This window comes from Mauremys mutica, chromosome 13 (assembly GCF_020497125.1).
Source record: "Mauremys mutica isolate MM-2020 ecotype Southern chromosome 13, ASM2049712v1, whole genome shotgun sequence".
NCBI classification, from domain to species: Eukaryota; Metazoa; Chordata; order Testudines; family Geoemydidae; genus Mauremys; species Mauremys mutica.
In genome coordinates this window covers 47,595,698-47,656,645 of record NC_059084.1, presented here as the reverse complement: position 1 = coordinate 47,656,645, position 60,948 = coordinate 47,595,698, and the positions used below count along the sequence as shown (strand labels likewise).

The window sequence follows — 60,948 nt, the reverse complement described above, 5'->3', positions numbered from 1 at the left end:
GCTGAAAAAAGAATATAATGAAGACAATAAATTTATTGCTTTTTAATGTCTTTTGAAGAGTCTGCAGCTTGTACTACTGCTGTTTAGAATAGATGGCTTCTGCATTGTGTATAGGAGAGATTAGGGTTACACTTTTCTCTGAGCAAAGCTTGTACTCAGGGGTGGCTCCAGGCACCAGCGCTCCAAGCACGTGCCTGGGGCAGCAAGCCACTGGGGGCGCTCTGCCAGTCGCTGCGAGGGCGGCAGGCAGGCTGCCTTCCACGGCTTGCTTGCGGAGGGTCCCTGGTCCCGTGGCTTCGGTGGACCTCCTGCAGGAGGGTCTGCTGAAGTCATGGGACAGAGGGTCCACCGAAGCCACGGGACCAGTGGACCCTCAGTGCTTGGGGCGGCAAAATTTCTAGAGCCGCCCCTGCATTTATTCACTCTAATTTAAGGTTTGACATGCCGGTAATACATTTTAATGTTTTTAGAAGGTCTCTCTATATAAGTCTATATATTATATAAGTAAACTAGTGTTGTATTGTAAAATAAACAGGGTTTTCAAAATGTTTAAGAAGCTTCATTTAAAATGAAATTAAAATGTTGATCTTACGCCGCCGGCCTGCTCAGCCCCCTGCTGGTCTGGGGTTCTGTTCACCTAGGCCGGCAGCAGGCTGAGCGAGGCCTGCGGCCGGGACCCCAGCTGGCAAGGATCCATCAGCCAGAACCCCAGACCAGCAGTGGATTGTGCAGGGCCAGCAGCCAGGACCCAGAGGGCTGGGGGTGGTCTGGAGTCAGCGCTGGGGGCTGGAGGCATCAGGGCAGAGGGGGGGCTAGGTATGGGTGGGGGCAGGGGTGGCTCTAGGAATTGCGCCGCCCCAAGTAGGGCGGCACGCTGCGGGGGGCGCTCTGGCGGTCGCCGGTCCCGTGGCTCCGGTGAACCTCCCGCAGACGTGCCTGGATGCTCCACCGAAGCCGCGGGACCAGCTGACCCTCCGCAGGCACGCCTGCGGGAGGTCCACCGGAGCCGCCTGCCGCCCTCCCATGGGACACCGCCCCAAGCACGCCCTTGGCGCGCTGGGATCTGGAGCCGGCCCTGGTTACATGCCTAACTCCCACTGACTGTCAATAGCAGTTTGGCGTCTAACCTCTAGGCACCTGCTTGCACCTTTAGGTTCCCAAACATGCTTGAAAATCTAGTCTATTGTCCTTTACCCAAATGTTTTCAGTTAAATATGTGTTTCGATGCGTGTTCAACTTAAACCCAGGCTTCTCAACTCATTGGGAATGTTGAAAACCACTTATCCATTAGTATTAGCAATCCGGCTGGAGCAGTGGGGAACAGAGCAGGTGAAGCCCACGGAGCCTGCCAAACGTACTTATGCTGTTTATGGTACCTCTGTTGATTATAACAACTGGAGCTGGATCCGGCAGCCTCCTGGAAAGGGAGCTGGAGTCATTGGGATTGATCTGGACAAGTGGAGAAATTGGATACAGATCGAAACAGCATCACCAGAGACAGCGCTAAAGGCCAGCTCTATTTGCAATTGAACAACATGGAAGCTGCAGACACCGCCACGTGTTACTGTTAGACAGCACAGAGCACTCACGCAAAATCCGTCCTGCCCGCAGTCAGCTCAGACCCTGTCACCCGTGCCCGATGCACTGAGCAAGCCTGCACAGGAGTGTGATGGGAGATAACGTCTGCTGCAGGCAGCGAGGAACAGAGAGAGAGAGAGAAGTGGGTAGATGAAAGCCTGACTTTTCGCTTTCTCCTACCGGATTCTGAGTTAGTCAGTGTAACCACACAAATGTATCCCTGCATGACAGATAGAACTAATCTCTGTGGAACATTCCATAACAAAAACACATGGCTATTATTCATGGTTTTATATAGACAAATCCCATTTGTTTCACTGTACCATTGTTCTGGGTGCTGCACATCATGTTTACCTTCTGTTTTCACCATGAGTGATAAATTCAGACATAATCAGTAAATCGGAAAAGTATAGAATATTGTGAACATAGCGCTATGGATTTGCATCTTCTCTAGGGTCTGGGGTTCTCCATAGAGCTTAGGCACCAAAATCAAATGAATTTCAATATATGTACTTATATGTTCCCCCTATCACAATAGCACCCGAGTAGCTCACAATACTTTAATTCCTTTACCCTTATAACACCTGTCACGGACGGAAATAGAATAACTCCCTTGTACTGATGGAGGCCCCGAATGAGATTAAGTGCCTTTCCCAAAGACACACCAGTCTGGGAATTGGACCCAGATCTCATGATTTCCAGACCAGTCACTTAGTTGGGGCATAGCTGGAATAACTCAGTGCAGCCATTTTAGTTCCCCTCTTTGTAGTATGGGGGAGATTCATAAAGATTAATAACCGTAACATCATAAAGCCCTTCAGAGTAGAGAACTATCTTGATCTCCATTTTAAAGATGGAGAACTGAGGTATAATAAAAAGGTGAAAGGCCAGATTTGTAAAGGGAGTAAGGCATCTAGTGAGATTGCAAAAACTACCGAGGTCCCCAAATCTCCTTCATTTCAACAAGTGTTAAGTACCTAGATACCTTTAAGAAAATCTTAGGTGCTTAAAGACACAGACACCCAGGGATATTTCCAAAAGAGACTGAGGGAGTGAAAGTGCCCCTTAGCAGGGGAGGGAGAGCTCAGTGGTTTGAGCATTGGCCTACTTAAACCCAGAGTTGTGAATTCAATCCTTGAGGGGGCCATTTAGGAATCTGGGGAAAAAATCTGTCTGGGAAGGGGCCCTGCTTTAAGCAGAAGTTCGACTAGATGACTTCCTGATGTCCTTTCCAACCCTGATATTCTATAACTGAGAATGCCAAATTCATGATGAACTGCTGAGAAATAGGCTAAACACAACCCAGAACTGCTGGTTACTCTTTGATAAGATATACCAAACCAGCCACAAAATTAAACTCCTGTTTCACCACACTGGCTAACAAGAAAACATAAAGGCAGTTTCCTCAGGCATTCTAGTTCTGATAACACCACCAAAACCATTGGATTCAGAGATGAGTGGTTCTTTACAACTAATTTAATCAAATAACAGGTTTTTCTGATCCCAAAGGACCAGCCACACACCCAGGTCAATATATAACTTAGATCCTACCCAAAAATCACACTAGTGCTAATCTTTTAGTATCTAAAATCTAAAGGTTTATGCATAAAAAGAAAGAAAGGTGAGAGTTAAATTTGGTTTAAGGAATCAATTCCATACAGTGATGGTAAAGTTCTTGGTTCAGGCTTGTAGCAGTGATGGAATAAACTGCTGGCTTAAGTCAAGTCTCTGGAGTACATCCACAGCTGGGACGGGTCATTCAGTCCTTTGTTCAGAGCTTCAGTTTGTACCAAGGTTCCTCCAGAGGTAAGAAGCAGGATTGAAGACAAAATGGAGGGGTTTCCAGGGCCTTTCATAGCTTTTGCCATGTGGAGGGCATCCCATTGTTCTTACTGTGGAAAATCACAGCAACAAGATGGAGTTTGGAGTCACATGGTGGGCAAATCCCACGTCCATGCATTTCGCCTAGTCAGAGCAGGACATTTCATTAAGTGTAGACGGGCGTCTCCCATGGTCCATTGTTAGTTAAATGTTCTTTGCATGGATCAGTCAATTTGAATAGTCCCTCCAAGGCAGAGGTGGGTAAACTATGTCCCTCGGGCCACACCCAGCCAGCGAGACCCCCTTGCCCAGCCGCTGAGCTCCTGGCCCAGGAGGCTACCCCCGGCCCCTCCCCTGCTGTTCCCCTTCCCCTGCAGCCTCAGCTCACTGTGCCACCGGCGCAATGCTCTGGGCGGCTGGGCAGCACACCTGCCAAGCTGCCACCTGACCCGGTGCTCTGGGTGGTGCAGTAAGAGGGCAGGGGAGTTCAGGGTGGTGTTCAGGGGGTGGAGGTGTAGATAGGGGTCAGGGAAGTCAAAGGGTGGGGAATAGGGGTGGTTGAATGGGGGAAGGGGTCCCAGGAGGGCAGTCAGGTAGGAGGGGGGGTTGGATGGGGTGGGGAGGGGCAGTCAGGGGCAGAGGGTCCGGGAGTGGTCAGGGGATAGGGAGCAGGGGGGGGGTGGATGGGGTAGGAGTCCTGGGAGGGCTGTCAGGGGGCAAGACGTAGCGGGGGGTCAGATAGGGGCCGGGGTCCAGGCCAGGCCTGGCTGTTGGGGGAGGCACAGCCTCCCCTAACCAGCTCTCCATTCAATTTTGGAAACCTGATGTGGCCCTCAGGCCAAAAAGTTTGCCCTCCCCTGCTCCAAGGTGTTCTGGGTAATAACTTTGTGGGCATTGCCCCAGGAGCAAACATTTGAAATCCAAGTATAGAGCCAATACTTATAATGTCACATACAAAAATGATACTTGCATACAGATAGCATAATCATAATCAACAAATCAAACCTTTTCATATACACACCACTCGACAACCTTTGTACAAGATTTGCTGGAAATATGTAACAGTGGTTCCAACAATGATCTATATAGTCATATTTTAATCAGATAATGTCACAGGGTCATTAGGAAAGTCAGGGCAAGTTGGGTTTCTGGCCTGATTAGACACATTAGTAAATCTTTATCCTGATCTTTGGGTGCCTAAATTCTTTTGAAAAACTGCCCCCAAGGGGCTTGCCGAAAGTGACACAGGAAATCTATGGAGACTGCTACCCCTTCCCTTCTCTGTTATGCCCCTTATTAATATACACTAGGCTGTTGATTAATTGCAGATAACTCAGTGTTATGAGAATGCCTGGTCTCACTTTCAGGTGACATTGTAAACAAGAAGTGGGCAGCAGTATCTCCCATAAAGGTAAACAAATGTGTTTGTCTTAGCGATTGGCTGAACAAGAAGTAGGACTGAGTAGACTTGTAGGTTCTAAAACGTTATATTGTTTTATTTTTGAATGCAGCTTTTAGTACATAATTCTACATTTGTAAGTTCAACTTCCACGATAAAGAGATTGCACTCCCATACTTCTATTAGGTGAATTGAAAAAATACTATTTCATTTCAAAAGAATGAGGAGTACTTGTGGCACCTTAGGGGGGAAATTAGCATGGGGAAATAGTTTTTAGTTTGTGTAATGACCCACCCACTCCCAGTCTTTATTCAGGCCTAATTTGATGGTGTCAGGCTTGCAAATTAATTCCAGTTCTGCAGTCTCTTGTTGGAGTCTGGTTTTGAAGTTTTTTTGTTGAAGAATTGCATCTTTTAGGTCTGTAATTGAGTGATCAGGGAGGTTGAAGTGTTCTCCGACTGGTTTTTGAATGTTATAATTCTTGACATCTGATTTGTGTCCGTTTATTCTTTTGCACAGAGACTGTCCATGCTGGCCAATGTACATGGCAGAGGGGCATTGCTGGCACGTGGCATATATCACATTGGTAGATGTGCAGGTGAATGAGCCCCTGATGGTGTGGGTGATGTGATTAGGTCTTATGATGGTGTCCCTTGAATAGATATGTGGACAGAGTTGGCAACGGGGTTTGTTGCAAGGATAGGTTCCTGGGTTACTGGTTTTGTTGTGTGGTGTGTGGTTGCTGGTGATTATTTGCTTCAGGTTGGGGGGTTGTCTGTAAGTGAGGACGGGCTTGTCTCCCAAGGTCTGTGAGAGTGAGGGATCGTCCTTCAGGATAGGTTGTAGAACCTTGATGATGCACTGGAGAGGTTTTAGTTGGGGGCTGAAGGTGACAGCTAGTTGCGTTCTGTTATTTTCTTTGTTGGGCCTGTCCTGTAGTAGGTGACTTCTGGGTACACTTCTGGCTCTGTCAAGCTGTTTCTTCACTTGAGCAGGTGGGTATTGTCATTTTAAGAACACTTGATAGAGATATTATAGGTGCTTGTCTCTGTCTGAGGGATTGGAGGAAATGCGGTTGTATCTTAGAGCTTGGCTGTAGACAATGAATCATGTGATGTGGTCTGGATGGAAGCTGGAGGCATGTAGGTAGGTTTAGCGGTCAGTAGGTTTCTGGTATAGGGTGGTGTTTATGTGACTATTGCGTATTTGCACTGTAGTGTCAAGGAAGTGAATCTCTTGTGTGGACTAGTCCAGGTTAAGGTTGATGGTCAGATGGAAATTGTGGGAATCCTGGTAGAATTCCTCCAGACCTTCTTTTCCATGGGTCCAGAAGATGAAGATGTCATCAATGTAGCACAAGTAGAGTAGGAGTGTTAGGGGACGAGAGCTGAGGAAGCGTTGTTTTAAGTCAGCCATTAAAATGTTGGCATACTGTGGGGTCATGTGGGTACCCATAGCCGTGCCGCTGACTTGAAGGTATACATTGAAGTTATCCTGTTGATAATAGCCCACTGTAATTGATTTGTCTCATTAGAATTGGTAAGGCAATCCCCATCTTTTCATGTTCTCATATATATATCTTCCTACGTATTTCCACTCCATGCATCTGATGAACTAGGTTTTAACTCAGGAAATCTTATGCTCAGATAAATTTGTTAGTCTCTAAGGTGCCACAAGTACTCCTCGTTCTTTTTGCTGATACAGACTAACATGGCGACCACTCTGAAAACTATTTATTTTGTTTTTTACAGTGCAAATATTTATAATAAAAATAATAATATAAAGTGAGCATTGTACACATTGTATTCCATCTTGTAATTGAAATCAATTTATATGAAAAAGTGGAAAACATACACAAATATTTAAATAAATTATATTCTATTATTGTTTAACAATCCGATTAACGGCAAACTGAGGCAAAGGTTACTTTAAGTGGCATCCCAAGGTCACACCAGGGGTTTGTAGATCGGTGACGAATGTAATAACCAGGACTCCAGTCTCCCAGGCTGAGAAGCTACACACTGGACCCTCCTTCCTACTCTCAGGCAGCCCTGCCCTGTTGTCAATGTATGTGTGCTGAGCTGAGCCCCCTGTCTCTGTGTGGTATAAATGGGATACTTGTCTCCGAGACACCGCCCACTGTCATCTCTTATACCCACCCTGGGAAACCCGCATGCAAATCCCTGCCCCGGGGGGGTCCTGTTTAAATACCCATCCCTGGTTCTAGGAGCCTCAGTCTCTCCCCAGACACAGATCTGCCCGGTCCAGCCCGCTGGGGAGTTTCCCTCATTTCATGAAAACGAGAATGAAATCTCTGTGGCTTTTCCTTTCCCTGCTCTCAACCCTCACCTGTGAGTGTCTCTGGGGCAGTGGGGGAAAAAGGACAGAGCCATGGATTTGTTCGATGGTTAATATTGTCTTTGCTTTTTTTCTCCTTTTCCCAGGTGTTCTGTGTGAGGTGCAGCTGGTTCAGTCCGGCCTGGGGGCGGTGAAGCCCGGAGAGACCCTCACCCTTAGCTGCGCTGTCTCCGGTGAAACTATCGATAGTGGCTATGGTTGGAGCTGGATCAGGCAGCCTGCAAGGAAAGGGCTGGAGTGGATGGGACATATTTTCCAAAATGTTGAAGGAGAGTGGGAAACAGCTTATACCCCGTCTCTCCAAAGCCGAGTAACCATCTCCGCAGACACCGCCAAGAACCAGGTCTCCTTGCAGCTCCGCTCGCTGACAGCTGCAGACACCGGCACCTATTACTGCGCAGGAGACACAGTGAGGCAGAGCAGAGCGGGACTGGTACAAAAAGGGGAAACGGATTGTGAGCAGCGCAGGGAGACAATATGAGCTCCGAGTCCCCCAGTAAAACCGAAAGAAAACGCAAAGGGGAGGCGGGTAAGGAATGCAAGGGAATTTATTTTATATATTTAGACCATGGTCGGCCTGACCATAATTTCTCCATTAGGTAAATGTATATTCAGGAGCCCAGTGCAGGTTGTTAGTTGCAGAAACACAGAGAAAGTCTGACTCATCTCAGAGTTCTACTCAGAGTAATTCACATAGTTAATGGAAGGAGTCTGTCATTTATAAGGAATAGGAATAAGGATGACAGTTTCCTGTTTAAATCTGTCCCTTTCTCTACCCAGGCTGCACCCGGAGACACAATCCGCAGCCCCTGGGTCTGTGCAGTTGCCAGCCAGTCCCTGAGAACTTTCCCCTCCAGCACCAGGGAACTAGGGGCCAAGAGCTGAGGAAGTGTTATTCTAAATCAGCCATAAAAACGTTGGCACACTCTGGGGCCATGCGGGTACCCATAGCAGTGCCGCTGACTTGAAGGTCTACAACTATTTCACATTGCGGGACAGTGTGTACCTTCAAGTCAGGTCAGTGGAGAAGCCGAGCCCTTAGTGCAGGTCAGGGGGCCTGCGGGGCCCTGAGTGAGAGTTGTTTGACAGGCAGGGTGGGGTCAGTGATCGCTGAGTGATCTCCCCCCTCAGCCCATTGATCATCCTCTGGATAAAAATCCACCCTTTTGTAGAGGGGGCAGCACAAGCGTCTATGCACCTCCTGAGTGGCACCGAAGCATTTGAGGGTCTGATGCCCAGATCCACATTCCCACCACAATCCAAAGGAAACACGTCTGTGAGTTTCATGCTCCGTGGTGGGAAGAGGAAGGCGAAAGTGGGTATGGATCCAACATAAATATGAATGGGAAGGGGAATCGAAACGGAAGTATCCAGGGGGTATTAATCTGAACCTGAATGTGAATGGGGATATGAAGTGGAGTATAAATGGGACTACAGGGGGAAATGGGAACAGTTATATGACTATGAACTCCTACGGATGGGACTGGCAATATGAATGGGAGGGTGAACTGGAATGTGAATAACAACGTAAATGGAAATACGAATCCTAATAGAAATACCTCAAAGAAAAGCACTACGAATGCTTACCTCCAATACTGACCTGCGGTCCTGCCTCCTCCTGTTCCCCAGTTCATCCTCTCTCTGCTCGGATTCATATTTTTCATTTCCAGTCAGTTAAAAGTGTCATGAGGAGAGTATGATACTGACACGGCCCCTCACACTAGAACTCTCCCCTCCCCTTTACACCTCCCCCCACTACCCCCCACGGCCACGCTCACCTCATACAGATCCTACGTTACTGCCCATTTTCCCCCTCTCTGCACCTACCCACCACGGCTACCCACAGCCTCCCTCACGCCACAGAGACCGAAAAGGCTGGGTGCACCCTCTGCCTTCTATACCCGACACCACAGTTACTGTCATCGCCCCATAGAGACCCGCTCATCCTGGCCTGGTCCCCTCCCTTCTACCGCTAATCCAGGCTCCCTCTTCATTCGAAGAGCGGTGACCTCTGGACATCTCTCCCTCCCCGGGGGTTGGATCCCAGATATGAATGTGCTACAGCCCCTCCTGAGAGCAATATGCAAAGCCCAGGAATCTTGGTTTCTCCCCCGCAAAATACCCCACAGCCCCCCCCCAAACTCCAGGATCCGGTTTAGGAATTACACTTCAGCTCAACCCACCCGAGACCCACTCCTGAACCGGCCCATCGCTGTTATCCCCATCATACCCAGGCACTGCACCGGCGGCCTCTAAGCTGCAAATTCCCACCATCAACCAGGGCCACCCAGAGGATTCAGGGGGCCTGGGGCAAAGCAATTTTAGGGGCCCCTTCCATAAAAATAAGTTGCAATACTATAGAACACTGTATTCTAGTGGAGGCTCAGGGCAAATTGCCCCACTTGACCCCCCGGGCGGCCCTGCAGTCAACTGAACCCCGAGAAGCCGGGCAATGAGGAGTCACGGGTGAAGAATCCCCCCAGGCTTTTCTAACCCCCCCCCCCTGACATTCTCCGCTGTCAGTGACACTCGGTGCTCACCCCGGAGACATTCTGCCCTCAGCACATTCACCGCCCTGGCGCTGCGCATCCAGCTCTGAACTCTGGCCTGAGATTTTCCTCGGAGCACTTCTCCCATCTCCAGTGACCATCTGCAGCACCGGCCCTGCTCCGTGCACTAGGCGCTCCTGCTGCGGACCCGGCCCCCGGTCACTGCGCATGTCCGTGGAGCGGGCCCCTGCTGGGAAAAGGAACGCAACACTTTGCCCCAGCGCCGCGGGGAATCTTCGCCCTCCAGCGGGTGTCCCCCAAACCAGTGAAAACCTCGGACCTGACTCAGGCACTGACCCCACAGAGCCACCGCCCCAGGGTGCACGGGGAGTGGGGGCTTCCGAGCGGAATCTCCCACCAGCTCTTAGTTCACTAGAGTAGATTTCACAGGGGGCCCCAAATCCCCGGGTAAAGAATTCCGGCTATTCAAGGGAGCTGTTTGTTTCTGCCATGTACAACAGCGTAAGGAGCGTCTGACCCCGCTCTGAGCCAGCGTGCTAGCAGTTTGCATCTCCGAGGAGAGGAGTTTGTGTCCCTTATAATGAGCGGGACAGGGCAGTGGTTCTCAGATGGGGTAAGCGGAGGTCTTCCTGGGGATGCATCAGCTCATCCAGACATTTGTCTAGTTTTACAACAGGCTACATAAAGAGCACTAGCCAATTCAGTACAAACTAAAACGTCATTCGGACAATGACTTGTTTATACTGCTCTATAGGCTGAAATTTAGTACAATATTTATATTCCAATCAATTTATTTTCTAATTATTTGACAAAAACGAGACTCAGCAATTTCTCGATAAGGTGCTGTTACACTTTTGTATTTTGATGTCTGATACAGTTTTTATGTGAGGTGAAACTTGGAGTATGCGAGACAAATCAGACTCCTGATTCAGTACAGTCTGGAAAGTCTGACAGGACAGCCACTGAACTAGGCCATTTTCCTGTCTCTATTAGTGGCCAGAACCAATTGCAAGAAACCCTGGTCCCTGGTCACACCGGTCTTGGTCCACTAATCCCAGGGAGGCTCCAATGCAAATTTAACTCTGTCCTCAGACTTCCCCCCCACCCTTCAGCTTCTCCCACCTGCACCCACAGACACACAGCACGGGACAGTCTGACTCCTGCACCCGGAGCCCTAGGGCGGGTCACTCAGATCACTGGCAGCAGGAGTGTGTGTCTCTTATAAAGCGGGGGCATGCAAATGAGGGAGACAGTTTCCTGTTTAAATCTCTGCCTCTCTCTGCCCAGGCTGCACCCGGAGACACAATCCGCAGCCCCTGGGTCTGTGCAGTGACCAGCCAGTCCCTGAGAACTTTCCCCTCCAGCACCAGGGAAAATGGGATTTTTCCTCCTTGTAATTTTCGCTGTAGCGGCTTTGGAAGGTATTTTCCTCCTCTGAATAACGGGCAGAGTTAGAAGAACATTGTGTTACCGCTGTTTTTATACCGATATTAATGGCCTGTCTTTGTTCTCAGGTGTCCGGTCCCAGGTGCAGCTGGTGGAGTCTGGAGGGGATGTGAAAAAGCCCGGAGACTCTCTCCGCCTCTCCTGCAAAGCCTCCGGGTTCGACTTCAGTAGCTACAATATGAACTGGGTCCGACAGGCTCCCGGGAAGGGGCTGGAATGGGTCGCATTTATTTACAATTATGGGACGGATCCAAGCTACGCTGATGCAGTCAAAGGCCGATTCACCATCTCCAGGGATAATCCCAAGAGTGAGCTGTATCTGCAAATGACCGGCCTGAAGCCCGAGGACACCGCCCGCTATTACTGTGCGAGAGAGACGCACAGAGAGACTAACACTGTGGATGCGCGAACAAAAACCAGAGCTGCGGAACTTCCCGCGGCTGCCGCATGGGGGCAGCAACGACACAAGCAAAACTCTCCTGCCTTGGGCGCAAGAGGGGGAGGGGCCTCAGGACTGAAAACTCCGACATCGCGGATTAACTCTTTCATGTCCTGACTACGTCCCCCACCCCAGTGCAGAGCAGAGCGCTGCTCGCCTCACGCAAACGGCTCTTCCCACTGGAGTTAATGGGGGATCTCCAGGGAGCGGAGCAATCGGCCCCTTCTCCGTATGGCTAAACGTGCCGGGGAACATTCCCTGTGGGCACCGCACGGTTCAGTGCAGCCGGTCACTGCTGGGCAGGGGATCCAGTCCCAACTCTCTGCCAGCGCCAGCGGGTGTCCCAGCCCCACGGGACCCCGGGAACCGACCCCCCCCCACCAGCCCCGCTGCTCGTGGGCCGGAGCTGCAGAGCTGAGATTCACCCTATCTCATGAATATTTATATTTCCATATAGTGAACGCATTTGTTCATTTCTCTTACCAACAACAAACAAGCAAAACTCGGCCAGGACCTGAGCATCTTCCATCCGCAAGTCACCCGAATACAAACAGGCCCTGAAGTCGAGTCTCTGGAATTGTGTGATTTCAGGGAAACTCCTTGTAGTATTAATTATTATTATTATTTCCCTTATCCAAAATACACTCAGGATCCCACCACACTCAGAACGGCCCAGCACACACCCTCGGTAAGGGACAGTCTGACTCTGTCCCAGATTCCTAAGAGAAATAATAAATCACAACAGAATTTGTGTCTCCTCTAACGAGGTGGCTCGGCAGACAGGACCACCGCCACTCATTATTTAGATCTGTCCCTCTCTCTGCACGGGTTGCACCCGGAGAGACAACCCGCAGCCCCCTGGGTCTGTGCAGTTACCAGCCAATCCCCTGAGAACTTTCCCCTCCAACTCCAGGGGTGAATAAGAGCCTGCCCTCAGTTTGTAACCCTATAATTCACGGGCTTTGTCATCCATTTCTGTGGCAAGTCCCGATGGACCTGTGCTGCGGAGACCGCTCAGTTCCTGAAGAAACCCCGCTCAGCTGGTACTGGAAATACGGCGCAGGGTTGGGATTTTCAAAGGGGACTCATGGATTAAGGAACCCACCTCACATTTGAGAATCACAGTCCAGAATTTCTGCAGCTGTCCGAGGGCGAAGGTAAAGATCCAGCCCACAATACAGTTCCAGCAATTTAACAGAGTGACCGCGGAGATAAAGGACTGAACCTGCAGCCCTTAATTACAGGGAACTCCCAAAGGTTGGCGCTGAGGGCAGTGAGGTAGTAAGGGTACGGGGAAGAAGCCTGGTAGGACTTATTGGGATCCTGCAGAGAGAAGCAGCAGCCCCACAGGGAAAGTGTCAGGGATCTTTAGGGTCAGAGAGCGCAGGGCTGGTGGCCTTGTCCGGTGGCTGCTCGTTTGGGGTCCTCATTCCCCTTTCGATACATCTCCTCTCGCGCTGATGCGCCCCAGCCCTGGCGCGCAAGAACAGAACCTGGAGCACGCAGCAAAACTCTGAAACCCGGGCTTTTCAGAAACAGTATCAGAAACACAGACAGGGATGTCGGGGGCAGGGAGCTGAGGGGTCTCACCTTTCTCTTCTGAGAACCGGACACCAACACACACCTGTCAGATACCGGTTCTTGCCTGTCCCTGTAAATGTGGGGAGGTGAGAGCGCCAAAAGCCTGGCAGAGCGGGGCTCCTTCCACTCCCCGCGGCAAACCCTGGCAGCAATTAAAGACACTTCCCTGACTGCGAAGAGGAGAGTCGTGTCCGCTCCAGGGGTGTCAGGGCTGGGCCTGTAGACAGAGCATAGGCCACTTAGCTGCTGGGGCAACACCAAAGGGTGAGAGTCTGTTAAACCCTTGAGGAGTTCAAAGTTTTTCCCACTCCTTTTTTCCCCAGACCAGGATGTGAGCTCATAAGAGCCACCAGACTGGGTCAGACCAAAGGTCCATCCAGCCCAGTGTCCTGTCTTCCCACACTGGCCAGTGCCAGGTGCCCCAGAGGGAGTGACCAGACCAGGGCACTCATCCAGTGAGTCTCTGGGAAGGAGTTTTAGCTGTTATAAGGAGGGGGATATGCAAATAAGGGTGAGAGTTTCCTGTTTAAATCTCTCTCTGCCGAGTCTGCCCCCCGAGACAAACTGCAGCCCACTGGGTCTGTGCAGTTACCAACCGACCCACCCGAGACCTTTCCGCTCCCCTCCCACGCCAGGGAAAATGCCTCTTTGGCTCCATTTCGTGTTCGTTGCAGCAGCTTTGGGAGGTATTTTCTCCCCTTGTACGGGCAGGGGAGTCAGCGGGATGGATTGTTGGCAATTCACTCTGACATGATTTTAACATGCGTTTATTCCAGGTGTCCGGTCACAAGTCCAGCTGCTGGAGTCCGGCGGGGATGTGAAAAAGCCCGGAGACTCCCTCAGACTGACCTGTACCACCTCGGGGTTCAACATAGACAGCTACTGGATGAGCTGGGTCCGCCAGGCTCCCGGGCAGGGGCTGCAGTGGGTATCTGCAATTAATGGAGCAACCACCTATTACGGAGATTCCGTGAAAGGGCGATTCACCACCTCTACAGACAGCTCCAAGAAGCTGATCTACCTGCAACTGACCGGCCTGAAGCCCGAGGACACCGCCCGGTATCACTGTGCGAGAGACACAGTGAGGCGAAGCCGGGCTGAGCTCAGACACAAACCTCCCGTTGCGTTGCGGTCAGCAGGGGAAGTCCCAGCTGGTTTGTGACACTGACAGTCCGGGCGCTGGGCTCTCGCGGTTCCCTTCCTTGAAATGATTAAAATGTTCTCGGCTCTGCAGCCACATCCAGTGCCACAGACAGCAGCGATCCCGAGGCCGGCACCCCGGGACTGGGATTGGGGGACTGACACGCTGGGTCCCATTAACTGTTCTACGCCTCACAACACATTCTATAGAGCCCAGAAAATGCCAAACACTCCCCACGTGACCCCCATGTTCTGTGTGCTGGGAAAAACCGGGATAAGGAAAAACACGGACCAGGACAACGATCAACGAGCAGAGGCTACTCCCCCCAAACAGCCTGACCAGTGCCCTAGAGCTGTGTGATGTTTGCTTAGAAGCCTATTAAACAGCTTCCGTTCTTATCTGACTCCCTGCCTGATCCGCTGTCTCATCTCCCCTGGCCTCAGGCTGCAGCGGTGCCAAAGCGCAGGGGCTGGAGGGAATGACCCCTCCCTTCCAGCCCTGCAGTTCTGTGATTCTGTGATCGATCCATGGATACTCCACCCCTCTCAGCCTTTGCTCACAGAGCTGGGATCACACACTGCGGGGAGAGGCTCTTATGTTTACAGGTGCCCAGGGAAATTAATAACCCAACGGCCTCTTTAAATCCCGCCACGCCTCTGTCCCTGCATCTCCCCCGGTACAGAGACTCCGGCTTCTCCACGTTTCTCATTGACTCCCCATCCTTGGACACGCTCATTTCTCCACCTCCAGGAAGATGAGATTCTGTTTCCACTAACTTGCTGTTTTATCAATTTTCCAAGGTAAACTTTTGCCTCCCTAAAGGTCCCAGGATGTCACCTGTGTTACCACAGCCTCCAAATTAATACCGGTACTTCTGTGCTTTATTTCCCTCGGGTCTTTTAACAGAAACACCAGATAATAGTGAGCAGTTTATACAAAGATAAAACTTCTATGAAGCGCCCCCGCCCTCCCCTCTCCCACCCATCACACTCTCGCTGCCCCTCGAGGGTGGTAGAAGAATTCCTGAGATATTTAGTTGGTTTTTTATCATTTCATTGCAGCTCCAGGCCAAACCCTTTACTTAAACCAGCATGAAACAGGGGATGTAGGTAGAAGAGGTGAGAATCTCCTGGCTAATACCCCCGCCCCCCTACACACACACACACACACACTAACAATCCCACGTTATTACAGCTCAACTACTCGCTGCATTTGCCATTGAGCAGCCCCAGATCCGAGCGCACCGCTCTGCATTCCTGTGCCAGATATAGACACCACGGGGATCCAACCTGTGATAAATAGACAGAAAGAGATTTCTGCTTGTAACCGTGCTTAGTGGGTCACAACACAACCCAGAATTGGGGGTTATTCTTTGATAAGATCTACCAAACCAGCCACAAAACTAAACTCCTGTTTCACCGCAGGGTCTAACAAGAAAACATAAAGGCAGTTTCCTCAGGCATTTCAGTTCTGATGTCACCACCGAAAACAGGAGGTTCAGAGATGAGTGGTTCTTTACAACCTGTCTCATCAAATCATAGGTTCTCCTGGTCCCAAAGGACCTCCTGGGGTGGGGGGGCAGGTTTGTAGAAATTTTGGTGGTGCCCAAAATGCCCAGAGCTCGCCATCCCCAACTCTGCTCCCCACCTGCCTAAGGCCCTGTGAGGGAGTGTGGGTGGGGGGAGGGGTGCTAGGGGCAGGCCCTGGGCTGGGGCACGGGATTGGGGTGCAGGGTGCAGGCTTTGGGATGAGTTTGGGTGCTGTGTGCAGGCTATGGGCTGGAGCAGAGGGTGGGGGTACAGGAGGGGGTGAGGGGTGCAGGCTCTGGAAGGGAGTTTGGGGGCAGGAGAGGTGTCTGGGAAGGGGCAGGGGTGCAGGCTCTGGAAAGGGAGTGGAGGAGTGCAGTGCTTACCTGGGGCTCCTAGGCAGGGCAGCAGAGCCGTCTCTAGCCACTCAGGTGCCCTATGCAGTCTCCCCGCCCCCGCCCCGTGAGGAGGCTGTGTGGGGCCCCAGGACTCTGCGGGGGCAAGGGGAAGAACTTGGGGGTCATGTCTGCCACAGACATGACCCCCAGCCTGGCCATCGTCTTCCTCCTGCTGCTCCCCGCGGGTACGGGTGGGATCTGCGCTGCCGCTGGGCGCCCGGTACCACGTTTTCCCTAATAACTGCACCTCCAGGAATCGCTGCAATATTTGCCCTTTATTTCCCCTCTGCAGGTGTCTATTCCCAGGTCAGCCTGGTGGAGTCCGGAGGGGGAGTCAAGAAACCCGGGGAGACCCTCACACTGACCTGCACCGTGTCCGGATTCTCCCTCGCTATCTACGGGGCGCACTGGGCCCGCCAGCCAGCGGGGAAAGGGTTGGACTGGCTGGGAGGTATCTGGGCTGATGGGGGCACTAACTATAACGATGCTTTCAAAAGTTGACTCCCCATCACCAGAGACACCTCCAAAGGCCAAGTGTCCCTCCAACTGACCGGCCTGCAGCCCGGGGACACCTCCGTGTATTACTGTGCCAGATACACACTGTGAGGAAAATCCTATTAAAGCCTGCACTAAAACTAACCTTGCGGACAACCAGTCTGGGTTTATGAGCCCCAGGGAGGAGCAGCTGCCAACACTGCTTCTGCCTTGCGTTACAAGCACTCCATGAATCCAACCCCTTAGCACTGAAAGGCAGAACTCCCAAGGCTGGGAGTGGAACCCAGGAGTCCTGGCTGCTGCATTTTGTCTCTGGTGCCCCTAAGAAATGAAGGGAAAAACCCCAGAAATAAGAACATGAGAACAACCAGACTGGGTCAGACCAAAGGTCCATCTAGCCCAGTATCCTGTCTTCCGACAGTGACCAATACCAGGTACTTCTGAAGGAATGAACAGAACCGGTGATCATCAAGTGATCCAGCCTCTGTCGCCCATTCCCAGCTTCTGGCAAACAGAGGCTAGAGACACCATCCCAGCCCATCCTGGCTAATAGCCATTGATGGACCTAACCTGGGACCCTAAGAATTGCCAGCCCCAACGCTCTCCCAAGGGCCCACCTAGCTCAACCTTCTGTCTCCCAGAGGGGTCAGCACCCACTATTTGATAGGAAGCAGCCCAATATTTGGCAATTATTAACTCACCTGCTCAAAAGGGGAAGATTTCTCATAATCCACCCTCCTTCTTAGATTCATCTCACTCTGACAGGAGGGGAGTTTATCTCCTTCACAGAATGGCTCAGTGCTGCAGCTTGAAGCTCTAACTCCTCCCTGTTTGAACCAGAACGATATCTCTGTGCCAAGGCCGCCCAGAGGATTCAGGGGGCCTGGGGTCTTAGGCGGCGGGAAGCCCCCTTTGGCGGTAATTCGGTGGCGGGGGGTCCTTCTGCTCTGGGACCCGCCACCGAAGTGCCCCAAAGACCCCCGTCGGGGACCCAAATCGCCGAGTTACCGCAGAAGATGCGGCACTTCGGCAGCGGGTCCCACTTCGAAGGTAATTCGGTGGCGGGGAGTCCTTCCACCCCGGAGCGGAAGAAGCTCCGGGTACGTGGGCCCAGTGAGAGTTTTCCGGGGTCCCCGAAGCCAGTGAAGGACCCCTCCAGGGGTCCCAAAAAACTCTGGTGGGGGCCCCTGCGGGGCCGGAGAAAATTGCCCCACTTGCCCCCCTGTGGGTGGCCCTGCGTGTGAATGTGCTACAGCCCCCACGCATCCCCAACCCCCGCAATATGTAAAGCAGAGGAATTTTGGCACCACCTAAAAAGAAAACTGGAAACAAACCAACAAAAACCCGCAGCCCCTCCCCACAGACAAACTCCAGGGTCCGGTTTAGGAATTATACTTCGGCTCAACCCACGCGAGACCCACTCCTGAACCGGCCGATCGCTGTTATCCCCATCATACCCAGGCACTGCACCGGCCGGCCTCTAAGCTGCAAATTCCCACCATCAACCCGAACCCCGAGAAGCCGGGCAATGAGGACTCACGGGTGAAGAATCCCCCCAGGCTTTTCTAACCCCACCCTGACATTCTCCGCTGTCAGTGACACTCTGCGCTCACCCCGGAGACATTCCGCCCTCAGCACATTCACCGCCCTGGCGCTGCGCATCCAGCTCTGAACTCTGGCCTGAGACTTTCCTCCGAGCACTTCTCCCATCTCCAGCGACCGTCTGCAGCACCGCCCTGCTCCGTGCACTAGGCGCTCCTGCTGGGGACCCGGCCCCCGGTCACTGCGCATGTCCGTGGAGCGGGCCCCTGCTGGGAAAGGGAACGGGCAACTTTGCCCCAGCGCCGCGGGGAATCTTCACCCTCCAGCGGGTGTCCCCCAAACCAGTGAAAACCTCGGACCTGACCCCATCACTGACCCCACAGAGCCACCGCCCCACGGTGCACGGGGAGTGGGGGCTTCCGAGCGGAATCTCCCACCAGCTCTTAGTTGACTAGAATAGATTTCATAGGGGGCCCCAAATCCCCGGGTAAAGATTTCCGGCTATTCAAGGGAGCTGTTAGTTTCTCCCATATACAAAAGTGTTTCGCTCCATAGCAATGCGAAGAGAGAGAGACAAAGTATCTCCCCATAAGGAGATCTCACACAACTGCCAGGGGAGAGAGAGGTTCTGCTGACTCCATCTGCCCCTGGAGAGCGCAGGGAGCAGACACCCAGTGGCTATTTTAGAGAAAGAGCAGGTGCATCCGTCCTCACTCTGCGATGCTCCCACTGACTCACCAGGGCTTTCTGCTCAGCCAGTCTCCAGTGCGACGCTCCCTCCGTCTCCCAGTGAAGGGAGAAGCTGAGCCCAGAGGGAAGGTCAGTGGCAAAGCTGAGCCCTGAATGAAGATGACTGACTGAAAGGGAGGGGTCGCTAATCTAGAGGTGACCTCCCCCCTCAGCCCGTGGATAATTCTCTGTGGGTGAAATTCACCCCGTGTGGAGGCCTTACACACAGGGGCGGCTCCAGGCACCAGCGCAGCAAGTGTGTGCCTGGGGCGACAAGCCACAGGGGGCAGCGTGCTGGTCGCTGTGAGGACGGGAGTCAGGTGGCCTTCGCTGGCCTGCCTGCGAGAGATCCACTGGTCCCACGGTTTTGGCGGCAATTTGGTGTGGGGGGTAAGCCAAAACCTCGGGATGGGCAGATCACCCCCAGAAACGCCACCAAATCTGCGTGACCCCAGACCGCCCGCAGGCGTGCCGCTGAAGGCCGCCTGACTGCCGTGCTTGGGGTCACAAAAAACATAGAGCCGCCCCTGCTTACACAAGGGCCCCTGCCTGTACGGTGTCCCGCCTAGCCAGAGGAATCTCTTCACCCCACGCAGCAGTTTAGAAGTGCACAATCCTGATTCCCCTGCCTTCCCCCTTCTGTTGACACTGAAGCCTGTGCCAGTTGGGTGGGATATGGGCAGGGCCGGTGCAACCCATTAGGCGACCTAGGCGGTTGCCTAGGGCTCTACAATTTGAGGGCAGTGACCGCGGCGGTATTTCGGAAGCAGGACCTTCTGCCACCTCAGTGGGGGGGGCAGCATTTTGGGGTGGGACCTTCGACCGCCTAGGGCGGCAGAAAAGCTGGCAACGCTCCTGGATATGGGCCTTGTAAGAGGGCCCCCTGCCCACCCCTCTTCCTGGGGCCCTCTGCTGCGCCAGTAAAGCACAGGGAGGCTTCTCTTTGTGCAGCACCCCTGGCTTTATTTACACAAGTTCTCCCACCACCAGTGAGACTATTTACAGAGCTGGCAGGCCTGACAATCTCCTCTCCTACCCGGAGTCTGCCCTCAGCCTGGAGACTGACCTTCCCCTGGCCACTCCCCTTCTTCTGGCTGCCAGCCCAGGGCCGCCCAGAGGATTCCAGGGGCCTTTGGCAGCAGGGGGCCCCCGCTTCGGTGGTAATTCGGTAGCGGGGGGTCCTTCCGCTCCGGGACCCGCCACCGAAGGGCCCAGAAGACCTGTGGCAGGGACCCACCACCGCCGAATTACCGCCAAAGCAGGACCTGCCACTGAAGTGCAACCCGGTCTTCGGCAGTAATTCGGCGGTGGGGGGATCCCTGCCGTGGGTCTTCGGGGCCCTTCGGCGGTGGGTCCCAGGATGGAAGGACCCCCCGCCGCCGAATTACCGCCGAAGACCGGACTGCACTTTGGCGCCGGGTCCCGCTTCAGCAGTAATTCGGAGGAAGAGGGTCCTTCCGCCCCAGATTGGAAGGACCCCCCAGCACTGAAGACGCGGAGCGGAAGAAGCTCTGGGGACCCAGGCCACATGAGAGTTTTCCAGAGCCTCTGGAGCGAGAGAAGGACCCTGCTCCAGGGCCCACAAAAAACTCTCGTGAGGGCCTGGGGCAAATTGGCCCACTTGCCCCTCTCTCTGGGCGGCCCTGTGCCAGCCAGTTCTAATGGCCAGGCACCAGACTTCTCCCCAGCCCCAATCAATTTCCCCTGATTGGGGCTGTTTGAGCAGGTGCTAATTAGGTGCCTTTGCACCAGCACCCTGCTACAGTCCTGTTCTTATGCACAGTCCTACAGTGCCTCATGCACCCTAAGTACGGGGGCATTTTAGTGTCCCTCTCCTAGCTCTGACTTCAGCCAATGTGCAGAGCGGGGGCAGAATTCCATGTGCGCCAGGTGAGCAGAGACACGGCAAGAATCACGCGATTGATGAGTGTTCCCAGGGCACAAACAACCAACATCTTCAACCTGAGCCATCGGGACCAACCCTAGAGAGACAGAAAAGCAGCACCATTGCGTAAAAAATTCCTCTAATTCAGAAGAAGGGGCTCAAATGGACACCAGTCTTATTTACCACATCTCTGCTTCTCAGCAAAAGGGGGACATTTTGATGACATACAGACACTTCTTAAGAGCCCAAAGGCCTTTTGTTTTCAATGGGCACAGAGTGCTTAATTGCCCTGGGTGCTTTCAAATATGCCATAGAAAATTAAATTATTTCAATATCATAAAAGCAAATGAATCATCCTTTGTTCTCTCACCTAAAAAATGTAACATCTGTGTCCAATATTTTCATAAATGATCATCAGGCCCCGTGTTGGGGACCCACATTGCTGCACCTCTCTGGAGGTGCTGACCACCCAACTTCTCAACATCAAGCCCCTCTAAGTTGCCTCAAAGTGGCAAAGAAAAACCCAGGGACACTAAATAACTAGTCCTTGGTAAACAGTTTATCCTGTGTACACGGTAGGAAAACTGTTGTTGAAATGACACAGGCCCCAATATTGTAAGGATGATCTATGAATTGACCAGGGCTTTGATTAAGTATCAGGCACTGTGTGAAAGATCCATCACACAGTCCTTGCTAGACGCCTTAGTGCGTCACTCTCCTCCATGAGCTCGAGGCTGGGAACTGGAGCCCATTCACAGAGGGATTGATCAGACCCTTAGGGAAAGGGGACGATGATGCAGCTGGGGCTACTCACTGCCCCTGCTTTAAAGCCCTCGTTCCCCAGCCCTTGCAGGTCTTGAACAGAGAAGCTGCAGCCTTGTGGGTTCAAGCAGTGAAGTGCAGTAGTTAGAATCACAGAACAGGAAGGGACATTGAGAGGTCATCTAGTCCCATCCCCTGCACTCATGGCAGGACTAAGGATTATCTAGATCAGGGGTTGCCAAACTTTTTGGCCCGAGACCCACATTGGGGTTGCAAAATTGTATGGAGGGTCAGGTAGCGAAGGCTGTGCCTCCCCAAACAGTCTGGCCTCTGACCCCTCCCATTTCCTGCCCCCTGACTGCCCCCCTCAGAATCTCTGACCCATCTAAGCCCCCCTTCTCCTTGTCCCCTAACTGCCCCCTCCCAGGACCCCCTGCCCCTAACTGCCCCCGGGACCCCACCACCTATCCAACCCCCCTGCTCCCAGTCCCCTGACTAGTCTGACCCCTATCCACACCCCTGCCCCCTGACAGGCCCCCCAGAACTCTCACGCTTATCCAACCCCCTGTCTCCCCTCTCCTGACTGCCCCCCAGAACCTCTGCCCTATCCAACTGCCCCTTGCTCCCTGTCCCCTCACTGCCCCCTGGGACGCCCCACCCCTTATCCAACCCCCCGGCCCTGGCCTCCTTACCATGCTGCTCAGATAGGCTGATCAGACAGCAAGTACGAAAAATTGGGACAGGGGGTGGGGGGGTAGTAGGTGCCTTTATAAGGAAAAGCCCCAAATATCAGGACTGTCCCTATAAAATCAGAACATCTGGTCACCCTACGCTCAGAGCAGCATGTCTGACAGCCGCATCACCCGGCTGGAGTCAGACACGATGCTGCTCTGCTCGGCAGGAGCACACAGCCCCACCACCCAGAGCGCTGCCCAGGTGGCGGCGTGGCTGTCGGGGCAGGGGGAACTGTGGGGGAGGGGCCGGGGGCCAGGCTCCCTGGCCAGGAGCTCAGGGGTCAGGCAGAACTGTCCCATGGCCCGGATGCAGCCCTCGGGCTGTAGTTTGCCCACCTCTGATCTAGACCATCCCTGACAGGTGTTTGTCCAACCTGCTCTTAAAAAGAGATTCCATAACCTCCCTAGGCAATTTATTCCAGTGCTTAACCACCCTGACAGTTAGAGAGTTTTTTCTAATGTTCACCCTAATTCTCCCTTGCTGCAATTTTGCCCATTGCTTCTTGTCCTATCCTCAGAGGTTAAGAAGAACAATTTTTTCTCTCTTCTCCTTGTAACAACCTTTTATGTACTTGAAAACTGTTATCATGTCCCCTCTCAGTCTTCTCTTCTCCAGACTAAACAAACCCAATTTTTTCAGTCTTCCCTCGTAGGCCACGTTTTCTAGACCTTTAACTATTTTTGTTGCTCTTCTCTGGACTTTCTCCAATTTGTCCACATCTTTCCTGAAATGTGGTGCCCAGAACAGGACACAATACTCCAGCTGAGGCCTAATCAGTGCAGAGTAGAGCAGAAGAATTACTGCTCGTGTCTTGCTTACAACATTCCTGCTAGTACATCCCAGAATGATGTTTGCTTTTTTTGCAACAGTGTTACAGTGTGACTCATATTTAGCTTGTGATCCACTATGCCCCCTAGATCCCTTTCTTCAGTACTCCTTCGTAGGCAGTCATTTCCCATTCTGTATGTTTGCAACTGATCGTTCCTTCCTAAGTGGAGCACTTTGAATTTGCCCTTATTGAATTTCATCCTATTTCTTCAGACTATTTCTCCAGTTTGTCCAGATCATTTTGAATTTTATTCCTATCCTCTAAAGCACTTGCGACCCCTCCCAGCTTGGTATGGTCCACAAACTTTATAAGTGTCCTCTCTATGCCGTTATCTAAATCATTGATGAAGATATTGAGCAGAACCAGACTCAGAACCAATCCCTGCTCTGTGCCCTTCCAGCATGACTGTGAACCACTCCCTGGGAATGGTTTTCCAACTGTTATTCACCCACTTTATAGTAGCTCCATCCAGGTTGTATTTCCTAGTTTGTTTATGAGAAGGTCATGTGATGTCAAACCCTTTCCCCAGATACACAAACCAGGGCTCATCAGATTAAACCGATAGGCTGCAGCATTAATACAAACAAGAGAAAATTATTTTTCACACAACACACAATTCACCAGGGAAACTCATTGCCACGAAATGTTGTTTTGGCCCAAAGTATAACTGGCTTCAAAGAAGAACGAGATAAATTCCTAGAGAATCAATGACTATGAGCCAAGAGGGTCAGGGCCCAACCCCGAGCCCGAGGGACCCTACATCTCTCAATGCCGGAAGCGGGGATTGGAAGATTCCAAATGTCGCTGTTCTGTACATTCTCCCTGTAGTTCTGGTGGGGCCACTGACAGAGACAGGATACAGGACGAGATAGGCCATGGGTTTGAACCAGTAGGGCAGATCTCTCTCTCTCTCTCTCTCTCTCTCTCTCTCTCCTTATTTCTCTAACAACGGGTCTTGCCCCTTGTCGTGGGTCCCCAGGCAGGGAGTGTGATCGCTGGGGAAGGAGTTGCTGTCCCTTATAAGCACAGGGATATGCAAATGAGGGTGACAGTGTCCGGTTTAAATCCGTCTCTCTCTGTCCCCAGGCTGCACAAGCCGAGACAGTCCGCAGCGACCTGTCTCTGTGCAGTGACCAGCCAGTCCCCTGAGAACTTTCCCCTCCAACATCAGGGAAAATGAGACTTTGGCTCCACCTAATTTTCATTGTAGCGGCTTTCGAAGGTATTTTTTCCCGTAATTTCTTTATAGACAGAGGGGAATATTGTGTTCTTCCCAAACAATATTGATACGATTCTTAACGTTACTTTATTCCCAGGTGTCCGGTCCCAGGTGCAGCTGGTGGAGTCCGGAGGGGATGTGAAAAAGCCCGGAGACTCTCTCCGCCTCTCCTGCAAAGCCTCCGGCTTCACCTTCAGCAGCTCCGAGATGAACTGGGTCCGCCAGGCTCCCGGGAAGGGGCTGGAGTGGGTCTCGGTTATCAGCAGCAGCGGGGTTACTATCTACTACTCCGACGCAGTGAAGGGCCGATTCACCATCTCCAGGGACAACTCCAACAACCTGCTGTATCTGCAAGTGACCGGCCTGAAGCCCGAGGACACCGCCCGCTATTACTGTGCCAGAGACACAGTGAGGGGAAGCCGGGCTGAGCTCAGACAAAAACCTCCCGTGGCGGTTACCAGAGAAAGTCCCAGCTGGTTTGATGCTGACAGGCCGCGCTGGGAGCTCACAGGAGACAGTAATTCCCTCCCCTTTGAAATGGGGGAAATGAACCCGGCTGGTCAGTCAGCTCTAGATCCACAGGAGGCGGAGATGCCGGGAACGGCGTGTTCTGCACTGGGCGCGGTGGGGATTCACTCGGTCCCAGATATTCTATTACAGACACTGATACGGATGAAAAGAAAGTTTTATCTGCCAAAAAAGTCTTAAATTCCCCACGTTCACCTCTCAGTACCAGTGTGAGGATAGAAAGCAGGAGAGGTGAAAACACAAACCCTGGGAGCTATAAAATGACCCAAGGGAGCTGCCCAAATCCCTATTGGCAGGGCCGGCTCTAGACACCAGCCCTCCAAGCAGGTGCTTGGGGCAGCAATTTCTAAGGGGCAGCACTCCGCCCCCCATTTTTATTTGTTATTTTTTGCTTGGGACGGCATTGCCGGGAGCCGGTCCTGGTGCAGCCACTCGCCGGAGCCGGGATCCGCGCCCCCTGCCCAGCCCAGCGGCGCCCTGCACAGCCCACTCTGGAAGAGAAACCCTGCGCTGCCCTGGGGAGACTCGGAGAGGCAGCGGCAGCAGGACCCCTCCTCCATCCCTGCATCCAGGGCCCGCCTCCCTCCCTCCCAGGCTCCTCACACATTCCGGGAGCCCCTCTCACCACTGCGGCCAGAGGGGCTCCCACAGTGTGCGAGGAGCTGGGGAGGGAGGGAGGGAAGTTGGGTCCCCTGGAGCCGAGTCCGGGCAGCGGCGGCAGCGAGAAGGGCTCCCAGAGTCAGGGCCGCCCAAGGGGGAGCAAGTGGGGCAATTTTCCCCAGGCCCCGGGCCCCACAGGGGCCCCCAGGAGTGTGTCGGAGGCTCCTTCTGCCTCCCTCTTCTCCCATCCCCCCGTGTCTCAGCTGATAAGGGGACGGGGCTGCGAGCTGCAGCGGAGCGCTGGGAACTCAGGCCCCAGTTGGAGACACCACGCGGCTGCAGGGGGTAAGCGGCATGGTAAGGGGCTGGGGCAGCACCCCCCCGACCCCAATCCCCAAAGCCCTGACCCCCAGCTCCGAGCCCAGCCCCTGTGAGCCAGACACCCCCCGACCCCATCTCCGCACAGCCCCTGATTCCCAGCCCCTCTGAGCCGGGCACCCCCCGACCCCATCCCCCACAGTCCTGAGCCCAGCTCCTGTGAGCCGGGCACCCCCCAACCCAGAGCCCAGCTCCCCACCCAGCCCTGGGCAACAGCAGCACCACCCCCAGGCGACAGCCCATTGGCACCAACCATCACCATCACCCAGCAACAGCCCATTATGTAATTGCAAATGTAGGCAGACCAGTAAAGCAGTTCATGTATTTCGTGTATTTTCAAATTATTACAAATTAATTGTTGAATGTATTTCACTGGTTATTTTTTACATTTCCAAATACACGTTACTATAGTATATTATGGAAGGGCCCCCCCCAAATTGCTTTGCCGCAGACCCCCTGAATGCTCTGGGTGGCCCTGCCCAGATTGTGTGAGGAGCCAGGGAGGGAGGGAAGCGGGGTCCCTGGAGCCGAGCCCCGGCTGCGGTGGCAGTGAGAGGGGCTCCCCGAGCGTGTGAGGAGGTGAGCAGCCGGCTGGGCTCGTCGGTGCTGAGCCCGTAGCCCCGCAGCCAGAGATCCTCGCCTTCCTGCCCGCCGGGGCTGGCCCAGGGCTCGGCTGCTGTGTGCTGGTAGCGAATCCCAAGTTTCGGGGGGAGCCCAGTGCTGGGGCAGCAGGGGGTGTGGGGGGGGGGGCACTGGTGGGCGTGGGGGAGCTCAGAGCTGCTGGGGGCAGCCAAAAATTTTTTTGCTTGGGGCAGCAAAAAACCTAGAGCCGGCCCTGCTCCGATCACGTTCCTAGTGTCACGGATCATTTCAATGGAGCCAGTCACTGCCGGGAAGGGAAAGGGGCTTCCGTCCCCAATGCCCCCCGTGCCATGGGGAATCTTCCCTCTCCAGCGGGTGGCCCAGACCAATGGATCCCTGGGACACGACCCCTCCCCGGACACTGAACTCCTCTGACCGGACGTTCCATGGCCCTTGTGCGCATGGAACAGGGCTCCAGATCTGAGTCACCCCCAGCCACAGTATCACCTCACAATAGCCAGGCCCTCAGTTCCCGGGTGGGGAAATACAGTCACTGCAGGGAGCTGGTCATTCCTCCCAGGGGTCCGAAAGTGTCAGGAGAACCCCAGTGCCCTGTGCCCGGCACTCCACAGACACAGGATGGGACACTCTGACTCCTGCACCCGGAGCCCTAGGGCGGGTCACTCAGATCACTGGCAGCAGGAGTGTGTGTCTCTTATAAAGCGGGGATATGCAAATGAAGGAGCCAGTTTCCTGTTTAAATCTGTGCCTCTCTCTGCCCAGGCTGCACCCGGGGACACAATCCGCAGCCCCTGGGTCTGTGCAGTGACCAGCCAGTCCCTGAGAACGTTCCCCTCCAGCACCTGGGAAAATGGGATTTTTGCTCCTCGTAATTTTCGCTGTAGCAGCTTTGGAAGGTATTTTCCTCCTCTGAATAACTGGCAGAGTGAGAAGAATATTGTGTTACCGTTGTTTTTATACCGATATTAACGGCCTGTCTTTGTTCTCAGGTGTCCGGTCCCAGGTGCAGCTGGTGGAGTCTGGAGGGGATGTGAAAAAGCCCGGAGACTCTCTCCGCCTCTCCTGCAAAGCCTCCGGGTTCGACTTCAGCAGCTACTGGATGACCTGGGTCCGGCAGGCTCCTGGCAAGGGACTAGAATGGGTCGCTCAAATACACCCCGGTGGGAGTCCTATATACTACCTTGATTCAGTGAAAGGCCGATTCACCATCTCCAGGGATGATCCCAAGAGTGAGCTGTATCTGCAAATGACCGGCCTGAAGCCCGAGGACACCGCCCGCTATTACTGTGCGGGAAACACACACTGACACGAAACCGGTTTGTGGTCATACAAAAACCCAGGCTGCGGAATCGCGCTTCTCCCGGCAGCCGCGCGGGGGCAGCAGTGACACACACACCGCTCCGGGCTGGGACAGGAGACCCGGCACCCGGGTGAATGTAACACAAACCTCCCGGCAGTTTTAACCCTTCCGTTCCCGGGCAATGTGTCTCCCCTTCCTGCCCAGAGCCCCACTGGGTGCAGAGATCCCTCGCTTCATCTGTGAACCCCAATCCGGAGTGAGTCCTGTTCTCAGTCGCTCTCCCCTCGCTGAGCCTGCACGTTGGTTCCCCCGGGGCCCGTCTCGGTGTCAGACTCACAGGACAGCGTCTGTCAGTTGTAAACGGGACAAGCGCATTGGGGTTCGCATCAGACCCCACGGAGGGAGTGAATTGCCCCCTGGGGCCAAATCCTCCGTTGGTGTAAAGTCACCGCAGCTGCTTCTGCTAGACTCGAGTTACTCCAGATTTACACCAGGGAGGCTCTGGCCCGTTCAGCAAACTGGGACATTTAGCGTAGTAATGCAGCAGAAGGTGATTAGTTCATTATAACCCGTGTGGGGCCCCTCACCGGGGCGTCTCAGCCCTTCACGCGCGGTTATCGCCTTTCTCCCCACAGCGCCGCTCGGAGGCCGGGAACTATCCCAGCCCCTGGTTCAGAGCGGGGAGACTGAGGCACGGAGAGATGGAGGCTGGATATGGAAATGGGCCATTCAGAGTCCGGGCGGGGCTGTGGGCAGAGACCACCCAGCGCCTGAACAAACCCCACTTTGCTGAGCCTGGGGATGTGGCACCGCCGGGACATTCCCAAGCGGCTCGTGGATTGTTTTCACCCCACTGACCAGGGCCGGCTCCAGACCCCAGCGCGCCAAGCATTGTCCTGGCAGGGCGGCATTTGGCTCCGGCGGACCTTCCGCAGTCATGCCTGTGGATGCTCCACCGGAGCTGCGGGACCACGGGACAGTCTGCAAGCACTTCTGCCCCAGCCGCGGGACCGGGGAAGGGCGGCGTGAGCGGCGCAGCGCGCCACCCTGCTTGGGGCGGCGGAATTTCTAGAGCCGCCCCTGCCACTGACATTGGGAAATCACCACCCATTTTACTTCATTTTAGTTCTCCCTTAGGTAAAGGCACAGACACGATGCCCCAGCCCAGGCACTTCACAACACAGAGTGAGGGGTCCTCTGAGTTCTCTTTTTCAAGACTGAGACTAAAGCAAAGGGCAGAAGCTTGTATCTTATAAGGAAGGGAATATGCAAATAGGTTGAGAATTTCCTTGTTCAAATCTGTCCCTCTCTGTGCCCAGGCTGCACCCGGAGACACAGTCCGCAGCCCCTGGGTCTGTCCAGTGACTGGCCAATCCCCCTGAGAAACCTCCTCTCCAGCAGCAGGGAAACAGAGACTTTGGCCTCATTTGGTTTTCATTCTATAATGATTCAACCTGTAATTGCTCCACTTCACGCACTGCCATGCTAAGAGCTATTCTCACCCCTTTTTCTACTCCAAACACACAAACAAACAAAAAACCCACAAACACAGAGGAACATCTAAACACGTACATGAGTCTTAGAATCAAAGAACTGGAAGGCACCTCAAGAGGCCATCATGTCCAGTCCCCTGCACTCATGGCAAGACCAGCACCATCTAGACCAGGGGTTCCCCATCGCAGTGCCAGCGGCGGCATCTAAATGTGCCTGCGTCCTGGCCAGCGGTCGAGCATCTGACTAAATGCTGCCGAATTTCTGAGGCATTTCAGCGGTGATGCCTCTCGATGCTGCTGCTTGCTGCCGACAAGCAACGTCATTGAGAGGCATCACCACCGAAATGCCGCAGAAATTCAGCAGCATTTTTGCACATGCTCAACCACCGCCATGGCCCTTCATCTGGCGTGTGACAGACAAAAAGGTTGGGGACCACTGATCTAGACCAAGCGGTGTCATCCAGAGGTGTCACCACCAAAATGCTGCCGAATTTCAGCGGCATTTCAGCGGCTGCTCGACCGCCGTCTAGGATGCAGGCACATTTAGATGCCCCCATGGGCACCATGGTGCTCACGGGCACCGTGTTGGGGACCCCTGTAATAAATCAATCCCTGATAGATCAATCCCTACCTGCCAATCCAGCAGGTAGTGAAGACCTGCCCTGAGAGGGAAAGCCACTGGTCTGTCTCAGGAATGTTATGCCATTGTGTACGCTCGGGAGAAGTTAAGCCCATACATCTGGGGACACAGATTCCACCTGCAGACTGACCATGCTGAGCTAAAGTGGTTTCACACAGTCAAAGGGACTATACAACCCGTCTATACAACTCGCCAGATCGGCGGATAGTGTTCGATGTATCAGAGATCAATTTATCGCATCTCATCTGGACACAATAAATGGATCCAGTAATTGATGCCAGGGCTGCCTAGAGAATTCTGGGGGCCTCGGGAAAAGCAATTTCAGGGGCCCCTTCCATAAAAAAAAGTTGCAATACTATAGACTAGTATATACTCATGGGAGCCCCTGTGGGGTCTCGGGCAAATTGCCCCACTTGCCCCCCCCCCAGGAAAAATAAACATTTAAAAAGGTATCACTGGTTCTCAGCATCAGCTAGTGCTAAAAGGCACCAAAGCTCATTAAAAGGGTTGGACAAATATTTTCCATCTAAACTTTTTTTGGATTGAAAACTCAAGGTTTTTAAAAAGCAGAAAAAAATCATGGACAATGTCTGCTTTCCTTCAAAATGTGTTGTGGGATTTTTAATTGAAAAGCTGAAATTAGTCTGTCAAAACCTGAACATGGTTTGGGGTTTCAGAAGTGTGTGGCCAAATATTTGCTGTTGTCAGAGTGGTACCGGTGTGGTGCTCTGCTCTCTCCAATGTTGATATCACTCGGCTGCGTGCGTGTGTTCCCTCTGTGTGCTGCCCCAGCTCTGCGCAGATAGCTGACACAGCAGACAGGACGAGAACCCCCAATAACCACAGAGTCCATTAAGATGCAAAGCCACGTCTGCTAGGTTTATTGTGACCTCAGACACCCTTGCAGGGTCCCCGTAGATTACTTAGTCTACCGGGCGTACTGCGAGAGAGTGCCTCTGGGCAATGGACCCGGCTCAGTCAGTGGCGGGACTTTCCACTGCCCCCTCGGCCGGACAAAGACACCGCCCCAGCGATGCATTCTTATACAGAGGTACAAACAAGTTACACATCACACCTGACGTATTGAGGTGCAACCCCTCTACGTAGCAAGGTACAACCCCTCTACGTAGTACATGTTAGTTCGAACAAAACAACTCTATCCATCATATTACCCTTTTGCCCCTGTCATTGGGATAGGCCAGCCTGTTCCTTGTTATCTGTGTGGAATGTGCAAGTATGTGAATGTTCTGATATCTAGTGTTCAGTACCTTTTAGGTATGTATCTTCTTGCAGCATCAGCTCTTTCCTTGCCAGCTTCTGTGAGCAGGGCTTGCCTCTGGCTCACAGCTTAACTTTGCTTTATGTTAGCAAAGTCTTGACCATTACTTTAGTTCAGACCTTAGGCCTCATACTGGGCCTCTGATACTAAGGTTTATATCCCAGGGCCTCCTCTTACTACATTTGTTACTTGCTCTGTTTGTTTGTTTAAAGAAACAATAAAAAAAATTCTGCTTAAAAAAAATCCAAACTTTTGAACCAACTCAGCTTGTGACCAAACGCCTAAGCCCATCCAGTCAGAGATTTTCCCAGGTTTCTGATACTCTGCTGGCTTCCTTGACTCATACCTGTCTCCATAACTTTGGGTTCATTTAGCTTAGAACATAAGAACATAAGAATGGCCATACTGGGTCAGACCAAAGGTCCATCCAGCTCAGTATCCTGTCTACCAACAGTGGCCAATGCCAAGTGCCCCAGAGGGAGTGAACCTAACAGGTAATGATCAAGTGATCTCTCTCCTGCCATCCATCTCCACTCTCTGAGAAACAGAGGCTAGGGACACCATTCCTTACCCATCCTGGCTAATAGCCATTAATGGACTTAATCTCCATGCATTTACCTGTTTCCTAGAGACTGGCTCCATGGGGTCCCTCACAAACTGGAGACGGTTACTGTGGGTTTGTCTTTCATATAACTTATGTACATACTCCACAAACTGAGCATTTGAGCTTGTTCCAGAATCTGGGATGAGCCTATGTTGTGAAAACTGAAATGCTCAAAATATCACAAGCATGTGAATGGACACAGGGTGCTAAAAATTAAATTAACCCAGGGGTTCTCAAACTGGCAGTTGGGACCCCTCAGGGGGTCACGAGGTTATTACTGGGGGTCGCGAGCTGTCAGCCTCCACCTCAAACCCTGTTTTGTCTCCAGCATTTATAATAATGTTAAATATATTAAAAAGTATTTTAATTTATAAAGGGGGGAGGGTCACACTCAGAGGTTTACTATGTGAAAGGGGTCACCAGTACAAAAGTTTGAGAACCACTGAATTAACCTCCTGGAGCCTCGGGGAAAGCAGGGGAGGGGGGTCTCCCTTGGTAGGGTTGGGAAGGAGGTAGGTGGTGTAGGATATTGCTCTTCTTGTGTGATCCCTCCTCCATGGCTCTCTTGGCTCTATCACTGTTAATCTAAAGTGGCTAATTTTCAAGGAAGCTACCCTCCTGGCAATCTCTCTATGGCACTGAAATTAAATGTAGACTATAATTTGGCATTTGAGAAGTGAAAGGGATGGTAGCCCTAAGGGAAAATCTAACAGCTTGGTGCTTTGTGTTAAATAGCTGTCTGAAAGCCTCAAACTGCTCAATGAGTCTTAGGGTAGGGAGGGCTGTGCCTCCCAAACAGCCTGTCCCAGCCCCCTATCTGCCCCCCACCCACTTCCTGCCCCCCGACTGCCCCCCCTCAGAATCCCTGACCCATCCTGCTCCTTGTCCTCTGACCGCCCACCCAAGACCCTCCCCAAACACCCCCCCAGGACCCCACCCCTCATGTACCCCCCCTGCTCCCTGTCCCCTGACTGCCCCGACCCCATCCACCCTCCGCTCCTGCTGAGTCCTGACAGACCCCCTGAATGCCCACAATCCAACCCCCCATTCCTCATCCCCTGATCGCCCCCCTGAACCTCTGCCCCCTCCCTGTTCCTTGACTGTCCCCGGGACTCCCTACTCCTTATCCAACCCCCCCAGCTCCGGCCCCGTTATCATGCCATTTACCCCCACCTCCCCGCTCTTCTGGAGCCTCAGCGGGCGGCGTCCAGGAGTGACCCTGGACAGCGCTGCAGCGGCGTGGCTCCAGCGGGACCTGAGCTTCGGCAGCAGCTCACAGACCCAGCCCCTTACCACGTGGCTCTGAGCCGGAGGAGCTCAGGCCCCACCCAAGCCTCGCTGCTTTAGCTCTGTCCAGGGCCGCTCCTGGTGCGCTGAGGCGCCGGGGAATGGGTGGACGGGGGGGAGGATCCTCCGACATTCTCCTGGGGGCCGCTGCGGGGCCTGCGGAAAATTCCCCCCCCCCCCGCCGTGGCCCTGTCACCGTCACCACTTCCTCTTAGATCTCAAAGCGCTTTGCAGGGAGGTCAGCACCATTATCCAGGCGACTGGTTGCTCATTGATTCATGGATTCCAAGGCCAGAATAGACCATTTGAACATCTAATCGAACCTCCACAGGCCACAGAACTTCCCCAAAAATAATCTCTCAGGCAGATCTCCCAGGGAAAAAACGTGCATTCTTGGTTAAAAAATGGTCAGCGATGGAGAGCACACCAGGATCATTGGTGAGTTGGTCCAATGGCCAATTATTCTCACTTAGATATTTGCACCCTATTTCCAATCTGAATGTGTCAAGCTTCAACCTCCAGCCTTTGATTCCTGTTATACCTTTTGTCTGTCAGATTAAAGAGCCGAGGATTAAATAGCAAAGAATCCTGTGGCACCTTATAGACTAACAGACGTTTTGCAGCATGAGCTTTCGTGGGTGAATGCCCACTTCGTCGGATGCAAGAGTGGAAATTTCCAGGGGCATGTAAATATAAGCAAGCAAGAAGCAAGCTAGAGATAACGAGGTTAGATCAATCAGGGAGGATGAGGCCCTGTTCTAGCATATATTTACCTGCCCCTGGAAATTTCCACTCTTGCATCCAACGAAGTGGGCAGTCACCCAAGAAAGCTCATGCTGCAAAACGTCTGTTAGTCTATAGAAGCAGCAAAGAATCCTGTGGCACCTTATAGACTAACAGACGTTTTGCAGCATGAGCTTTCGTGGGTGAATACCCACTTCTTCAGATGCAAGAAGTGGGTATTCACCCACGAAAGCTCATGCTGCAAAACGTCTGTTAGTCTATAAGGTGCCACAGGATTCTTTGCTGCTTCTACAGAACCAGACTAACACGGCTACCCCTCTGATACTTGTTAGTCTATAAGGTGCCACAGGACTCTTTGCTGCTTTTACAGAACCAGACTAACACGGCTACCTCTCTGATACAGGATTAAATATTTGCTCTCCATGTAGGAGCTGATCCGATGTCAATGGCGGTCAAAGCCACGTCCCTTCTCAGTTCAGGAAGGTTTGGGTCCGAAAGTTATACAAATTCTTCGCCCACCCCTCGGAATCGAAGGATAAGAAATTTGATCATTCAGGGAAGGAGTCTGTGTGTCTTATAAGGAGCGGGATATGCAAATAGGGGTGACACTTCCTGTTTAAATCTCTCTCTCTCTGCCCAGGCTGCACCCAGAGAGACAATCCGCAGCCCCTGGGTCTGTGCAGTTATCAGCTAATCCCCTAAGAGCCTTTCCCTCCAACTCCAGGGAAAATGAGACTTCAGCACCATGTATTGTTTATTGTAGCAGCTCTGGAAGGTATCTTCTCCCCTGGGAAGCACTGGCGGGGCAAGGGAGCAGTTTATTATCGTTATTACTATTGATATGATTTATAATATCTTTCTATTCCCAGGTGCCCGGTCGCAGATCCAGCCCCTGGACCCCCAAGTTTATGTGAAAAAGCCCGGAGACTCCCTCCGCCTCTGCTGCAAACCCACCGGGTTCACCCTCAGCAGCTACTGGATGAGCTGGGTCCGCCAGGCCCCTGGGACGGGACTGGAGTGGATCGGGGGAAATACACCCAACTTCAACTACGCCCAGCCCTTCAAGGGACGCTGCAGTATCTCCAGGGACAACCCCAACAACCTGCTGTATCTGCAAATGACCGGCCTGAAGCCCGAGGACGCCGCACGGTATCACTGGGCTAGGCACACAGTGAGCACATTAAAGCTATTAAACACGGAACAAAAACCGAGCTGAAATGGTACAACTTTACCAACATGCTGCAGAGAGCAGCAGTGAACTACAATTAAATGCCGATTTATTAAATCATTTAAGGCATTAGTATTAAAGAGCGTGTTTGTGTTCATATCAGCAGGTAAATATTTAGGGATTTCTATGTGTTTTAGTGATATGAGACAAACATTCTTTCAGATCTTGAATAGCCACTGACATTACCGAGAATTAAGTGTGAAGTTAAATCCATGGTACTACGAATTGTACCATGGTACCACTACAACTGGAAGTGGTGTCCTGCACAGAGATGGAGTTACGCAAATGCCAAGTGCTTTCCTGAATCAAGGCTTAAGAAATTATTCTAGGGTCTAGACGAAATCACGAATTAACTTGCATCCTTGAAAATCATTCCCCGACCTTCTATCTCCTTAAACTGTTTGGAATATTCCAGCCCCAGACTGCTGTGGGATTTTACACAGCAATCTTTGTAAGAGATTGCTAACTCTGAAATGTTGCTGAGCTGTGCCTCTGAGCGCACTGGATCTCGCCTGAGAAACAACAGGTCCTCCACCCATTAGAGAGTTTGCTCCCGATTTTCAAAGGAACCCAACGTTGTGAGGTTTCAAACTCCCATGGGATTTGAGAAGTTACATTGTTTAAGCTAAAATACGTTAAAAACCCCCCCCCCCCCCCCCCGTATCAGAAGGCATCAACACAGGGGCAGGGCTCAGCTTCTAATCTAAGGTCTATGTATTACTGTTAATTTTTATTATTTTATCCAGTGTTCCCATGGAGACTTTCATTTACCTTATTGACATCTTTATCTGTATTATTGCCTATATACAGTGGGTGTTGAAAATAATATTGACACTAATACTAAGAAGGAGAAGAGTGAAATAACTTCTGTGCAACAGATTTTTTTACAATTAACCCCACTCAAAGCAACGGGAGTTCTCTGTCACTTACAGTTACACACGCATACAAATACCTGCTGGGTTATAATCCTAGGCTGGAGATTTTTTCAGGTACCGACTGTCCATTTTCACTATATGATTTAGCAGAGCTTAGCTCTTTAGGACTTCTGGGCTACAACATTCAAAGCAGACTAGGGGGTACCCACACCCAACTCCCATTCATTTTAAGGTGCTAATCTAATAATAATTCTGTCTGGTCATCCAGCATTGCAAGGAAGAGTTTCAAACATAGGTGGTGGAACTAGGGGTGCTGCTCCAACCCTGGCTTGAAGTGGTTTCCATCATATACAGGGTTTCCAGTTTGGTTCAGTGTCTCTCAGCATCCGCACTATAGATATTGTTCCAGCACCCCTGCTTTGCAATGCCTGCCTCCTTCTCATAGAAGAAGAAAAAGATGTTTCCAGACATTAGTAATAGCACTAACCCCTAGCATTTATACAGCGATTTCCAGCAGGAGATCTCAGCGCACTTCACAAAGGAGGGTCAGGGTTTCTATCCCCATTTTACAGAGAGAAGTGACTTATCCAAGGCAACCCAGCAGACCAAGGAATAAACAGCCAGTGTCCCATGGCCCGGCCTAGCGCTCTCTGCACTGGGACACACGGTGGGAAGGACTCACAGACGAAGAACAGACAGAGCTCAGCGACAGGTGAACAATCGATGGTGCAGTTTGCCTGTCAGAGGCAGCGAGCATCCCTAGAGGTCACTGCAGCAATGAGCCTGTCAGAGAGACTCCAACCCTGCTTCTCCCGCCGAATATCTTCTGCCGCCGAACCCGTCTCCGGGAGGCCCGAGTTTAACGAGGGCTGCGGTCTGGGGTGTGGTTTTTAAAGAGGGGAGATGCAAATTCAGTGTCTCGGGGCCCTGCATAAATCCAGTGTTCTCCTGGCCGGCAGAGTGTGAACGGGGAGCAGGCCAAGGCCTTGCAGTTCCCATCGGAAACCCCACCAGCCTCAGCAGCGTGAGATTGTGGCTGAATCTTCTCTTGGCTCTAGCGGCCCTTCCAGGTACTTCCCGCCTCCCCCGCCCCCAGCATCGGTGGGAGACTCCGGGGCAGTTTGTACATTCCTGCCCCAGCCCAAAGCGCAGTGAAATGAACGAGCCGCTTCCCCGCGGCTTCTGTGAGCTTCGGCTCAGGTCGTGTGTTAACACGATTCTTAATGGCTTTTTTCCTTCTTCCTCCCCCCTCCCCCCCCCGCCAGATGTCCGGTCCCAGGTTCTTCTGGTGGAGTCCGGAGGTGGAATTCAGAAGCCCGGGGGATCTCTCCGCCTCTCCTGCAAAGCCTCCGTGTTCACCTTCACCAGCTACCATATGAGCTGGGTCCGTCAGGCGCCCGGGAAGGACCTGGAGTGGGTCGCACTGATATACAACCCTGCTAATAGCCACAGCGCGTTTTACAGTGATGCGGTTAAAGGGCGATTCACCATCTCCAGAGACGACTCCAACAGCCTGGTGTATCTGCAAATGACCAGCCTGAATGCGGAAGACACCGCCTGGTATTACTGTGCGAGAGACACAGCGATCAGAAATGAACTGCAGTCAATACAAAAACCTCCTCCTCGGACGCAAACAGCTCTCAGGGCCAGCAGAGATCAGCAGGCACTGACACGGCAGAGCAGCTGAGACACCGGGAAATGGAATAAGAAACCGCCAATAATGTATCTGGGCTTCAGTCATCTCAACATGCAGATTGGCAGTTTAAGACTCGCTATGCTGAGAGAATAGCGAGGACTTTACTTAGTGGGTAGCAATGGAGAAATTGAATCCGCCTCAGTAGCTATTGATCATTAGCTTTCTGCCCTTCAACCCGCCTTGTGAACATGAACGGAGAGGAAGAAATGCCAGAGACATTATTTAAAGAGTCTATTTGCTAGAAGCTGGGACTGGGTGACAGTGGATGGATCACTGGATGATTCCCTGTTGTGTTCATTCCCTCTGGGGCACCTGGCATTGGCCACTCTCAGAAAACAGGATACTGGGCTAGATGGACCTTTGGTGTGACCCAGTGTGGCTGTTTTTATGTTCTTAAGATGAGCAATCAATAAGGAATTTTGTCTCTAAAAATTGTAGAGAACCCTGCAGAAATGATTCTTTGAGTGAAGTTCTACTCTTCTCCTTCACTCAGGTAATACTTTCCCACGACACCCACCTCCGGGAGGCTGAGTTTGCTGAGGGCTGAGGTCCAAGATGTGTCTTATAAAGAGGAGGAGATGCAAATTCAGTGGTTGATGCGACTCATTTTCCCCCTTTGATTAAAATTCCCTGCTTCAATGTACCGCTGCCTTGTTTTCTCCCTTGTGCCCCAGGGGCCCGCTCCCAGGTGGTTCTGACCCAGTCGGGGCCAGCGCTGAAGCAGGCCGGAGAGTCCCATACGCTGCAATGTGCCACCAGCGGGTTCGCTCTGAGCGGCGCCTGGATGGGCTGGGTCAGACGGGAGCCCGGGAAGGGGCTGGGGTGGCTGGCCAGGTACTATGATCCCTCCATCCACTGTTACGCCTCCTCCATCCAGGGGAGATCTGCAGCCTCCAAGGACAGCACCACCTTCCGCTTGCACATGAACAGCCTGAAAGCCAAGGACACCGCCGTGTAGAGACACTGACACACACACTGAGGAGAAGCCAGTCTGGGCTCAGACAAAAACCTTCCTGGCAGCTGCAGCAGAAGCCTAAAATAGTCCCATGTTCACCTCTCAGTTCCCGTGTGCGGATAGAAAGCAGGAGAGGTGAAAACACAAACCCTGGCAGCTATAAAAGGGAACGAGGCTGTTCCCCAGATCCCTGTTGGTCAATGCCAGAGAGATGGGTCGTGTCTGTTTATAGATTTATTTCACTCCCTGCCCTGTACATTGTCTCCCTCCGATTAGCCTCATCAATGAACTGGTCTCCAGCCAGTCTGAGAGCCTAGTACCATGGCGCATTATGGAGCCACCCACCCTCTTCATCTGAGCATCGTTCAGTGTAACTGTGTATGGAACATTCCCTGAGAACTCCCCCCTCCAGTGTATGTGAATGAGGGTGGGGATATGAAAGGGAACACGAGTGGTCATGGGAATGGAGATCTGTGTGTCAGCGTGAATGCTGCTACTTGTCTGAAAGTCAGTGGGAATGGGAATATTCCTTTGGTCTGACCCAGTCTGTCCCTTCTTCTGTTCTTAATTACAGTCTAGGCTCCCATAGTCCTAGGCACGGTACAAACACAGACCATAAAACCTCTCCCAGTCCCACCACGTTTACAATCTGAGTGTAAATGGGAAGTGGAGTGTGACTGGGAACAGGAATAGAAACACGAATATAAATATCAGAGGGGGAGCCGTGTTAGTCTGGATCTGTAAAAGCAGCAAAGAGTCCTGTGGCACCTTATAGACTAACAGACGTTTTGGAGCATGAGCTTTCGTGGGTGAATATTCACTCCGTCAGACGCATGGGTATTCACCCAGGCAAGCTCATGCTCCAAAACGTCTGTTAGTCTATAAGGTGCCACAGCAGGACTCTTTGCTGCTTCTACGAATATAAATATCAGCCGCGCAGAATAATCTTCCTTCACTGTTTGAATCCTTTCTCGACTCCCCCCTAAAGAAAAGCTCCCAGAGACGCTGCTCTCGGCCCACTAATGTCAGGGAGGCTCCACTGCAAAACCTTAACTCTGCCCTCAGACTCCCCCACACCCCACAGCTTCTCCCACCTGCACCCACAGGCGGGCCCCAGACCCGGCCCAAAGCACGAGCCAGACTTGCTCAGATCACGTCCCTAGTGTCACGGATCATTTCAATGGAGCCGGTCACTGCCGGGAAGGGACAGGGGCTTCCGTCCCCAATCCCCCCAGCGCCATGGGGAATCTTCCCTCTCCAGCGGGTGGCTCAGCCCAGTGGATCCCTGGGACCAGGGCCGGCTCTAGACCCCAGCGGGGCAAGCACCCGCCTGGGGCGGCCCTTTCCCGGGGGGGGCGGCAGGCTGGGCAGGCGGACCTGCCGCAGTCATGCCTGCGGGAGGTCCACCGGAGCCCCGGGACGAGCGGACCTGCCGCAGGCATGACTGCGGACGGTTCGCTGGTCCCGCGGCTCGGCTGGACCTCCCGCAGGCATGTCTGCGGCAGCTCAACCGCAGCCGCCGGACCAGCGAACCGCCCGCAGCTGCGGGAGGTCCAGCCGAGCCGCGCGACCAGCGGACCCTCTGCAGTCATGCCCGCGGGAGGTCCGCTGCTCCCGCGGCTCGGGGGCGCCTCCCGCGCATGACTGCTTGGGGCGGCCAAAAACGTAGAGCCGCTCCTGCCTGGGACACGACCCCTCCCCAGACATCGACTCCCCTGACCGGATGTTACATGGTCCTTGTGCGCCTGGAACGGGGCTCCAGAGCTGACTGGCCCCCGACCCCAGCCCCAGTATCACCTCACAATAGCCAGGCCCTCAGTTCCTAGGTGAGGAAATACAGTCACTGCAGGGAGCTGTTCATTCCTCCCAGGGGTCCGAAAGTGTCAGGACTAGGATCCCAGCGCCCTGTGCCCGGCGCTGCACAGACACACAGGACGGGGCAGTCTGACTCCTGCACCCGGAGCCCTAGGGCGAGTCACTCAGATCATTGGCAGCAGGAGTGTGTGTCTCTTATAAAGCGGGGGCATGCAAATGAGGGAGACAGTTTCCTGTTTAAATCTGAGCCTCTCTCTGCCCAGGCTGCACCCGGAGACACAATCCGCAGCCTCTGGGTCTGTGCAGTGACCAGCCAGTCCCCTGAGAACTTTCCCCTCCAGCACCCGGGAAAATGGGATTTTTGATTCTTGTAATTTTCGCTCTAGCAGCTTTGGAAGGTATTTTCCTCCTCTGAATAACGGGCAGAGCTAGAACAATAGATGCCATTATCGCTGTTTATATATCAATATTTATAACCTATCTTTATTCCCAGGTGTCCGGTCCCAGGCGCTGGTGGAGTCCGGAGGGGATGTGAAAAAGCCAGGAGACTCTCTCCGCCTCTCCTGCAAAGCCTCCGGGTTCACCTTCAGCAGCGCCTACATGAACTGGGTCCGGCAGGCTCCCGGGAAGGGACTGGAATGGGTCGCTCAAATATACCCCAGTGGGAGTAGTACATACTACCTTGATTCAGTGAAAGGCCGGTTCACCATCTCCAGGGATAATCCCAAGAGTGAGCTGTATCTGCAAATGACCGGCCTGAAGCCCGAGGACACCGCCCGCTATTACTGTGCGAGAGACACAGTGACACGAAACCGGTTTGTGATCATACAAAAACCCAGGCGGCGGAATCGCGCTTCTCCCGGCAGCCGCGCGGGGGCAGCAGTGACACACACCCCGCTCCGGGCTGGGACAGGAGACCCGGCACCCGGGTGAATGTAACACAAACCTCCCGGCAGCTTTAACCCTTTTAACCCCTTCCTGCCCGCAGCCCCGCTGGGTGCAGAGATCCCCCGCTCCATCTGTGAACCCCAATCCGGGAGAGGCGGCTGCTGAGGGAGAAGCAGAGGTCCGTTGGTGGGCGTGCGGGGCCCTGAGTGAGGGTTGTTTGACAGGCAGGGCGGGGTCAGTGATCTCTGAGTGATCTCCCCCCTCAGCCCATTGATCATCCTCTGGATAAAAATCCACCCTTTTGTAGAGGGGGCAGCACAAGAGTCTATGCACCTACTGAGTGGCACCGAAGCATTTGAGGGTCTGATGCCCAGATCCACATTCCCACCAGAATCCAAAGGAAACACGTCTGTGAGTTTCATGCTCCGTGGTGGGAAGAGGAAGGCCAAAGTGGGTATGGATCCAACATAAATGTGAATGGGAAGGGGAATCGAAACGGAAGTATCCAGGGGGTATTAATCTGAACCTGAATCTGAATGGGGATATGAAGTGGAGTATAAATGGGACTACAGGGGGAAATGGGAACAGTTATATGACTATGAACTCCTACGGATGGGACTGGCAATATGAATGGGAGGGTGAACTGGAATGTGAATAACAACGTAAATGGAAATACGAATCCAAATAGAAATACCTCAGAGAAAAGCACTACGAATGCTTACCTCCAATACTGACCTGCGGTCCTGCCTCCTCCTGTTCCCCAGTTCATCCTCTCTCTGGTCGGATTCACATTTTTCATTTCCAGTCAGTTAAAAGTGTCATTAGGAGAGTAAAAGCAGCAAAGAATCCTGTGGCACCTTATAGACTAAGAGACGTTTTGCAGCATGAGCTTTCGTGGGTGAATACCCACTTCATCAGATGCAAGAGAGTATTATATTGGCATGACCCCTCACACTAGAACTCTCCCCTCCCCTTTAAACCTCCCCCCACGGCCACTCTCACATCATAGAGACCCTACGTTACTGCCCATTTTCCCCCTCTCTGCACCTACCCACCACGGCTACCCACAGCCTCCCTCACGCCACAGAGACCGAAAAGGCTGGGTGCACCCTCTGCCTTCTATACCCGACACCACAGTTACTGTCATCGCCCCATAGAGACCCGCTCATCCTGGCCTGGTCCCCTCCCTTCTACCGCTAATCCAGGCTCCCTCTTCATTCGAAGAGCGGTGACCTCTGGACATCTCTCCCTCCCCGGGGGTTGGATCCCAGATATGAATGTGCTACAGCCCCTCCTGACAGCAATATGCAAAGCCCAGGAAACTTGGTTTCTCCCCCGCAAAATACCCCACAGCCTCCCCCCCCCCCCCCACAAACTCCAGGATCCGGTTTAGGAATTGCACTTCAGCTCAACCCACCCGAGACCCACTCCTGAACCGGCCCATCGCTGTTATCCCCATCATACCCAGGCACTGCACCGGCCGGCCTCTAAACTGCAAATTCCCACCATCAACCAGGGCCACCCAGAGGATTCAGGGGGCCTGGGGCAAAGCAATTTTAGGGGCCTCTTCCATAAAAATAAGTTTCAATTCTATAGAACCCTGTATTCTAGTGGAGGCTCAGGGCAAATTGCCCCACTTGCCCCCCCGGGCGGCCCTGCAGTCAACTGAACCCCGAGAAGCCGGGCAATGAGGAGTCACAGGTGAAGAATCCCCCCAGGCTTTTCTAACCCACCCCCCCCGACATTCTCCGCTGTCAGTGACACTCTGCGCTCACCCTGGAGACATTCTGCCCTCAGCACATTCACCGCCCTGGCGCTGCGCATCCAGCTCTGAACTCTGGCCTGAGACTTTCCTCCGAGCACTTCTCCCATCTCCAGCGACCGTCTGCAGCACCGCCCTGCTCCGTGCACTAGGCGCTCCTGCTGCGGACCCGGCCCCCGGTCACTGCGCATGTCCGTGGAGCGGGCCCCTGCTGGGAAAAGGAAGGGGCCACTTTGCCCCAGCGCCGCGGGGAATCTTCACCCTCCAGCGGGTGTCCCCCAAACCAGTGAAAACCTCGGACCTGACCCTGTCACTGACCCCACAGAACCACCGCCCTACGGTGCACGGGGAGTGGGGGCTTCCGAGCGGAATCTCCCACCAGCTCTTAGTTCACTAGAATAGATTTCATAGGGGGCCCAAATCCCCGGGTAAAGAATTCCGGTTATTCAAGGGAGTTGTTTGTTTCTGCCATGTACAACAGCGTAAGAAGTGTCTGAGCCATTGTGTTAATAATTTACATCTCCGAGGAGAGGAGTCTGTATCTCTTGTAAGGAGTGCGACAGGGCAGTGGTTCTCAGACGGGGTAAGCGGAGGTCTTCCTGGGGATGCATCAGCTCATCCAGACATTTGTCTAGTTTTACAACAAGCTACATAAAGAGCACTAGCCAATTCAGTACAAACTCAAACTTCATAGGGACAATGACTTGTTTATACTGCTCTATAGGCCGAAATTTAGTACAATATTTATATTCTAATCAATTTATTTTCTAATTATATGATAAAAACGAGACTCAGCAATTTCTCGATAAGGTGCTGTGACACTTTTCTATTTTGATGTCTGATACAGTTTTTATGTGAGGTGAAACTTGGAGTATGCGAGACAAATCAGACTCCTGATTCAGTACAGTCTGGAAAGGCTGACAGGACAGCCACTGAACTAGGCCATTTTCCTGTCTCTATTAGTGGCCAGAACCAATTGCAAGAAACCCTGGTCCCTGGTCAGGCCACTCTTGGTCCACTAATCCCAGGGAGGCTCCACAGCAAACTTAACTCTGTCCTCAGACTCTCCCCTCCCCCCCCCCAGCTTCTCCCCCCCTGCACCCACAGGCGGGCCCCAGACCCGGCCCAAAGCACGAGCCAGGCTTGCTCCGATCACGTTCCTAGTGTCACGGATCATTTCAATGGAGCCGGTCACTGCCGGGAAGGGAAAGGGGCTTCCGTCCCCAATCCCCCCCCCCGCGCCATGGGGAATCTTCCCTCTCCAGGGGGTGGCCCAGCCCAGTGGATCCCCAGGACACGACCCCTCCCCAGACATCGACTCCCCTGACCGGACGTTACATGGCCCTTGTGCCCCTGGAACGGGGCTCCAGAGCTGACTGGCCCCAGCCCCCAGCCCCAGTATAATCTCACAATAGCCAGGCCCTCAGTTCCTAGGTGATGAAATACAGTCACTGCAGGGAGCTTTTCACTCCTCCCAGGGGTCCAAAAGTGTCAGGAGGATCCCAGCGCCCTGTGCCCGGCGCTGCACAGACACACAGGACGGGACACTGACTCCCGCACCCGGAGCCCTAGGGCGAGTCACTCAGATCACTGGCAGCAGGAGTGTGTGTCTCTTATAAAGCGGGGACATGCAAATGAGGGAGACAGTTTCCTGTTTAAATCGGTGCCTCTCTCTGCCCAGGCTGCACCCGGAGACACAATCCGCAGCCCCTGGGTCTGTGCAGTGACCAGCCAGTCCCTGAGAACTTTCCCCTCCAGCACCCGGGAAAATGGGATTTTTGATTCTTGTAATTTTGGCTCTAGCAGCTTTGGAAGGTATTTTCCTCCTCTGAATAACGGGCAGAGCTAGAACAATAGATGCTATTATCGCTGTTTATATATCAATATTTATAACCTGTCTTTATTCCCAGGGGTCCGGTCCCAGGCGCTGGTGGAGTCCGGAGGGGATGTGAAAAAGCCCGGAGACTCTCTCCGCCTCTCCTGCAAAGCCTCCGGGTTCACCTTCAGCAGCTACGGCATGAGCTGGGTCCGACAGGCTCCCGGGAAGGGGCTGGAGTGGGTCGCCCGTATCAGCAGTGGCAGTGGGAGTAGCACATACTACGCTGATGCAGTCAAAGGGCGATTCACCATCTCCAGGGACAATCCCAGCAACCTGCTGTATCTGCAAATGTCCGGCCTGAAGCCCGAGGACACCGCCCGCTATTACTGTGCGAGAGACACAGTGGGGAGAATCCCGACAGGGCTCGTACAAAAACCAGAGACGTAGAACCGCCCTTCTCCCGTGCGCCGCATGGGGGCAGCACTTCCCCAAACAATCCAGCCCTGGGCCCAGGAACTGGATCTACAACCAGAGTGAAAAACAAATCAGTCCTCAGGTTTCAGAGCTCAATATCCATCTGTAGAATCATAGAACCCTGGGATTGGAAGGGACCTGGAGAAGTCATCTAGTCCCGTCCCCTGCACTCATGGCAGGATTCAGTGTTATCTAGACACCATCACTGACAGCAGGTGTTTGTCTAACCTGCTCTTAAAAATCTTCAGTGAGGGAGATTCCACAACCTCCCTGGGAAATTTATTCCAGTGCTTAACAACCCTGAGACTTAGAAAGTTTCCTAATGTCCAACCTCCCTTGATGCAATTTAAGCCCATTGCTTCTTGTCCCACCTCGTGTCACCATCACCAGGGATACTTGGAAGGATGAAGTTTATCTCCAGCTCCGCTCGCTGACAGCTGTAGACACCGGCACCTGTTACTGCGCCAGAGACACAGTGACACAGAGCAGAGCCGGGACTGGCACAAAAAAGGGAAATGAATTTCTAAAGTGCCAGCTGACTGGAACACACAGTCTGTGCTCTAGGGGATGAGACAGATGGGGCATTGCCCACAGTGGGGTCTCAGGAGCCAACCCCCTGTCTCCCCTACATCTCACCCTCTCCCAGCCCCTTCCACCAAGGGATTTTAAACACTCCGCTTCCTTGTGCTGCGCACTGAAAAGTGCACCCAGAGACTCACTGAGCCAGGAGTGATGGTTTGGGCTACCTCATATTTTGGGCACTTATCCCGACACACCTTGACCCTAATCGCCAGAAGATGCTCCGGGCCCGTATCTCTCATTGGCCTCAGCTGGCGCTGTGGGTGGGTGTCATGCCTGGGGACCAGGCTCTCTGTGTCTCCAGACTCCCAAATTGGGAAATCACATCAGGACATCTTGATCCACAGGCAGGGCTGGTGCAACCCATTAGGCAACCTAGGCAGTCACCTAAGGCGCTGGCATTTGGAGGGGGGCATTTCAGGTCCTTCGGTGGCAGCGACCATGGCAGCCGGATCTTTGGCTGCCCTGGTTGTTGTCGGCATTTCAGCGGAGGGACCTGGGGCCGGGGGGCGAGGGGAGGGCCTCCTGCAGCAAGTAAGGGGGGGCGGCACGCAGGGGAACCGCTCCCCGCCCCAGCTCACCTCTGCTCCACCTCCTCTCCTGAGCATCCCACCCCGCTCTGCTTCTCTCCCTCCCAGGCTTGCGGCACCAGACAGCTGATTGGCGCCACAATCCTGGGAGGGGGAGAAGTGGAGCGGTGACAGCATAATCGGGGGAGGAGGCAGAGCAGAGGTGAGCTGGGGCGGGGAGCTGCCGCACGGCTCCCCAGGCCAGGGGGAGCTGCCGCGGGGGGGGGGGTGCCTGGGGAGGGCGGAGAGCTGCCACAGGGCTCGGGGAGGGGGGCGCAAGGTGGAAGTTTCCCCTAGGGCACGAAACATCCTTGAACCTGCCCTACCCACGGGCAGGGCCTGCTCTTGGTTTTTTGCTGCCCCAAACAAAAAGATTTTTGGCTGCCCCAGAGGGAGGGGAATCCTGGAGAGCGGGACATGGGCCCCGCACAGCAGTGTCCCCCCCATGGCACTGCTGCTGCTGCTGCTTCTGGCCACCCTGCCGCAGTCCCTGGGCAGCTTGGGGGTGGCTACCCTGTGGCACCTGCAGGCGGCTCCGTGTGCCCCGCGGGGTGGCCCCCAGCCCAAGTGGCCCCCGCTTGGAGCCTGCCCGGCCCAGCCACAAGGTGCGGGCGCTGCTCCCCCTCGGTGCGAACCGCAGCAGCCCCAGGGCACCCCCGGCGCACAACGTGCTGCTGCTGCCAGGGCTGGCTCTAGGCTTTTGCAGCCCAAAGCAAAAAAAAAAAGAAAAAAGAAAACAGATGGCCAGAATGCTGCCCCTGAAAATGGGCCGCCCCAAGCACGTGCTTGGTTTTCTGGTGCCTAGAACCGGCCCTGCTAACTGCTCCCCTGGAACCTCCTCATCCACCCCCCCAGCCCCTTTCCAAATGTGGGAGCAGCACATACTACAGCGACCCAGACAAAGGCCGATTCACCATCTCCAGGGACAATTCCAACAACCTGCTGTATCTGCAACTGACCGGCCTGAGAGCCGGGACACCGCCCGCTATTACTGTGCCAGACACACACCCTGCACAGTGAGGGGGAGCCGGGCTGAGCTCAGACAAAAACCTCCTGTTGCGATTAGCAGGGAAAGTCCCAGCTGGTTTGCTGCTGACAGGCCGCGCTGGGAGCTCACAGGAGACAGTAATTTCCTCCATTTGAAATGGGGGAAATGAACCTGGCTAGTCAGTCAGATCTAGATTCACAGGAGGTGGAGATACCGGGAACGGGGTGTCCTGCACTGGGCGTGGTGGGGATTCACTCTGTCCCAGATGTTCTATTACAGATGTAAGCGGGGGATGGTCCCACTAGTGTGGGGAACTTTCCTGGCCTGTACACTACGCCGGTGAAGTGGGCAAGCGAAAGGGTCTGAGTCCTCGCTCCCACTGCCTTTACCCACAGCCCTGCCTGACCTCGAGGGCTCCCCTTCCACCTCCTGTGTGGCAGAATCCTTGTAACCCCAACAAGGCTGGGCCCAGGATTCCTGGGGGGGGGCCTCAACCCCCAACCTTGTCATGGTCACTTAGGGCAGGGGCTAACATGTCCCCACTCGGGGGGGGGGCTCTCTCTGCACTGGACGCTTCCCTGAACCACTGATCATCATGTACAATTCAAAGCAACAACAGTCCCCTTACACAGACTCTGATATGGGTTAACGGGAATTATTATCTGCCAAACAGAAGCCCAAATAGTCCCATGTTCACCTCTCAGTTCCCGTGTGTGGATAGAAAGCAGGAGAGGTGAAAACACAAACCCTGGCAGCTATAAAGGGAACAAGGCTGTTCCCCATTTCCCCATTGGTCAATGCCAGAGAGCTGGGTCATGTCTGTTTATAGATTTATTCGATCCCTGCCCTGTACATTGTCTCACCTCTATTAGCCTCATCAATGAACTGGTCTCCAGCCAGTCTGAGAGCCTAGTACCATGGTGCATTATGGAGCCATCCACCCACCCACCCTCATTGTCTGAGCATCATTCCGTGTAACTGTCTATGGGAGATTCCCTGAGAACATTCCCCCCACCCCTCCTCGCTCTCTCTCTCTCCGGTGTGTGTGAATGAGGGTGGGGATATGAAAGGGAACACGAGTGGTCATGGGAATGGAGATCTGTGTCTCAGCGTGAATGCTGCTAATTGTCTGAAAGTCAGTGGGAATGGAAATGTTTTTGTTGTTGTTTTTGTTACTATCCCTCAATATTAAATCCTGGGGATGGTTTAGAAACACGTAGCGTTCATGTCACACAAGTTTTTTAAACACAACCAGGAGAAAGCTTCTCTGTCTACACTTCATTGCTTATTAATAATTAACTAAGTAAATGATCTTGATGATGACGCTCAGCAGTGATAGATTTGATGCTGCTTGTGGTCCTAGCGCAGGGGTGGGCAAACTTTTTGGCCCGAGGGCCACACTGGGGTATGGGTCGCTAGCGCGCCACAGACTGCACAGAACTCGGTCATGGGAGCATCGCAGAGAAAGGGGCCGGGGAAGAAGTGTCGGTCCCTGGATTATAAATAGTTAAGGGCAAAGGGCATTTCTAAGTGAGTTTTAAAGAGTCACCCTGGGGTTGCTCTGTACGTCAGACATTGCCCCGCTAAGAGCTCCTGTCAGCCGCGTTTCTATTCCAAACACACACACACAAACACAGAGACACATTGTCACACCTACATAGACACACAATCACAGACATACACTCATAGAAGCACTCCCCCCACACACACATCCACACCTTCAAGCACTTACACTAAGATACACAAACAAAAACACACATGCAAATATACACCCTGAAAAAGCCTTCTGACAATTTCTGAGTGTGTCAAAGGAGAAGAGACTGGATTTGAAAAGATTCAGCCAAATTCTGCTCTCAGTTACATTGGTCTAAATCCGGGGTCACTCCCCTGAACTAAACAGAATTATTCCAGATTTACACTGAGTAACTGACCACAGAATGAGACCTAACATGGAGCTGAAAATAGTCAGCCAGTTTACAGAGCTGGTCTACTGCCTTTTCTACCCTTTACTGCACTGTGCATTGCAGGTGTCCATAGTGGTAAGTGGTAAATTGAGATTTAAGAGAGCTGAAAATTACTTCCAGGTCTGCCACTTATTTCCTGGGTGATCTTGGGCCAGTCACTTCATTTCCACGTGCCTCAGTTTCCCCATGTGAAAAATTAGGATAACGCCATTTATCTGCTTTGTAAAGCGCTCTGAAATCTATGGCTATATAGGAGCTAGGTTCTACTATCATCATCCTCATCTGTACTGGGATTATCTCGCCCTGATCATGCAGAAATGACATTGAGTTTTTGACAGGTGAAGGTCCATGACCTCACTAATATTGGGCAACACCCTTCATTCCTCAATCCTGCCAACAGTCTCACTATAATTAGCCAGATTTGGTATTTTATCCATACCTAGGAATCTGCCCAGCGCTTTTCTACTAATCTGATTGCTCTGAGAGTTTTCTGCATCAAACACAATTGATGACCCTATGAGGAAAGCATCCGCTGGACCATAATTAGCTCCGGTTTAGCAAGAACTCCATGGCAACTGGTGAAACATTTACATTGATATTTTGAGCAATGGCCAAAAAGTTTCCAGCATCAGGTTTATGAACACAGGGCGTGACACAAATGATGTTGTACTCAGTGGGGTGGCTTCCATTGAGTTATAAAGGCCTTTCGCATCAGGCCCTACAAGGATTAAAGTCACTTCTCTTTTCGTAGACCAGACATTTTTGCTCAAGTTCATCATGTCACCCAACCAGCAGTTTTCTCATGGGAAGGAAAAGCCATTAATTGCTGCATTGGGGAATGGCCCAAGGTCAAATGAAGATAACTGACTAGCTCATTCCATTCATTTAAGTGATCCTCGCATCACACCCAGAGTAATAGACTTTTTTCTCCTAGATACACATATCTCCCCTCTCCCCTAGTCACCATCATATCTGAGCTCCTCATACTTTCTATCTCATGTATCCTCCATGCACCCCACAGAGGGAGGAAAGTTCGATCATCCCCATTTAACAGCCTGAGAACTGAGGTACATCTATGGGAGTTGGGCTCCTCGGTGCTTCAGAAAATGTACATTGATGCCTCAGTACTTGGAAAAATCCAGCCACAGGTTTACTTCCCCAGTGACACAGGAAGTCTGTGACAGAGCAGAGAACCCAGCCTGAGCGCCCTGAGCCCTGAATGTTCCTCTCTTGCTTCCTCTGGCCACTTTCTGAATCCCCAGGCAGGTAAATTGGGCTCATTAAGTGAGGATGCTTTATGTGTCATAAGGAGGGTGATATGCAAATAGGGGTGACAGATTCCTGTTTAAATCTCTGCCTCTCTCTGCCCAGGCTGCTCCTTGTAGCCTGATTTGGGGTGGGTTAGTAGGGACAGTGGAATTTATCCACTTACATTAGTGTTATTAATAATTAATTTTCTAATTAATTAGTAATATTAATAATAATTAATAGATATTAATAATATGGATATGGATCGCCAATATGTGTAATCAGAAGATAAAGTTCGTCTTGAATCAGGCTTCACAGAATTTATACAAGGAGATTGGTGTATCTGACAGGAAATTACACTGAGACAGAACTAGTCAATCAAGACCTTTTATTTAAAATCAATGAAACAATAGGTAAATGCAAAAATGTTAAAAGCAGTTTGAGATTACAAAGTTACAAAATATCACAGTTCTTTAAGAGAAATACATATGATAATAAACAGTTCTAAATTCACTAGTGCAATAGCACTAGGGTGTTCACACCTCTGATAGATAGCGGAAGTGATAAAAATGATTATGAGTTTTAGCCCTATGATGCTTTAGAGGTAAAGCAGAAATTAAAGTCCTTTTTATACTTACAGCTTTGAAAAGAAATAACACCACGACTTACTGGTAGTTGACAGCTTTCGTAGGTATAGGCAGGGTGAGACGATGGAAGATAGTGCCTAATGGTGGATTGTCACCCTTTTTATAGGGAGAAATCCTTCCTCCTATGCCCAAATTTGTCTTTCCCCCATGGAAATGTTAGGGTACCTATTCTCATAGGCTGACCTTTTATGTGCGTATTAATGACAGATATGTACGCATCTGTGGTGTACTTGTGAGATTTGTGGGCAGAAATCCCCCACTCTTCACCCTATCTATGTGAAAGGTTAGCAGACATTCAAAAGGTCCCTAGACATTTGCGTAGGTTTGTATTCTATTATTACTTTTCTGAGTAAGGGTCTTAAAGGTTGCTTTCAGCGTCACACAGGAAATTGGCCAGGGTGTCTGGCCTGGATATCTATAGGTATCTTGCATTACAGCTTATTATAAAGATTCTATAATCTATGCAGCCTACACACTTTTATCAAAAAGACATTTTATACAGACCAACAGATTAATCCTCAGGGCTACATCCTGGAGACACAATCGGCAGCTCCTGGGTCTGTGCAGTTGCCAGCCAAATCACCTGAGAACTTTCCTCTCCAGCACCAGGGAAAATGAGACTTTGGCTCCTTTTAGTTTTTGTTGCTGCGGCTTTGGAAAGTATTTTCTTCCCAATGCATCTACTGAAGGGCGAGAGATTTTTCTCTATGTGATACTGCAATGGCTGTGATTTATAACACAGCTTTATTCAGTGCTCTCATGCTCTTTATTGGAGAATGTGGTTCATGTGGCTCATCGGTCCCTTTTTGAAGTAATTGTCTCCTTCAATCCGCTGCTGATTTTAGATTTTCATAGAATCACAGAACTGGAAGGGACCTCGAGAGGTCATCAAGTCCAGTCCCCTGCACGCATGGCAGGACCAGCACCATCTAGAACATCCCTGATAGATGTTTGTCTAACCTGCTCTTAAAAATCTCCAATGATGGAGATTCGACAACCACACTAGATAATTTATTCCAATGCTTAACTGCACTGATAGCTAGGAAATTTTTCTTAATATCCAACCTAAAAAGGGCTCTAGAAGTGATCCTGGCAATTACAGACTGGTAAGTCTAACGTCAGTACCAGACAAATTAGTTGAAACAATAGTAAAGAATAAAATTGTCAGACACATAGAAGAATATAAATTGTTGGGCAAAACTCAACATGGTTTCTGTAAAGGGAAATCATGTCTTTCTAATCTATTAGAGTTCTTTGAAGGGGTCAACAAACATGTGGAGAAGGGGGATCCAGTGGACATAGTGTACTTAGATTTCCAGAAAGCCTTTGACAAGGCCACTCAAAGGCTTTTAAGTTGTCATGGGATAAGAGGGAAGATCCTATCATGGATTGAGAACTGGTTAAAAAACAGGGAACAAAGGGTAGGAATAAATGGTAAATGGTAAATTTTCAGAATGGAGAGGACAAACTAGTGGTGTCCTCCAAGGGTCAGTCCTAGGACCAATCCCATTCAATTTATTTATAAATGATCTGGAGAAAGGGGTAAACAGTGAGGTGACAAAGTTTGCAGATGATACTAAACTGCTCAAGATAGTTAAGACCAAAGCAGACTGTGAAGAACTTTAAAAAGATCTCACAAAACCAACAAACAATTGTTTCAAACAAACAATAACAAAGTGCTAAAAAAAATCTGGCAAATGAAATTTAATGTGGATAAATGTAAAGTTATGCACAATGGAAAAAGTAACTCCAACTATACATACAATATGATGGAGGCTAATTTAGATACAACGAGTCAGGAAAGAGACCTTGGTGTCATGGTGGATAGTTCTCTGAAGATGTCCACGTAGTGCACAACAGAAGTCAAAAAAGCAAACAGGATATTAGGGTTAAAAAGGAATAGAGAATAAGTCGGAGAATATATTATTGCCCTTATATAAATCCATGGTAAGCCCACATCTGGAATACTGTTCATTCCTTCTAGGGCACCTGGCATTGGCCATTGTGAGAAGACGGGTCACTGGGCTAGATGGACCTTTGGTCTGAGACAATATGGCCATTCTTATGTTCTTATGGTCATATTTGAATGTGACCCTTATCAGACCCCAAAGTAAAAATGAACACAACCTCCAGGACAGTTACAGATTCATAGAATTAAAGACTGGAAAGGATTAGTATGATTCTCTAGTCTGATCATCTGCATAATACAGGCCATAAATCCTCAACCTGATTAATTGGGTTTCAACCTAGCACCCTCTTTACTTCAGCATGCTGGGATTCCGCTTTCTTCCCCCACTGTCAGAGATACAGTCAAGCAGAAGGGCAGTGATCTCTCAGCTTTTGGCACTAGAACCCACCAAGTTTGTTTGTTTTGTTTTGTTTTTCTTTTTTGTTTGTTTCTTTTTCTGGTTAGTTGAATAATTTTTCAGCAAAAGCTGGCTGTTTCTGGCACAAGGGACATTTTCCTAGGAGCAAAATAATCTTGGATTAAAAGAATAAATAACCCCCCAAATATTTATTTTCTGCTTTAAATGATAATACAAAAGGGAGATCAGTGAGCGAGAGGGGGGGCTGCAGAGTCCTTTTCTCCATTCCCCACCAGGGGGAGCAATGAGAAAACAGCACAGCCTTGGGGAGGAGACTGAAGAGGGGCTTTGGGGGTTGGAAAACATTCTTTTTTCAGCTCTGCGCCTACATACACGGCTCGTTTGTACATGGAACTTGCAGGCGCCCTTTGACTTCGCCTCTTCTAAAGTCTCCGGGTTCCACTTCAGCGCTGGGTCCGTCAGGCTCCTGGGAAGCGTCTGCAGCGGGTCTCCAGGACGCAATATTCACGAAATTGTTCCCATTGCACCGATTCAGCAAAAATGCGATTCCTTGTCTCCTGAGACAGTCCCAGCAACCCTCTGTATTTACAAAGGAGCAGCGGGAGAGCGGAACACACCGCCCGGTATCACTGTGTGAGAGGCTAGACCAGAGTGACAAAGCCCATCACCAAAACCGACAGCGGGTTAACATCGTGTTTGGCTCTTAAAATGGCCATATTTAAGTGGGGGAACAGGAATCAGCCCCAACAGCCAACACAACGGCAGATTTGTGGTCAGTTTTATTTCACAGAATCTCCATATGAATGGGAAGTAGAGTCTGAATGAGAATGGGAACAGGAGTGTGAACACGAATATAAATATCCATCGCGAATAACAATCTCCCTTCAGTGCTGCCTGAAGCCTCACCAGACACAGACCCCACTGACCGGACGTTACACGGCTCCTCTGCCCATGGGACGGGGCTCCAGGGCGGAGTCTCGTCTCTCCTCCCCTCCCCATATCATTTTACAATAAATAGCCCCTAAGTTCCTGGTTGAGGAAATACAGTCACTGCAGGGAGCTGTTCATTCCTCCCAGGGGTCCGAAAGTGTCAGGAGAAGCCCAGCGCCCTGTGCCCGGCGCTGCACAGACACACAGGATAGGACAGTCTGTCTCCTGCACCCGGAGCCCTAGGGCGAGTCACTCAGATCACTGGCAGCAGGAGTGGGGTCTCTTATAAGAAGGGAAATATGCAAATGAGGGAGACAGTTTCCTGTTTAAATCTGTGCCTCTCTCTGCCCAGGCTGCACCCGGAGACACAATCCGCAGCCCCTGGGTCTGTGCAGTGACCAGCCAGTCCCTGAGAACTTTCCCCTCCAGCACCCGGGAAAATGGGATTTTTGCTCCTTGTAATTTTCGCTGTAGCAGCTTTGGAAGGTATTTTCCTCCTCTGAATAACTGGCAGAGTGAGAAGAATATTGTGTTACCGCCGATTTTATACCGATATTAATGGCCTGTCTTTTGTTCTCAGGTGTCCGGTCCCAGGTGCAGCTGGTGGAGTCCGGAGGGGATGTGAAAAAGCCCGGAGACTCTCTCCGCCTCTCCTGCAAAGCCTCCGGGTTCACCTTCAGCGGCGCCTACATGAGCTGGGTCCGACAGGCTCCCGGGAAGGGGCTGGAGTGGGTGGCTCAGATTAGACCCGATGCATCTAATCAGTGGTACTCCCCGGCTGTTGAAGGCCGATTCACCATCTCCAGGGACAACTCCAACAACCTGCTGTATCTGCAACTGACCGGCCTGAAGCCCGAGGACACCGCCCGCTATCACTGTGCGAGTGACACAGTGAGGGGAAGCCGGGCTGAGCTCAGACAAGAACCTCCCCCTGCAGTGATCAGAGAAGCGGTTTGGTGTTGGGGGCGCCCAAGGCCCGTGAGTGACAATGAGATCAGTTCTGGGAAATGGCCGAGCAGCAGCAAACCCTTCTATTGTTGTTATTATCCCTCCTCTTTGCTTTTACACAAGGTGAAGGAATTTATACAAGTTCCCGCAAAGCGCAGAACATTCTTAGTTGGGTCCCTGCCTCTTTTTTTCCTTGTCAGGGGACAAATTCTGAGCCCACACCCAACCTGCCAGGGAGTCACAGATCCATAGACATAAAGGCTAGAACGGAGCAGGATGAGAAACTAGTCTGAGCTCCTGCATAACACAGGCCATGGAGCCTCAACCTGGTTCATTCCGGTTCCCTCTAGGACCCTCTTCGCTTCACCGTGCTGGGATTCTGCTCAGTGTCACCCTGTCAGTGACACATTCCAGCAGAAGGGCCGGGGTCACTCAGCTTTTCACACTAGAACCCCCCAAGTTTCTCTATGTGTTTCCTTTGTTTTCTGCTTCTTTGTCTGGTTAGTTGAATTATTTTCCACCTATGGTGGGTTTTCTGGCACAAGGAGCATTTTCCTAGGAGAAAAAAAATCCTGGGTTAAATGAATAAATAACTAACCCCCCAAAATATTCATTTTCTGGTTTTAATAATAACACAAAAATGGGGGTCAATGAGAGAAATAGAGGGGGGCTGCAGAGTCTGCTTCTCCCGTCCACTACCGGGGGCAGCAATGACTCTCTCTTTGGTTGTTGTCTTTTAATAAAATAATTGTGTTGGTTTGAAAACAATCTTCATTCTATCAAGTAAAAGGGAAAAGAGCCTTGCAAAGCAACATACAATTATGTTAAGGCCCCTTCTTGCATCCTGTGCACCAGTCACCTCCTAGCATTACAAGCACTGCGATCCCAAGCATGCACTGAATACTAGTGGCTTTCACCTTCAAATTGCTGCCTCAAGGCATCCCTGAGCCTTATGGCCCTGTGCTGTACCCCTCTAATAGCCCTGGTCTCTGGCTGTTCAAACTCAGCCTCTGGGTGCTGAGCCTCAGTGGTCCAGCCCTGAGTGAAGCTTTCACCCTTCCCTTCATACATATTATGGAGTGTACAGCACGGAGCTATAAGCATAGAGATACTGTCATCGGCAAGGTCCAGCTTCCCATACAGGGGTCGCCAGTGGGCTTTTAAACAGCCAAATGTACACTCAACACTCATTCTGCACTTGCTCAGCCTGTTGTTGAACCGCACCACTCCTTGCTGCTGTCAAGTTGCCTTGTGTATGGCTTCACAAGCCACGGCATTAAGGAGTAGGCGGGGTTATCCAGGATCACAATGGGCATTTCAACTTCCCCTACAGTGATCTTCTGGTCTGGGCAGAAAGTCCCTGCCTGCACTTTCCTGAACAGGCCAGTGTTCTGAAAGATGTGTGCATCATGCACCTTTCCGGACCAGCCTGCGTTAATGTCTGTGAAATGCCCATGGTGATCCACATGTGCCTGGAAAGCCATAGAGAAATACCCCTTCTGATTAATGTACTCAGTGGCTAAGTGGTCTGGTGCCAGAATTGGAATGTGTGTGCCATCTATCACCCATCTGCAGTTAGAGAAGCCCATTTCTGCAAAGCCAGGCATGAGGTCATGCACATTGCCCAGAGTCACGGTCTTTTGGAGCAGGATGCAATTAATGGCCCTGCAGACTTCCATCAACATGACTCCAATGACTGACTTTCCCACTCCAAACTGGTTAGCGACTGATCGGTAGCAGTCTGGAGTATCCAGTTTCCACCGTGCAATCACCACATGCTTCTCCAGTGACAGAGCAGCTCTCATTCTCATGTCCTTGCGCCACAGTGAGCTCATCACACAGTCCTTGAATGTGGTTTTCCTCATCTGAAAGTTCTGCAGCAGCTACCCGTCATCTCAGACATGCATGACGATGTGATCCCACCACTCAGTGCTTTTTTCCCAAGCCCAAAAGCAGCATTCCACTGTGGTCAGCATGTCTGTGAATGCCACGTGGCAAGATTAATGTCACACTCCTCTTGCCTTTGTAGGTTAAGGAATAACTCCACTGCCACTCATGACATGTATGTGTTAGTGAGAGTGAGCAGCGTACTGGTCAGCAGTTCGGGATCCATTCCTGCTGCCCAGAAGAGGCAGGGCATGCAGTACACAAACCATTGTTTGCTAATCACAGACGGAAGCACAGGGATTGCTGGGATGCGAAGCAATGTATCACAGGGCATTGGGGTTGGACCCAGGATGCTCCGCGACCCCCTCACACCTTCCCACAAGTCTTAGTGGGAGAAGAGGAAGAGATGCTCTGTGAAATAGCTGCCCAGAATGCACCGCTCCAAACACCGCTGCAAGTGCCACAAGGGTGAACATGCTATTGCACAGGCAGCTGTCAGTGTGAACAAACAGTAGTTTTCCTTCGGTGCTCTCTGAGCAGTGCTGTAACTGCCGGTGCTGTAATTTTGCCAGTGTAGACGTGCTCTTAGTGCATAACAGAAATGGTTTATCAAAATCATGTTTTACTAAAACAGGATGTTTCTTTGTAAGGATCATTGTGGAAGTAACAAGGTGATTGAATTTCATTACAAACCCAAGGTAAAACCTGGTTAGACCAATAGTGGATTGGACCTGTTCTTGCAGCATAATTCTTGTATGTCTCACCTGACGTTGCCATACGATAATGAAATTAGCTAATTTATTCTGAGATAATCTGATTCCTTCCCTCTGAACGCTAAGAAATCACATCAGAGTTTGGGTCTCTTATAAGGAACGGGATATGCAAATGAGAGTGAGAGTTTCCTCCTTTAAATCTCTGCCTCCCTCTGCCCAGGCTGCACCCGGAGACACAATCCGCAGCCCCTGGGTCTGTGCAGTGACCAGCCAGTCCCTGAGAACTTTCCCCTCCAGCACCCGGGAAAATGGGATTTTTGATTCTTGTAATTTTGGCTCTAGCAGCTTTGGAAGGTATTTTCCTCCTCTGAATAACGGGCAGAGCTAGAACAATAGATGCTATTATCGCTGTTTATATATCAATATTTATAACCTGTCTTTATTCCCAGGGGTCCGGTCCCAGGCGCTGGTGGAGTCCGGAGGGGATGTGAAAAAGCCCGGAGACTCTCTTCGCTTCTCCTGCAAAGCCTCCGGGTTCACCTTCAGCAGCTACGGCATGAGCTGGGTCCGACAGGCTCCCGGGAAGGGGCTGGAGTGGGTCGCCCGTATCAGCAGTGGCAGTGGGAGTAGCACATACTACGCTGATGCAGTCAAAGGGCGATTCACCATCTCCAGGGACAATCCCAGCAACCTGCTGTACCTGCAAATGAGCGGCCTGAAGCCCGAGGACACCGCCCGCTATTACTGTGCGAGACACACAGTGGGGGGAATCCCGACAGGGCTCGCACAAAAACCAGAGACGCAGAACCGCCCTTCTCCCGTGCGCCGCATGGGGGCAGCACTTCCCCAAACAATCCAGCCCTGGGCTCGGGAACTGGATCTACAACAAGAGTGAAAAACAAATCAATCCTCAGGTTTCAGAGCTCAATATCCATCTGTAGAATCACAGAACCCTGGGACTGGAAGGGACCTGGAGAAGTCATCTAGTCCCGTCCCCTGCACTCATGGCAGGATTCAGTGTTATCTAGACACCATCACTGACAGCAGGTGTTTGTCTAACCTGCTCTTAAAAATCTTCAGTGAGGGAGATTCCACAACCTCCCTGGGAAATTTATTCCAGTGCTTAACCACCCTGATAGTTAGCAAGTTTTTCCTAATGTCAAACCTCACTTGATGCAATTTAAGTCCATTGCTTCTTGTCCTATCCTTAGAGGTTAAAGAGAATAATTTGTCACTTTCCTTCTTGTACTTCTCCTTTTATGTACTTTCAAACTGTTATCACGTTCCCCTCAGTCTTCTCTTCTCCAGACTAAACAAACTCAGAGTTTTCAATCTCCCCTCATCGGTCATGTTTTCTAGACTTTTAATTATTTTTGTTGTTCTTCTCTGGACTTTTTCTAATTTGTCCACCTCTTTCCTGAAATGTGGCAACCAGAACTGGACACAATATTTAAGTTGAGGCCTAATCAGTGTGGAGGAGAGCGGGAGAATTAAGTGGGTTGCTTACAACACTCCTGCTAATACAACCCAGAATGATGTTCACTTTTTTAAATAGTGTTACATTGTTGACTCATATCAAGCTTGTGATCCCCTATGACCCCCAGATCCCTTTCTGCAGTACCCCTTCCTAGGCAGTCATTTCCAGTTCTGTATGTGTGCAACCAGCAATGGCTCCAGGCACCAGCGCTCCAAGCCTGTGCCTGGGGCAGCAAGCTGCTGGGGGCGCCCTGACGGTCCCTGTGAGGGCGGCAGTCAGGCAGACTTCGGGGGCCTGCCTGCGGGAGGTCCACCAGTCCTTTGGCTTCGGTGGCAATTCAGCGTCGGGGATGCCGAAGCCGCGGGACCGGCGACCTCCCCCAGGTGCACTGCGAAGGCAGCCTGCCTGCCATGCTTGGGGTGGCAAAGAAGCTAGAGCCGCCCCTGCGCCTGCCCCCTGGGAAAGGGCTGGAATGGATGGGATTTAGCTGACATACAGTTAATGGGGGAACCACAGAGTATAACTCAGCTCTCACACCTCGTGTCACCATCACCAGGGATACTTGGAAGGATGAAGTTTATCTCCAGCTCCGCTCGCTGACAGCTGTAGACACTGGCACCTGTTACTGCGCCAGAGACACAGTGACACAGAGCAGAGCCGGGACTGGCACAAAAAAGGGAAATGAATTTCTAAAGTGCCAGCTGACTGGAACACACAGTCTGTGCTCTAGGGGATGAGACAGACGGGGCACTGCCCACAGTGGGGTCTCAGGAGCCAACCCCCTGTCTCCCCTACATCCCACCCTCTCCCAGCCCCTTCCACCAAGGGATTTTAAACACTCCACTTCCTTGTGCTGCACACTGAAAAGTGCACCCAGAGACTCACCGAGCCAGGAGTGAAGGTTTGGACTACCTCATATTTTGGGCACTTATCCCGACACACCTTGACCCTAATTGCGAGAAGATGCTCAGGGCCCGTATCTCTCATTGGCCTCAGCTGGCGCTGTGGGTGGGTGTCATGCCCGGGGACAAGGCTCTCTGTGTCTCCAGACTCCAAAATTGGGAAATCACATCAGGACATCTTGATCCACAGGCAGGGTTGGTGCAACCCATTAGGCAACCTAGGCAGTCGCCTAAGGCGCTGGCATTTGGGGGGCGGCATTTCAGGTCCTTCGGTGGCAGCGACCATGGCGGCCGGATCTTCGGCTGCCCTGGTTGTTGTCGACATTTCAGCGGAGAGACCTGGGGCAGGGGGGCGAGGGGAGGGCCTCCTGCAGCAAGTAAGGGGGGGCGGCACGCAGGGGAACCGCT

The 60,948-nt window shown here is 52.0% G+C and overlaps 3 gene segments (V, D, J or C); all 3 read left to right on the top strand.

The window, feature by feature from the left end:
- Window positions 1-13,711: 13,711 nt before the first annotated feature.
- Window positions 13,712-14,755, top strand: LOC123347492. The segment is given in 3 exon segments: window positions 13,712-13,818; window positions 13,909-14,201; window positions 14,717-14,755. Coding segments are annotated over 3 exon segments (378 nt in total).
- A 1,566-nt stretch (window positions 14,756-16,321) lies between these two features.
- Window positions 16,322-27,687, top strand: LOC123347491. The segment is given in 5 exon segments: window positions 16,322-16,382; window positions 16,490-16,648; window positions 17,533-17,610; window positions 24,491-24,791; window positions 27,654-27,687. Coding segments are annotated over 5 exon segments (633 nt in total).
- A 17,299-nt stretch (window positions 27,688-44,986) lies between these two features.
- LOC123347490 lies at window positions 44,987-46,649 on the top strand (the record flags this gene model as incomplete). The annotated part of the segment is given in 2 exon segments: window positions 44,987-45,275; window positions 46,579-46,649. Coding segments are annotated over 2 exon segments (360 nt in total), but the record flags the coding sequence as incomplete, so codon positions are not given.
- Window positions 46,650-60,948: the final 14,299 nt, after the last annotated feature.